Here is a 60,948-nt window from a genome sequence, read left to right as displayed (position 1 = left end):
GTCATTGACATAAAGTGAAAATTAAAAAAAGTGGTTATACCGCCTGTCGTTTGACCATGCGACAGAATGGTACACGTTCGATCTTTGTATTTTGAAAGGCTAGTTAGGTGTCCTTTACAAAAATTCATGTTCTGTGAAATCAAAATAAATTAAGGATCTTTATTTTTGCAACGGACATATGGAATGTAACTTCAGCTCAGACCATTTCGTTTAGTATTTCTATATAGAATATATAGAGAGAGTTTGCCGTATAACACAATATAATTTTACCGCAATTTTTATAAACAACAATTAAATGATGATTTCATATGGACTATATAACATATATTCTGATTTGCAAAGGGTACATGTTATGGCTTTAAATCCAAGTAATTTATAAACATACATTGTGACAAGCAAAGTAACTCCTTATCACCGTGCATATGTTTGATGGCTGTTTTCAAAAGTACCTGTTTTTCTGTTCTTAAAAAAACCCGCAAACATAAACAAGAGGCCCATGGGCCACATCGCTCACCTGAGGAACAATAGGTATGATAAACTCAGCTTAATGGAGTCATAATACAAACTATCTGGACAATGTTCAATAATACAAGTAGATCCTGTATAAATAAAATCCATTTTCCCCCTGGATATTCTTATGTTTATAATCATTAGTCCCTTTTCTAACAGGATGATTTTATAGTCATATCTTATGTTGAGTATTGCAGTTCTCAAAAAGATCCTTAATAATAGTTTATATATGGGATATAAACCTACATCAAACTCTGAACCTTCTTGTGAAGCCAAACAATTGTCCTGGGGCCAAAGTCTTAACAATTATAAAGAATCATCTGGCTGATTAGTTTCTGAGAAGAAGATTTTTAAAGATTTACTCTATACATTCCTTTGGTAAACTTTGACCCCCATTGTGGCCCCACCCTACCCCCGGGGGTCATGATTTTCACAACTTTGAATCTACACTAACTGAGGTTGCTTCCACACAAGTTTCAGCTTTCCTGGCTGATTAGTTTCTGAGAAGAAGATTTTTAAAGATTTACTCTATATATTCCTATGTAAAACTTCGACCCCCCCCCCCCCCCATTGTGGCCCCATCCTACCCTCGGGGGTTATGATTTTCACAACATTGAATCTACACTACCCGAGGAGGCTTCCACACAAGTGTCAGCTTTCCTGATCTTATCGTTCATGAGAAGAAGATTTTTAAAGATTTACTCTGTATATTCCAATGTAAAAGTTCGACCCCCATTGTGTCCCCACCCTACAACCGGGGGTCATGATTTTCACAACTTTGAATCTACACTACCAGAGGATGCTTTCACACAAGTTTCAGCTGTCCTGGCTGATTTTTTTCTGAGAAGAAGATTTTTAAAGATTTACTCTATATATTCATATGTTGAACTTCGACCCCCCATTGTGGCCCCACCCTACCCCCGGAGGTCATGATTTTCACAACACTGAATGTACACTACCTGAGGATGCTTCCACAAAGTGTCAGCTTTCCTGGCTGATTTGTTTCTGAGAAGAAGATTTTTAAAGATTTACTCTATACATTCATATGTTAAACTTTGACCCCCCACTGTGCCCCACCCTACGCCCGGGGGTCATGATTTTCACAACTTTGTATCTACACTACCTGAGGTTGCTTTCACACAAGTGTCAGCTTTCCTGGCTGATTAGTTTCTGAGAAGAAGATTTTTAAAGATTTACTCTGTATATTCCAATGTAAAAGTTCGACCCCCCATTGTATCCCCACCCTACGCCCGGGGGTCATGATTTTCACAACTTTGAATTTACACTACCAGAGAATGCTTTCACACAAGTTTCAGCTGTCCTGGCTGATTTTTTTCTGAGAAGAAGATTTTTAAAGATTTACTCTATATATTCCTTTGTTAAACTTTGATCCCCCATTGTGGCCCCACTCTACCCGCGGGGGGTCATGATTTTCACAACTTTGAATCTACACTACCTGAGGATGCTTTCACACAAGTGTCAGCTTTCCTGGTCTTATGGTTCATGAGAAGAAGATTTTTGAAAATTTCTCGAAAATATTTATTAATTTCTAATTATCTCCCTTTGCAAAAGGGCAAGGTCCTTGATTTTCACAACTTTGAATCCCCTTAGGCTATGGATGCTTTGTGCCAAGTTTGGTTGAAATTGGCCCAGTGGTTTTTGAGAAGATGTTGAAAATGTGAAAAGTTTACAGACAGACGGACGGACGGAAAGACGGACAGACGGACGGACGACAGACAAAATGTGATCAGATTAGCTCACTTGAGCCTTCAGCTCGGTGAGCTAAAAATGGAATAATTAAATTGCTTGTTTTGACAATTTTTCATCTCTACATCTTAGGAAATGACATAGTTTTTACACCTTTGAAATATACTACAAACTACATGTACAAATTATTAGGGCCTACTAGCTATTAAATTGTTTCTTTTGACAATTTTCCATCTCTACATCTTAGCAAACGACATAGTTTTTGTAAACACCTCTGAATCATACTATACACTATAAATTATAATGGCTTACAAGCACAAGTACTTCTGATAACAATGAAAAGCACGTGACAAAGCGATCCAACCAACTGGACAGTGGGTGCAATGATATGATGAGAAAATTTCATTTTTTTGGGGCATTTATTTTGGCAATTAATTGCGCTAAATCAGTCCATTTTCAAATTTATTACAGACACCTCGACTTGGGCACTTGTGAATTATATCCAAGAAAACGTGTTAACTTGTTTCCGCATCAGTGCACATAAATATATACATTGTACGTAAAGGTGTTGTGGTTTATGATAAACTATGGTTTAAACTCAGGGTATAATGAACTAGTTTGATACCTTGAATTAATCAATAAATTTCTTTGAATATTGCATGTGTATGTCGCTTGTTCAACATTTTTCTTTGTGATATAATATTAAAATTATTTTCAGCTGATTTATGGCAATTTGTCGCCGGGTGGCGTTGCGGCTCCAAAATAATAACGTTCAATAGGTTTACGTAGCTTTTATTCAGGTGATAATTTACAGATAAATTTCCAATTCTTCAACAGACTTGAGATTAAGGTACAAAAAGGGATCTGAAATATAAATGAAATGATAAATACACAGATAACATTATTTTACTCATAGTTGCATTTTACTGCACATTACTTTACTCAATACATTTTCCTGTATTTACACTTATATTTGCACATTTTGCTGTACATAACTTTACTACTTTACTACATATACTTTACTTTACACAATCACTAGACTCGTACACGTACTTCACTTTCATATACTTGTGCACTACATAAATACATTTAGTTTACGGCAACTACTACGCGCCTTACTCTGAAATACATACAACATATGTTTACATTACAGCAATACACATACTTTTACTTAATAGTTTCCGTATGAGCAAATACTCGTTATCACACATTACTTCTAAATACTTCCAAATTACTCACGGAAAATATAAAACAAGATTATCTGGCCATTTTAGGAATAAATAAGGCATTAAATCCGTTTCATTAAAATAAAAACAAACTTACCCAGAATAGTTGGACTCTGGTCAGAAATACTTATACATTACATGTAGGATGAAATGAGGGAGCTGGTAGAAAACGTCCGCTCTCTCCAATTGCTACGCCCAGACTGAATTCTTAAATGCACGGGATTAGAACCCGCCTAGTAAAACCGTCTGAGTGAACTTTAAACTATGGAAAGCAACTCTAACAATAAATAAGTAACATTATAAACGTAGCACAAAATGTATGGAAAGTAATTATGGACGTAAATTGTGACACAATTCACCATTTAAATGTCATATTATTCTAACTACATGTATATAATTTAAAAGATTTTGCGTAATTTATTTCATTGATCTTCTATGCCAAATTGGCTTAATGTGAAAGGAGAGATAATCCAAGACTGTTGCATTAACAGCAAGGTAGGAGTATCGATTTTTCGTTAATCAACAGCTGTACATATAAACGGGTCACTTTAAAAAAAAAGGCAAGTTTACACATAGAGTTTTCTAATAACAAAAGCTTTCTTAACATACTTACCTAAATTGCACATTTGTTTTTTTGTTTTGTTTTTTTCTTTTATACATTTTATGGTGACAATAGTTGAATTAAAGACAGAAAGTTTGATACATGTATAGTAAAAGTTTTTGTCTTAAATAACAAGATAAGGGACATTTCGATATGAAATGATATTCATTTTCTATATCTGAAGTACATAAAGGACACACACGTCTTTCTAATGGAATATTGTTGTATCTACCAGTTTCGAGGGGCAGACAGGGAGATGATAATCTTAATTTACATATATATATAAGATTCTTACAGATATATCATTGTAAAGGATTTTTTTTTATAAGATAATACTGCAAAGTACAATGATCAATTAAATTTTTATAGATTGCACATTTAGAGAAAGCATTCACATCAGCTAGTATGGATAGCTAGCTATAGGTAAGTACACTTACGCACACACCAGTTCACACTTACAACCTTAGAACCAGTGATGTACAATTTAAAATTCCTCAAATAAGAACTACATCCTATATGGACAGTTTTTTCCCTTCCACTGTCAAACAATGGCTTGATTTACCAGATCACATTAGAAATGCTTTAAGTATATCCTCGTTCAATAGTACATGTAAGAATCCATTTAAATACATATTTTTGTAGGAAAAGTAATAATCATTTAAAGTTTGGGACACGTAATACATTGTCATTAAAGAACAATGCAATTTTATCAATGGCAGTAGAATGATACTTTTTCAAGTCAAAAAAAAAAAATCATAATTAGTTATGCTCATCAACTTTAACTTGAATTAATGTTAATATATGGTAGTCCTAATCATAGATTTTCATATCAATGTTCAAATATCTAAATTTTTAAGCAGTACATATCTTTATTGCAGTAATAAAACGCTTTTTGTAATAATATATGAAAACAGCATTTAGTCTTATCTGTTCTTTTCAAACCGGTACTATATTGTTAGTTTTTTCTTTCTTTCTCTTTCTTTTTTGATTTGTATCCTTTCTATAGTCTGTATTGTTTTATCAGTATTGAACATTTAGATATTTCAAATTGTTCATTTTGACCTTGATGTAGAGATCGAGGGCTAAATTAGTCTGTGTCTGCTGCCTAATCCCATGCAATATATCATACTAAATGAAATATTGTTTAAATAAATAAATTTATCCACACTTATAAAACCACACATCTTCTGTTCATAAAATCCCCCCTATTTCTGAAAACCATTGTTTTTGTTTTGTTTAATTACATTTACAGACTGAAATCTACATGCCCTGATTATCGATTGGTCGAAACCTACAGCGATGTACGAAAATAATCGGCACGGACTGCACGAAATAATCATGATGCCTTAGGAGAGGATTAGCTAGCATACAGTTGATGTACATTAACAGTAATTTGTTAAATTTTACTTACGTTTTACTATCAATTTATCAATATGTCATAAGAAAATGTAAATATAAACAATAAACTGCTTTCTTTGCTGATTCAGGCAGGTTATGAAGGTTTAGCGATCATTGTAGAAAAAAAAATACATAACCTGCTAAAGCGTATTGTGTCCCTATATTGATGTACATGTGTATTAAAGGGACCTAGACACGATTTCAGATGAAAATTTGATTTCTATGTATACAATTGCTTACTTTTGTATTTTGAATGATTCACCAAAATATGAATGTTAGAAGTCATTTTACAAGCGAGATACAAAGGAAAGAAGTCTTTGTTATGTAAACAAAGCTCGAGTCTTATTATCAAAACCGATTTGGTTTGACTTTTCTTATAGCGTCACGATCATTTCTGTCAGCTACGTCATGCATAAATTATACACGCCGCCGGTGTGAAAACTATATGATTGGTTAACTCCTATTTTTAGGCCGAGTTATCAGTATACGCTTATGCAATGCCAGAGCTGAAGGATTTCTCAGAACAGTTTATTCCCCCCCCCCCCCCCCCAATATTATTCATTCAAAATCGACTATCATGTATTTTTAAATTCTGTGCTAAACTCTCTCTCTCTCTCTCTCTCTCTCTCTCTCTCTCTCTCTCTCTCTCTCTCTCTCTCTCTGTGCAAACGGGCGTTAACCCATAGCCTCAAGCTACGGTCCAGAGTACGGCGTTATAAAAAATATAATATTTAAAAGTTGCATGTGCTAAGCGTTCATTTCATGTAAATACCGTAAATGTATAATGCACATGTATTACCTACTAACTTGCCAGTCAAAGTGATAGGTATGAATTCCTCGATTTCTACACCTTTCAATCTGCAATCGACAGTCAATAAAAGTATTGAACGATGGTGTGAAAGAACGAGACGGAAGTGGAGAGTGCACGGAGGTTTGTACATGTGCGTCTTCATTAGGCAAGTGTCCGATTCGTTTCTCTTCTGTTGCCCTATCACTTTCGGTGTTAATATATATACTAAAATATCCACAAACCATTTACTGCAGATTTCTTTATTTTACCTGTCTCTGAACCCCCGATCACCCGCTCCATACATGAACACTGGTTTGTTTACATACATAAAAAATACAGTTCTTGATCCGCTTTCCGAGTACGGTTAAAGGTTGTTTAATAGGAGAAAGTTTGGGGCGGGTAAAGCTACAATTATTAACAGTAGTAAACTAAATGAAGAATTATTTAAATGGATTATTTGCACAAAATGTGGTATGGTATGATGTAAATATTTTTAAAAAATAGTGTTATTCTTATACGCGGCAAATTGCCGTAAAGTTTTTTTGTACATGTAAGTATTGAATGCACTGTACATAGCTTTATATTTTCTAACCCAAAATTTATACACAGAGCTACAGCTATATATGTTATGTACCGTATGTATTGTTTTATCACAAGTGTACACTTTCGAAAAATAGCCCAATTTCGACAGTCACGAGTACCCATGTGAATTTTTCATTCTCTGATATGTTGTTGTTCTGTCCGTGCATAATTTAGTCTTAGTTATCCAGCAGCCAATCAGCGGTAAGCTGAATCCACCAATAAAAAAACTGTGGTTAAGGTGCGGGTATTGTTTATGTATGACGTAGCTGAAAAAGTTGAACGCGACGTGACCGGAAAAGTCAAACCAAATCGGTTTTAGTAATATATTTGTTTACAAATACAGTAAAGCAAAGAAATTGCCATTTCTTTATCAAACTAACTTGTGGAAACAAGATAGACTGATTCAGTGGGTTCATAAATAATTTCATTACAACAAACAACAACATTAGATTGAAACTTATACCAATACAACAAATATGTAAACATTAACAGGACTCGAGCTTTGTTTACAAAACAAAGAATTCTACCCTCTGTAACTCGCTTGTAACACGATATTTGACTCTCAAATTTTGTCAAAGCATTGAAAACATCCATATTAACAATTCTAGATATAAAAATTGAAAAATTAAATTTTGAAAATTTTGAGCCCAAATCGTGTCCAAGTCCCTTTAAGAAATCTTAGCACCTTCTATATCTGTCCTTTTTTCGCTATATATAAACAGTCAGCTCCTGCTAACGCAATCTGTATCTTCCTTAGATGATTAGTAATTCATATGGCCAGAAAGCGCACCTTAGGCACACATTGGGGCATAGAGTTCTGAAATTTTTTTTAATGCTTGCCCCGGCCGAAAACCAGAGAATGTCGATTCTAACCTGGCCATTTTAAACTGACTTGGCCATGAATTATGTTGGTTTTGGAAATATTAAGGGCACTTTTGATATAGCGATGGTCATTAAAGGGGTATGGTCACGATCGATTTTTTTGTCAAAAATTATTTTTCCGATTTTAGTATTTACAATGCTTCAGAAAGGCATTTTTTTTTATAGGCAACCGAAATTTGAGTCGATTTCAAGCGAGTTACAGAGCTTGAAATGCTCCACTATGTAAACAAAGCGTTGTTTGTAACATTTTGAACGTTGAAGTAAAAAATTCAGTTTTAAACCTAAAACGAATGTGTTAAACGTTAGGAATTGTATATCTATGCTTAAAATAAATAAAAAGATAGACAAATAATCTGGGAAAATTTTTTTTTACTGGTACATGGAACCTATGAAAACAAAAACAGGGCACATTTTTTTGCATTTTTTTTTTATAATATTGAATTCCATAGTTTGTTGTGAAAAGAACAACAAAAATTCAAAAAAAGTAGATATGTTTTGTTGAAAGACAATCCTTTTATTGTTTAATCAATTCTTTAAAATCCTTAGTACTATTGCTCTCTTGAAATTTAATTCCCTTCGTTTTATTAAAAACCGCAAAAACTCGGGCGAGCTGTATTATGTACGAGCCTCTAATAAGGACGACAACTCGACATATAGCAGACGATTAGCATCTTGTCAGACCTGTGGAATTTTTTATTTTTAAGTCAACCGATTAGCTAAAAACCGCGAAAAAATCTATGGCAGGGTAAATACATATTTCTTAGTCTAAGAATATTTTTGGAGTAAAGTAGGTTATGTATAAAGCTTTAATTACAGATTTTTTTCTTTGAATATTCCCTGTCTGTTAAGTCGGCCTACTGGGATATTAGAGAAACCGGAAACGGCAGGGTAATAAAACTTTTTGCCGGGATAGCCTTTGTTTGCGGTAAAGTTTAAGGTGAGTGTGCGATGAATATCGATAAATGTTTTGTTTTCATTGTTAGATTTGCAGTGAAGACTCACAGGGGAAATTTAAGGACACAAAATATAACTGAATGTGTTAATTGCATTGTGTGACGGTAAAAATAAATCGCTCCTCGTAAAGATCAAATATCAGCTGTGCTAAAAAAAAATGTAAACACGAGTTTTGCTTTAATGTAGCATTAAATAGATTAAGGTATTATTTAGGTTTGCTCAGCATTTATGGAATCAGGAAAAATAAACAGTAGATTAGTTGGATTTAAGGGCAGCTCATTGACTCGTGTTTTTGGGTGCATGGAATGATGATGGATTACAAACAGATTATTTTAAGGGCGGGGATCCGGGTACTCGATATGTTAAGAGGCGATCAGAGGTTCTGACTACACGTAGGTTTTATAAGATAAAAAAAATGACTTAAAAATATTTCGATGATTAACATAATATGTTAATGTGTCAATAAGAAGTAAACATTACTTTGGTTATTTTACCTCCTAATTTACTCAACAAAGAAATCAAGTTTTTAATATATGTTTTTCGAAAAAAAAAAATCACAATATTTCTACCTTCAGGACAATAATCATGTAAACTTTAATTTATTCTAAACTTAAACTCATTGATCATTAATTTGAAAGCCAACAAAAGCAGAGCAGACAATTTCTTTTTATCTAAAAAGAAAACAATGAAATTAAATTCTCTAGGCACCTGTGATGGTGGCCTGATTTCGTATTGATCCCACCACTAACCTATTAATGAGTCAAAGCTTGGCTGTTGAGGCTGACAGGCGAGGTGAGTCACCTCTGAGGATGATAGAGGGAAAACAATTGATTCATATTGCCTCCATTCATATTGTGTACCACCCTGTGTGTCCTCACACTTTGCTTTTAGGGGTATGTATCATGGTGTTGTATGCTTAAAATCACATGCTGAGTCATCCTAAAAAAAAACTTAAAAAAAAGATAAGATAATCTGGGTTTATTTGGTTTATGATATCAAAAAAATTATTTTAGATCTCTTTTGATTTAAAAATTCTTTTGTCTGATAAATGAATGAATCAAAAGCAAAAAAATGAACAATATAAATCGCACTGTGGTACATGTACATGTAGTTAAAAAAAAAATTGTATAGATTTGTTAGAATTATTACTATTATTAAAGTGTATTGATATTTCCTTGCTTATTAATTTGGGTAAAAATGAGATACTTATGTAGTTGACAAGGTTCATTGTGATTTACTTTAAATTATTTTGAGTTTTTGAGAAGGTTAAGGTCAGTCCCATGCTTAAAATGACTAAAATAATATGTTTAGTCCCATTTATTTTATGATACACAATGTATCGGTGATGGATTTTAAATATTTCAGGTTTTCTTTTAATTCTTGCTTTTCATTTGAGCATCAAAAGCTTATTTGAATTATTTATTTTCATTGATAGAAGAAACTGCTATAGTCGGCTCAGTTTTAAGTAGATTTATTTATATGAATTTAAAAGTATTTAATTTTTTTAAATGATCAAATAATTAGTCCCGTATATTTTATGATATACAATGTATCGGTGATGGATTTTAAATATTTCAGGTTTTCTTTTAATTCTTGCTTTTCATTTGAGCATCAAAAGCTTATTTGAATTATTTATTTTCATTGATAGAAGAAACTGCTATAGTCGGCTCAGTTTTAAGTAGATTTATTTATATGAATTTAAAAGTATTTGATTTTTTTTAAAATGATCAAATAATTAGGTAGAACTTTTTAGAAAATATATATTAATATTAATATGTATTTTAAAAAGTCTAATCTAAGTACACCAATTTGTCAATGATAAGAGAAATTTTGCAGTCATGATATTTTATTGATATGATAATAAATTTATAATAATTTTATGTATTAAACTCACATTTTGATATTATTCAGCACATGTTCAAAACTGTAGGGTAAAATTTCTTGTAAGTATTTCTCATATATTTAGTTTCAGATTGCTTTGAATATCATCTGTATATATTTCGCACAATGGGGATTTACATAGGAGATATTGAAACATGCATGGTTTTGTATTCTGTGTGGTTAAAGAGAACAATGGTACAGTCAAACAAAAAAGTTTAAATTGTCAAACAGCCAAGCAAAGAAACATCTGGACATTCCAATTTATTTTTACAATCCCTGGTTAGTGGTATATAACAAGCAAATGATCATCCATGATGTCTGAGGAAATCGCTGATTCAACAAATCCTGGCCCGTATTAATTTATACTAGAATATGAGCCCTGCTGTAGAATCATTTGTACAATGCTAAATATACTGTTTGTCTGCAGATAGTGCAATGCTATTTTTGATAGAATTTGGATAGAATTTTTCATTGCATTACTTTGACGAATTTTTTGTTTTGGGCAGTAAATATAGGAGCAAAATTAATGAAACTAGGATTGTGTTTCGAATGTTCAAATCTGTCATCAGATCTGGATGATTAAAGTTTCAAGAATATTTATTTTATCAAGTGTTTTTCTGAATCGGTATTACTGTTTTAATATTTTTGCATACAAAATTAAGCTGACATAATTTTAAAACATACATATTTGTAACGTTTTTGTTTAGATTAATAATAAAACTGGTTTTATAAATAGATTCAGTGAAAATATTTCCCCCATTTCAAATCGTGAATTAACCAGTGTTGACAAAGAGCTTCAAAAGTTCTGAGCACAGTCAGGGCCATTAAATAGGCGAGGGATCAGTTAATAATGTGTACACATAAGTATTTTAATGTCTTATCTGAGCTGTGCATGACTTTTAATTCGATCTTAAGCTGAGCACTTGGCAAAGGAACACAGTCACTATCTAGTTTATATTGACCTGAACTCCATTCTTCTGCAACATATACAAAGTAAACACTGCCTCCACTTTTATATAGCTAGCATTGTGATAAGTACATTGGTTGGTGGCAATAGTTCCTTACTATAATCTCCAAAATTATTTTACATGATTTAATAAACTGATACCCCTTGATGCTTCAGTTGACAAGGCGCAATTGTGTAACGTTACAATCAATGAAAAATACTAGTTGTACATAATTTAATAAAAAGTTGCCTCAAGACGTGCTTCAGTTGACATTACAATAGTATAAAGATTATAGATTATTTTTTTTTTTCAAATACATACATGGCAACTTTTGAAAATCTTCATGGGGGATTTTACGTGCAACGACATTTTCCTAGAAGGACATGTAAATGGTTTAAATCCTAATATGTAAATCAACCAATCTCCTTTTTCAAATGAAAACAAGAATGAAGTACATAACTTTATTTCACATATTAAAATCATGTATGAATGTGTTCGTGTTTGTAGGTCATTTGTCATTTGTGGTTTATCATGCAAGATTGTGCTGCCAAGAATTGTGTTCTGCAGACTCTTCATACAGACTAAATCAATATGTAGTGAAAATTATGAATTCCAAAAATATGTAACCCAACTATACCACAAAAGATATTGCTCGATCAGAGATTCCTCATAAAAAGAATGTAATAACGAGTCTCTATTGGATTTAATTTTTCATGACTTGATTTCTGTCTGATGTGTCTCGGTGAACAGAATCCTTTATTGACGGTGGTAGAAATGTGTTCATCATGTTATAATAAGATGAGTCACATTCATTTCCATACCTTTGCTTTTTCTGTCAGAGAGAGGTTGAATGCATCGGAGGACTGGTGCAGTGCTGTTGTGCACAAAGTTAGCAGTCTGTGAAATGCAGCGCTAATTTTATTGATCGGTGCAGCTGATGCAAATTAAATTCCTCTCTAAGTCTCTTTGATATTTGAACGAGCTCAATTCCTGGACCCCAGTAAGAAAGCAGGCTGTCTACGAGGGGGGTGGGGGGTAAAATGAGACAGACGTCTCGATCAGATCGGAAAAGTTATGGATTCATGTAGTGGGGAAATTGATTTTTTTCGGGGGAGAATGTCTTTTAAGATTATGTCATATTATGTATGAGTAAGATTCTTTGATCTCTCATAGATTAGTCTGTGGTTCTCTTGACACTCCCAAAAAACTAACAATATAATGGACAAGTACGTGATAAGGTAATATAATAATTCGCGACACATCAGATCAAATCCACCTTTTAACCCCAAACAATAAACCATGTAAAAAGAATATTTTTTTAATGAAAAGTTTTATTAAAAATGACAGTGATTATACATCATCCATTCTGTTTTGTTAAATTTTGCTGAGGGGAAAAAATTTGTGTAAAAGGCTCATGGGCCTCACGAGATCATCAGATTTATACCCCTGATGGATAGGTTAAAACGTCTCGTCTAAACCTCAGCCTGTTTCTTGTTATTCCCTGTACTCTTGATGTTTTCCTCTTAAACATGTTTGAGATGGGATGAATGTGTGTTGAGTTTATGTACAAATAACCTGGATATAATTGCGTTTTCTTGCAGACATTAAAATGTGTGCAGGTCGGAAATTACAGGCAGAGGAATGTTAATGTGGCTTCTTGTGTAAAGATTCGCAGACAGCTGTTTAAATGAAAAACTCCTCTATTGCTAACTGGGTACATGGATAGCGAGGAATTTTACTGGTAAGCATTTTGCAGTTTAATTTATAATCCCCTGCATTCTCTTTTGTTGTAGCGTGTTTCCCTCTCCTGAGCTCCTGCCATGTTTTCCTTTCTATTTCAGAGTGTTTCCTTCTCTCTTTCTTTTATCCTTTTATCTTTGAGTGGATATTCATGTATGTAAATACAGACTCTCTCATCATGATTCTTTTTCTTAACCCTTTCTTTTTCTATTTTTCTTTCTCATTGAGTGTATGTACTCTCTCTCTCTCTCTCTCAGTAAACAGAAATTATCAGTTAACACTGGTAACACTGTTATCCAAATTATTCACATTTCAGAAAATCTATTGAATTTATCAGCGGTGTAATATTTCAACAGCCCCTATAACCTTCATCTAATCACTTCTGTCAAAATAAATTTGCTTCAACAGAATGACTTTTATGGTTGTCCTATTTAATGAATTCAATTACACTTCATCAGACAAAAAACTCAGAGATCAATAATCTAATTGAGAATTAGTCAGTCACAATGAAGCCTATGGGCCCTATCTGCCCATTTGAGCTTGCTGATGATGTTGCAACAAGATTGTCAGTCTGATGTAAACATGAAACAGTTGGAATCCGGGTGTATAGAGGCGGAAAAGCATTGTACTGTGCAAGCTGACTCAGAGCCGGTACTGATATAACTATTGTCCACTTCCCATTAATTTACTCGGAAATCCGTGGAGTCAGAGAAAAAAAACTGGGCTTGAATGGATTCAGAAAGCTTTTAGAATCTGGAATAATCGTGTATATATACCGGGTATATATACTACCCAGTAGATAATAACTTATACTCTCCACTTCTTATTTTCTTTATTTGGAAATCCATACGGGGAGAGAAAAAAGCTAGAAGAGAGTGTGAATTCAGAAAGATTTTACGATGTATGTAGATAATAACTATTGTTCATTTTTATATGTTTATTATATGAAAATGTGTAGGGAGAGAGAGGAAAAAAACTGGAAGTGGCTTTGGATTCAGAAAGTTTTTAGAATGGTGATAGTAACATTTCTCATCTCTTTTCAAATAGAAAAACCATTTCATAGCTTTAGATGAAGAAGTTGAAAATGGTTTGAATGACATATTGCATTTGAACTTTGTAATCATTTTTGCATACAACCTGCCTTATAATGATGAATAATTAAAGACAACTGAAACACTGGGCCCTTCTGGGAGTTTATGTTTTACAGTAATTTTGGATATTGAACATTTCTAAATGCTTTGTCAGGTTCAAACTCTGTATATCAAATGAAATCCCAACTGTACATGTTATAGAACAAAATTCTGAAATCTCAGTAATTAAAAAAAATAGCTGCTATTTTTGCACTGATAAAGTGTAAATTTTTTCAAGCTTGTATTTGATTTCAAATTATGTCTGGCTGTTTGAAAAAAGAGCTGCTAATAAGAACTCACAAATGGAAAATTCCTTCAAGCTTGTATTTCATTTTCAAATAAATTTTGAATATGCAGGGGAACTAAAAGAATCTTTGTTTTTATTACTTACTTGGTGAAAGTTTCATGTCTGTGAAAATGAAAAGAATCTTTCTCATTTTAAAATATTAAAAAAAAAAAAGAGCCGCATCTGTTAAAGAGCTGAACAACTGTAAATAATTTCAAGCTTGTATTTGATTTTAAATTAATTTTAAACATGCAGGGAATCGTATTGATAGTTGAAAGTTTCATGTCTTTGAAAATGAACGGAGTCTTTGGAGGATCAATAGAATCAATAGAAATGTTCTTTTTTTTTTTACTGATGTTCTGATCATGTACAGCACCTTTATCTGACAGAGAGTTTAATAGACAGGGCTGAATGAGTAGGCTCACAACTGTCTTGATTTATGTTCTCTTGGTGTTCAATGAAGTCATCACTAGCACACAGGCTTTGTATGTTAAAAAGGAAGGGATTTCACAGAGACTGAGCACTTCCCTTGTTCTTCCCTGTGTAATGGGGGGTTCTTACAGAAGCACTAAAAGAAAAAAGCACTGCAGCAGAAGACGATAAAGTTATGATAAAAAAATAAATAAAAGATGGTAACATGCGGTTAGCATTTGTGTGGAGAGCAGTAGATTGAGCGATTTTTGATACAGAAGCCGAATGATCTGTTTGAAGCCTTCGCTTATGTGGAAGGAGTGATGACTAGGGTGCAGGACTCGTAAGTTCTAAGCCCCTGTAATTTGGAGGAAATTGTTCATGGTGCTTCTGTATGATTGAGGTGGGGATAATAAATGACTCTGTTGAATAGAAATTTAGAGACCTAATGATTTTTTTTCTCCTGTATCATTCTGAGTTTTAATAGCCTTTTGTTTTTGTTTTTCAGGAAGATAGAGGCTTTGTGAATCTCTCTTTGATTTGAGTAAACAATTTGGATTTGAGTTAAACATTGGATTTGAGTAAACATCGGATTTGAGTTAACACCAGGATTTGAGTAGGATTTTGGTAAACATCGGATTTGAGTTAACACTGGATTGACTTAACATCAGTGTGAAGTGGACAGATGTGTTAGGGCATCAGCTGATCAGGTTTGTGAGATTAAATTAGTGTTGTGTGTGCTTGTATTTGTTTAACACAGCAAGAAGTCTATGTATCTTCCAGTGTTACTACAGATGCTCGGGTCTGTGTTAATTCTCCCAGGGCATGCTGTTCCATGTTCAGATCAAGCTGCAAACAGCTAGGATCAGCTAAAAGTTTTGGAAAATTGTTGTGATAACATTGTAAAGATCAGGATTTTTTTCAACAAATTTTAACTTAAAATGATAAACACGCTGCGAAGGAAAAACCCTGAAACCAATAACAATATTGGCAAAAATGGATAATTCTGTTTTTAACATATGTCAGAAAAACTGAATGCTCTTGAGAGACTTTTTACAAGTTCCCTCAAAGAGTATTGCTGTTTTTGTTCAGTTGAAAACGATAGTTTAACCCATCAAGACTAAATGTCACTGCATCTTGCTAGTAACAGATATTTTAAAACCATGCCAGTCTTAACAAGGCAAAAACGTGTGTGTGTTTTTTATATTTCACAAATATTATGGGAAAAAAATATTAAACTCTCTAAAGTTTTTGATCTTAATTTTTTTCGTGGGTTTATTGAATCAATCTATATTTACAGTTTTAGTCAACACTTTCCACAGAAAGTATGGCAGTAAGATCAGTATACATATTCTGGATTGTCTACCTGATCCAGAAGGTGTCCAGCATGAACATCGAAAATGTGTTCTCCAACGACCAAGAAAATCCAACGTTCGAAAAACCAGTTATAAACTCACGAAATGGACAAGTGATACTGGGATCCAAAAATCTAGTGTACAAATTGTCACCGCAACTTACTGTGCTTCAGAAACGGAGCATCGGACCCGTGTCTCAGGGGGTCGGGCAGACTTCTGTGAATGTGTTTGTGAAAGGTCTAGTGATCAACAAGGGGGACTCCAGCCTCATTCTGTGTTCAACTGTGGCCCAGGGGTCGTGTCAGGTGTTGTCTGTAGACGACCTGTCGGAAGTGAAGACCCCCTACCTGCCCTCAATGGTGTCCAACGACCCATCTCCCAATGTGTTGTTCTTGGGGTCTGGTGTTGGCAATAGGACTGTACTGTATATAGCCAGTTGGTACACACTCAGATACGGTGTGGCCGATACAGAGTATCTCTCTAACTCCATCCTCATGTTGAGCAGTAGAAATCCGCAAACTCTGAAATTAACCACCACTTCTTCCGGTGTTCAGACGTCCATTTATACAAGGGAAAGTAACGAGACAGAAGCTCACCTGAAATTTATCCACGGATTTTCCTACGGAAACTTCGTCTACTTCATCTCTAGGTTTTACGATAAAGAATCCCGGATCACTCGACTCTGTAAATCGAACCCCACCATCGACACCTTGGTAGATTTTCCAGTGGTCTGTGGGAAGAACGATCACTCCATTGTGCAGGGGGCTGATTTTGATGAGAAAACGGGGAACCTGTATATGGTGTTCCGGAAAATGAGGGGCGAGGAAGGGAGGAGGGGACTGGTGTCAAGCGTTGTCTGCAAGTACCGGATGTCAGATGTGGAGCGTCAGTTTAACCTCGCTGTCAATGACTGTCACCAAGGTAAAGGACAGCTCGGGCCCTACTACATCCACCAGAAAGTCCCCTGTCCCAAAGTCAGCGCAAAGGTAAACCTTCAGTATTTTACAAGAAATTTGAAAGGTTCAGCACTAACGTTGATTACAGCACATTATTTAAGTTTAATTCATTAAGTTACAATGACTGTGGGTTTCGTTCCGTTGTATGATTTAAGTAATAATATTGAAGAATACATGACAAAATCTGTATCGCACCTCATATCAACCCGAGACTTAAATATAAGCCCGAGGGCCAAAGGCCAGAGACCTGATATTGGTTGAGGGTTGATTTGGGTGTTATACAGATTTTGACATGTATTGTTTTTTTATGTTATTGTACATGTATATTTGAAAAAATTATCTTTATTTATTTCTTTGATAAAAAGTATTATTCATAGTTATTCTATTTCTTTGTTTCCTCGAAGCAGCATATTTTTTGAGGCTAAAAATTTATAAATATGACTTCATCAATAACAAATTGTTCATGTCATTACGTCATAGTTGAAACTGCAGATCTATATGAATCTATAAAAAGAAAAATATCCAAGGTACTCTGAATGAAAAGTGCAAAGGTTTCCTGGATAGGTGTAATAAAAGGGCATGATAAAGGGTGAAATAAAGGGTGATGATACAGGGGAAGTTAAAATTTAAGGCACGAACCTTTGTTTATATCAAGGGGTGCAAAAACCCCGTTTAGTAAAAACAGTTAATCACCCCCATTCTAAATACATTAGTTTTTCTACTATTTTGAGTCCATAGATATTCCCAATTTATCTTTTGAGGAACAGCTTGCTGTAATTTTATTTTTCTTACGAAAGATGGTAATGTTAACTTATATTTCCTTAAAACCTGGGATTAAGGATTAAAGTCTAAACTTCTGTTGATAAGAACTTCCAATTTATTTTGATATGTCAAAAACAGTTTTTAAATTTGTTCTATGAATTCAACATCTTTCTCCTAGCTAGCTACGATGGCCGATAGCGGCCATCTTTCTACACTAACATTTTGTGTGTAACGTTGACAACGTTTCACTGAAACCTTACGGACACATTACACCTTTAAGTAAAAGTGTATAAAGTGTACAGTGTCAATGCAAAATTCCATGTACACTCTACACCAACGTTATGTGTGTAAAGTGTCAGGAAAAGTTTCATGTGCACTCTTCATCTAAAGGTGGTATCAAAGAACAAGACAATAAAATATAACTACATGTACTTGGTTTCTTTGAGTTGCCCCCGAAAGGTGCCTCTTTGGGCGTTTTATAACAGACTTGGACATAGTAAAATGCCTACAAGATCACATGGTAAGTTAATGAATTGAAACAAAGCATTATATTTACATTCTCCAGTGTCTTTGCCTGTGATAACACTACGTATCGATTTTGTACTATATAACCCATAATACAAATGACGCCAAATTGAGGCGCCAGCGGGGTTTGCTTATTTATATTTAAATATTTAATCGTACGATGGCTTACAATTATATAAATATAAGTAATAAGGAATCATTCTTTGAATATTATGAGGTGATAATTTCGGTCGGGGCGTGATCAAATCTATCATAAAGCCCTTAGGGCTTTATTGGATTTGATCACGCCCCGACCAAAATTATCACCTCATAATACTCAAAGAATGATTCCTTATTCCTTATATAATTACTGTATTTTAATTCTGAGATATCATATGTGTATTTATAAGCTATAGATATTCATTAGTTATAAATGCATTGGAGATGAATCCAAAAATACATTGAAAGAGCAAACCATAAGTACAATTTACAGGCATTTCTATCCAATTAAATGAGGAATGATAAGACAATTATTTTTAATATAAATTTAAAATCAAATTTATTTTATAAAGTAGACAAGTATAGGGTAGATGTAATTATGTATATAGATTAACATATTTATTTTAAAAAATTATATGCGAAGCACCACATATAAGAATTATGCAGGAAACATTGGCAATGAATTGGAAATAACTATATAAAATATCTACATATTATATATATTTATGTTCTGCAAAATTAAACAATCAAAATCTAGTTTACCAATTTTGGCTTGTCGTTTTTGATATATTGTGATGAGAATTCTCACTGATTGTCTTTGACAATGTAAACATGTAATACTATAACAATACTTATCATTATATTAGCAATTAACATATGTATTTTATTTAAAGAATAAAGTAAACTGTAAAGTTTTTGTTTGATATTAGAGATTCTGTGATTAATAATATAGCTGACAAAATGGAATGCAAATATTTTTACACACCAAGCAGTATTTACGCAAGTCACTGATTGTCAAAGGACGGTCCTTTGGAAGAGAAATCAGAACAAGTGTTTCATCATCATCATTCCCCGAATTATGTATTGAAAATTTGCACGAAGACCTACAAACAAACAAAAACAGATAATTTCCTTTGTTTTCGATTCCGCTTAAATTTGAAAATTATATTTATTAATTAAATTTAAGATTAAACATTTTATCATTTAAAAATTAGTAACTTACATGCTACACTTTAAGAGTTTTCTACAGAATTTTCAAGTCTGTCGCATAAGCTATAATTGTGAATCCCATAAACAAGTGCATGTCCTTAAACTAAGACCTGACGCTTTATGAACCAATTAAAATAGGAAAGGGGTACTGATGTGAGGGAAGAGAAAGAAAAAAAAAAGAATGTTTCTTTCCTTATTGTTCTTTGATACCATCTTTAGAAGTAGAGTGTACATGAAACTTTTCCTGACACTTTACACAAGTGTTTAGAGTGTACATTTGAATTTTGCAATGACACTGTACACTTTTACTTATAGGTGTAATGTGTCAGTAAGTTTCAGTGAAAATGCTGAACACGTTTCACACAATACATTTGTGTGAAGTGACGGCCGCTATCGGCCATCATATTTTCCATTTGAAAGAATATAGGTACTTTTCCCATTTGGTAGCCCCCCCCCCCCCCCCCCCACTTTCCTGCATGGCAGTGTTTCAAGACGTTTTATTTGAGAAATGATAGTTAAAAGAGAATTTTGATTGAAGTGATATTTTGTTTTAACCAGTTTCACATGGTAACAAAAAGAGGTTTAAAAAAAAAAGAAGAAAAAAAAAGAGATTAATATTTTAGTAGAGAGAGAATTTGTAAAATGCGCACTGACTCTTTCATTTTAGAGTCTGCCTTGTGACCCCTTGATCTAAGGGGCCCTCTAATGAGGCATAAAAAATGAAAGTCGGGAGAGCTGTTTGCAGCTGCTTAGGGGCAGGTGAAGCTTGGGTACGCAAGCATTGCATGTTTCCTGTCTACCTAAGCCCCCATAAAGACTCCCCTCACATGTGATATAGGCTTTGAATCTTACGATATCAAAAATAACTTATCAGAAATAATATCTTTTCAATGTGCTCAAAAGAAAGTGGAACTTTAGAAACAGTTGGTGCATGGCTCCCTCTTTCTACCAACTGTGCAAATGTATCCATTATCCGGTCGCCATGACAACATGACTGGAGCAAGAGGTTAATAGATTTTAAAGAGGTCTGTAAGGAGAGGGATGCATCATCTAAATGCTCTTCAACTTGGAAGATGGGTGAAATTTTATGCATTAAGTTTGTGTTTCTGCTGAGTGTTTTTCACACAGTACACATAATTATAATAACTGTAGAATCTCCTCCAATAGATAAATCTAGTGTTATATTGCATTTTTTTCTTCATATGCCATATGTTTATTATAAACGTTAGTTTTTTAAGCTACCTTGTTAAATAGGTTAAGGTTACGGGCATTAGGTCAAGGTTATTGTTACTAGGTCAGGGTTATGAAGCAGTAACTTCCTGACTTGTAATTTCTTGGCTGAAAATGGCGGGTATTGACACAACCTTGACTTCTAGCTCTTTTGTTCACAACTTGCTACTATCTGTCAAATGTTAATATAAGAGATTTAATGGTAGATATGATAAAATCTTGATACATTCTTAAATCTCAGACTAATTTTAATTGATGCAAGTTTATAAAAAAAAAAAAATAATTCTTAATATCTTAGATGTTGTTTTTATTTCATCATTGGTTATTCTTAAAAGAAAATTGGCAAACTTATCAGAAAAATCTGTCAATTTTCTTAAATTTTTATCAAGCCTGTCTTTTATTTTGAGTTATTGTTTCATTCAAATTCCATAAATATAGAGTTTTCTTAATCCTTTTTTGCAATAAGATTGTTGATTTTCCCAGTGATTTGTTATACATTTAAGTTGAATTTATTTTCAGTTTAGATTTATTTGTAGGTATATAAAACAAATTTGACTGTTCTTTTCAACAGGTAGATGATCCATATTGCTCCAAGGTCCCCGGGGGTTTTGCATCAATCGAAGGACTCCAGCCGATTTTTAGTCGTAGCATCATAAGCCTCAATGATGTCTACTTATCCTCCATTGCCGTAATAGCTCAGAAAGGATCAACAGCAATTATTGTTAGCTCTGCAGATGGCGTCTTACGAAAAGTATGTGTTATAGTAACTATGGCAGTAAGTTTTAAATGGCCATCTACCACAAAGGGTGTATATCACTGTAGGACCAGTTTAACTGGTTAACTGATCAGTTAAAACAGTAGAACCAGTTTAACTGGTAAGGTGACCAGTAAAAACAGTAGAACCAGTTAATGGGTTAGCTGACCAGTAAAAACAGTACCAGTTTAATTGGTTTGCTGACCAGTAAAAACAGTAGAACCATTTTGACTTGTTAGCTGACCAGTAAAAACAGAAGAACCAGTTTAATTGGTTTGCTGACCAGTAAAAACAGTAGAACAAGTCACTATCACAAACATAGTAAAGTTATTCCAGTCCACAGTGTGATATATTGAGCATGTGTGTAATTTCCAGGATTGTTAAATCCATTCTGTTGTTGTATTGTAGTACATCAAGTCTGGCTCAATTGTAAAAGAAGTGGATCAGATGCGCATCAATGACATTAAAGAGGGGGTGGGGATGTCGTTCAGTCCGGACAAGAAATCTGTGTATGTGGTCACCAATAGTGAGGTAAACAACAACAGAGAGAGAGAGAGAGAGAGAGAGAGAGAGAGAGAGAAAACACCAGAAGGGAAATATAGGGGAGACAGAAGAGAGAGAGAAAGAGAGAGAGAGAGAGAGAGAGAGAGAGAGAGAATAATACATACCCTTTTCCACATCACAGACAAAGAGAGACAGAGTGAACAATGAGCAAAGAGAAGGAAGAAGCTTTTAAAGAGCATGTTTTTCTTAGTGCATACTATTATCTAGGAATTCTTGCAATGATTTGTTACATAATTTTAATCATAATAAATTTTCCAAATTACCGGTAGTTCTTTTCATTTATGAGTATAATGTAGTGCCTATTCATGGCTCTTACAGAGGTCTTTTTCTTTGACTTATATTTAAGCTTTGCTTGTGTCAGCACAAATATTGTATTTTCCAAAAAACCTAGTCATAATTGATGTTAATTTTTTTTTCCATTTTAAAACAGCTATTGAAGATTAGTATATCTCACTGTGAACGTAGTACGACCTGTCAGGAGTGTGTGTCGACCTCTGACCCCGTGTGTGGATGGTGTAACATGGACAGTAGGTATGTAACAAAAATTAAAGGACATTAAACAGGGAAAACAAACACAGGCTCCATTGTGATGAATATAGACTAAGTACTGCTGTTTATAAGACATGGACAAATTAGATTTACTCTTTCTGTGTACTGTAGAATCATTAGATTTCGTGGTGGCTCAATTTTCGTGGAATTCGTGGTTACCTCTTATTCACGAATTAACATCCTCCACGAATTAATAAATTAAGGCAATAAAGTCGTTTTTCCTTTTGTAGGTATACGAGAATACACGAAATTAAGTCCCCACGAACCTGTAAAATTTAAGCAATCCACGAAAATTGGCCCCCACGAATTTTAATGATTTCACAGTAATTGACAAGTTAAACAATGGACAATGGTCACACAATGACAATAATTTCCATCCCCATAGCGATAAATAGTATTTTTATACTTTTTACCAATTGAAATATTGTTTAAAATTATTTCAATGCATTAAATATATGTTTGATTATACCAAATGTTATTCAAGGTTCAGACCTACTGAAAAGAATAAGGTGAAGTTTTAAAGAGTTCTTTTGTAATGCAGTAGGCATGCAATTACATTAAAGTACTTTGATTGTATGACCTTTTGTCACTGATTTTTACCTTATTTGATTCTACCTTATCTTATAGATGTACAGAGAAAGGGAACTGTCATGGTTCAATGATCACGCCCCCATGGTTGTCAGCGGCCATGATGGAAAGCTGTGCCAAGATGGCCGACCTCCAACCGTCGCTACTGAACTACGAGAATATTAGCAGAAATCAGCACCAGCACCAGGCAAGTACTAACGCGATAAAGAACACAATATTTATGGCCACTCAGTAGAGCACACTTTATGTTGCTTCTTTGTTAGGCTCATTGCCTTGAAGTAGCAAGTACAGACAATTCATATATTACATGTAGAGCACAACAACAACCCATTGAAGAACACTTTGTTTGGCTACTAGCTGTGTTAGACTCTTTGTCTGTTTTGGTCGTGGCTAGCTGTTTCATCATTTCATTGACACAAATAATCTTGAATGTCCTTTATTATAATATACACATTAAAAGGCTTAAAAGTAATCTGCTCCTGCACCTAAAAAAAGTTAATTTAAAATAATAGCCCTTTCATGCAGACAAGTTTAACTTTAAAAAAAAAAGTTTTTTCAGAAAAATATCACCAATCACAAAATAAGACTGCAATTTCTATAGAATATGTGCGAGTTTTATCATCTATGAAATCTCGAATATTTGTGTACATGAGTTTGCAGCAGTTGATATGTTTTTCATTATGACCCATTTATTGTCATTGATAGGTTTTACTCTGTGGCGATGAAATGTCAAACACATTTTTCTACTTTTATTATGAATTATTAATGTGAAATGATATCCTTATCATCCCTTAGCATGTGTCAAATTTTCAATATTTGTTTTATTTTCTAGATCAGCTCCAAACTCTCAGATGTTTTTTTCTCCAATTGGAGCAACAGTATCAGTTGTGCATTTATTATTATACCCCCCGCAAACGAAGTTTGGGGGGGTATATAGGAATCACCTTGTCCGTCCGTCCGTCTGTCCGTCCGTCCGTCCGTCCGTCTGTCCGTCTGTCTGTTCGATTCGTGTCCGGTCCATATCTTTCTTATGGAGAAACATTAGAAGTTCTTACTTCACACAAAGATTGCTTATGACCTAAGGGTGTGTCATGACCTTGAACCAAGGTCATTCGGGCAAGGTCAAGGTCACTGGCAGAAAAAGTGCAAAATTCGTGTCCGGTCCGTATCTTTCTTATGGAGAAACATTGGAAGTTCTTACTTCACACAAAGATTGCTTATGACCTAAGGGTGTGTCATGACCTTGAACCAAGGTCATTCGGGCAAGGTCAAGGTCACTGGCAGAAAAAGTGCAAAATTCGTGTCCGGTCCATATCTTTCTTATGGAGAAACATTGGAAGTTTTAACTTCACACAAAGATTGCTAATGACCTAAGGGTGTGTCATGACCTTAACCCAAGGTCATTCGGGCAAGGTCAAGGTCACTGACAGAAAAAATTGCAAAATTCGTGTCTGGTCCATATCTTTTTAATGGAGAAACATTGGAAGTTCTTACTTCACACAAAGATTGCTTATGACCTAAGGATGTGTCATGACCTTGACCCAAGGTCATTTGGACAAGGTCAAGGTCAATGGCAGAAAAAAGTGCAAAATTCTTGTCCGGTCCATATCTTTCTTATGGAGAAACATTGGAAGTTCTCAGTTCACACAAAGATTGCTTATAAGCTAAGGGTTTGTCATGACCTTGACCCAAGGTCATTTGGGCAAGGTCAAGGTCACTTGCAGAAAAGTATAAAACTCGTGTCCAGTCCATATCTTTCTAATGGACAAATATTGGAAGTTCTTAATTCACATCTAGAATGCTCATAACCTGAGAGTATGTCATGACCTTGACCAAAGGTCAATTGAGGAAGTTCAAGGTCATTGTAAAAAAAAAATCGGGCTCAGTATACCAATAATTCAAAATGTTTATATTAAGTGGCTGCTTGACATGTGGAATTTCGTTTGATTCGAGTCATGTTTGTTAACATAAGGATGCAAATGTCCTCATGCATTAACAGTTAACTTGAACTAAAATGGAATTTAAAGAATAGAAATTGGTTTGTGTACTCATATAAGCATTAACAGTTTTAAAAAATAGAGCAGTTGTTATTTATAGAAAATGGACGATGAAATAGATTCATCCAATATTTTCTATAATAGAAAAAATACATGAGTTATGATTTTTCTTAGCGGGGGGTATCAATTGTGAGCTTGCTCACAGTACCTCTAGTTATTTTCAACTTTTAAATTGTGTTAATTTCTAGATCAGCTTCAAACTCTCAGATGTTTCCCTCTCTAATGGAAGCAACAGTATCCATTGTGCCTTTACAATTATTTTCAACTTTTGTGTTAATTTCTAGATCAGCTTCAAACTCTTGGATGTTTCCCTCTCTAATGGAAGCAACAGTATCCATTGTGCCTTTACAATTATTTTCAACTTTTGTGTTAATTTCTAGATCAGCTTCAAACTCTCGGATGTTTCCCTCTCCAATGGGAGCAACAGTATCCATTGTGCCTTTACAGCCATGTCTGTCACAGCTCGGACGCCAGCCTCGGTGGATAATGATGTGATCACATGTCTGTTGCCTAGCAACTCATCTTTGGAGTTAAAACCTAAGGGTACAGGTAAGTTGTATTTAGATTTTATGACAATTATTCACATATTTATAAAAAAAATAAAGGACAATTTCATTTTTTGTATAATTGCTAAAATATTGTAAATTTTCATCTTGATTTTTCTTTTCTTTCGATTATACTTATACCGGTACTTTAAAAATCCCTTTTTTTCTTGCTGCAGTTTTGGTTTAAATTAATTTTTATTGAAAATTTAATTTCAGTATTTTCTTTCTTTCTTTGTTTAAAGATTGATATTTGCAAATCTTTTATTATATATTATTTTATATCATATATTATTTTATGTTTTTCTTATTTTCTTCTCTTTTTGACAGTTTTTAATTGTAAGTATAAGTTGGGACTACAATGTAATTAGACACATTGGGAGTTGCATGAAATAACTACATTATATATCATAGCTAATAAAAATTTACATTACTGTGCAAGCCTTGAAAACCTTATGCTAGTTCTCTTACTGTAGATTCCTAATTAAACGCGTAAAATTGCAAGGAGCACCCATCGCAAATTTTAAAATCTCGCCATTATTCTTTGAGAGTTGAGAACTATGAGAAAAAAGGATAAAAGTTCCGCTTTTGCGATTTTATATTCTCGCGATTTGATACAAAACAGCGGGATCGCGGAATTAAGTACTTGCGTAATATAAGGAATTTACAGTATATTGCTTAATGAGAACTGTAGTGTTATGGTCAGATGTTTATATTTTGCAGTTAGAGTAGTCTCAGCTCTAATCAGAGGTTTCTACTAACTTCTTACATACGTTAATCATTATTTACCTTCAACAATTCCTTAATAAGTTTCCAAATAATGGTTACTTGTTTTGTAATCCCTGTAGCATTTAACCTTATCAACCAGCACCAAATTTAAATTTAAGAAAACATTTTTATTCTGATTCTTGAAATGGCAGAAGAAAATCATGCAAACAAAGTTAATACTCTAGGATTCGACTGAAACTATTGATAATACTTTGTGTCAAAGATTTCTCTTGATTTTATTGGTAGTTATAGGTTTATTGATGATTTGATATTTTATTTAACGGTTATTTTACACATATATGCAATAATATACATGTACAGTCAATCTTCGTTATCTCAAACAAGCTTGGACTGTTTAAATACTTTGAGATATCTGAGTATTCGAGATATGGAGGGTAAAATACTTACAAAATAAGTGGTTGGGACTTACAGATCACTTTGACAAAGAGATATCGAAGTCAACTGTATATACATAAGTTTGAAACAAGTATAACCTGCTCGTGTATTTGCACCTTGCTTTGACCAGATCACCATGACCTTGAAGTGGAATTCCATGTTGGAGGTCGCGCCTTTGTCAAGAGAAGCGTTCCAGTGTTTGACTGCACGGTACACAAAACGTAAGATACAAAAGTCATCAGTTATAAACATTTGATTAGGAAGCTTAAAAAATATCATAAACAGACAAGAGCGAAACCATCTTTGCAAATTGAAACAAAGCAAAATCTAAAGAAACTTAACCAGGAGCAAAACTGTCATTGCAACCAAAAAAAAGCAAAATCTATGCAAACCAAACCAGAAACAAAATTTAATGCATCTTTGCAAATAATACCATTAGCAAGAATCATTTTTGCAAACTCAAACATATAGCATGACCTTCTTTGCAAATCAGTGGTCTTTAATGCATACTTCCAGACTTTATGGACTGAAAATCTTTGCTTGCAAAGATGGGAAAAAAGACATCTTGTAATGTAAAGTGAATTATACAAGCATCCTGATGAGATTGATGTTTTACAGTGAGTTACCTGTCTTGATTTGTTTGCTTCCATAGGTGTACCGACTGCCGCAAAAGCCTGTTTAATTGTTCCTGGCACTACCAGACACACACCTGTACAGCCCTGTCTGTGGTATCACTGAAACCTTCTGTAGTATGTGATTTCTACTGTATACAGTTTGATATAACTAACAAGTGCTTTACTTGAATTTGCTGTTAACCAACTTTAATTCGCGTGTGAGAAATTTTCACAAGGTTAGCAAGAGCCTTGTCGTCGCGAATATTTCTTGCCGCAAACTAATCCTTTGTCTATAGTTTTTATAACAATACAGGTCTGGATAAGGCTTGATCACGAACATTAGTTGTCGCCAACCAGTTTTTTAGCAGTTAATCGCGAAATAAAGTCGCCGCGAATAAAAATTGGTTTACAGTATCTACTGTACTATTATTGTCCTAATAAATACTTGTATACAATGAATACAAATTTCTTGTTGCCCTTTTTTACGATTAACAGGATCCGGGAACCACAAGCTATGACAGCTGTCCACGGGTGGAAATCCCCGCTTCCAAGAATGCTGACATCATTGTTCACTCAGGGGATTCCCTTGGGCTGGTTGTCAAACTTGTTAACATGAAGGTAAATGATCGATGCTTGACTTGTGTAAAATTATTTTGTTGTATCAGTATTTCTTTTTGTTTGGATTATGCATATTAAAATAAAACTGTTAACAATCTGGAAAAAGATTCTTACTCAAATAAATTGCATACATTACAACTGAGTCAAATGACAAAACTTTTCAAGTTCATAATTTTTTTACAAGTATTCTTTGCTGCCCATTCAGTATGATTTTTCTCAGAATGACAGATCTCGACTTATTGTACAAGGTTGTTTCTTTGTTGTATGTACATGTACAAAGGCCGGACAGACGGATGAATTGTGGTGTCGGTTCCGATACCTGGACAAGACAGAGACCGTCCCAGGAAAGGAGGAGTCAGGCACTCTCACCTGTGACAAAGTCCAGGTAAGTTTACTAGAAAAGTCAGCATCATACTTTGTACTTACACAACTGGATATTTTTTATCACTTGCAACAGAATGCCTCGTAAAGGTATGATATTTGATGGACATATTTTTTTTCTCAACAAATTAGCATAGGTTTATTTTTAATTACTGGTAGTGCATTTCTTTATTTGTTCATGCAAGACAAAGATTGAGCAATATATTTGATTTTGTGGAAATTGCATTCTTGCAAAATTGATGCAATACAAAGTCTAATGTTGTACATGTCTCGGATTTTATCAATAACATGGCAACTTTAAACAGCGAATTTTCAAACGTGATGTTAAAAGTGGCAGTGGTTTCGTTACATAAACAATGAATGTGGTAAAATGGGATTATAACAGGGCAACCTTGTAGGTATTTGAGACTAATCATATGAAAATTTAGGCAAGATACAGCTCGATATATTTTTTTTATATGCTTCAAAGCGAGTATATGGGACGAGTTCTATAGTAAAACTGCAGTACCTTTGTTTATATCATATTTAATGAACAATGATTTTGTATTTCTTGAAATAGAGAAAAATTCAAGTATTGTTTTAAAATTTGTTTGTTTTAGTTTGAGTACAGTCAAGAAAAATCCAATGTGGATGCCACATTTGAAGTCCTTTGGGGACCAAAGAAATTCCCCCTGGATATGTACAATAATACAACAGGTATGTGTTCCCCCCTCAGTGAAACAGCGGCTCAAACTGACAAGAAACTGACAGGGCTGAAATTGACACGCCCTGTTTATCGATTGGCCAAAACCTACATTGACCTAAGAAAAATCACGAACTGCATGAAATAATCATGATGATGACAAACTCACAGTCTCACAGGAGACGATTTTGCTGTTTCTTTTAGCTAATGTACTTATGTACATTAACAGTAATTTTGAGAATTTTACTAGCTTTACATTAACAGTAATTTTGAGAATTTTACTAGCTTTTTATTAGTTTTTATTAGATAAAAGAAAGATGTTAATATGAACAATAAAATGTTTTCTTTGATGAATTATGCGGGTTATGAAGGCAGCAATAATTGCAGAAAAAATTTACATAACCCGCTAATGCTGGTTATGTATTTTTACTGCAGTGTCACTACCTTCATATCCCAAATGAATCACCAAAGAAAGCATTTTATTGTTCAAGTGATCTTGCCTATTGTAGTCTTGATATTGAACTAAATCCCCTCTTTGTTGTTATGAAAAGTGACCAAATGATACATGTAATTTGATAACAGCTGTTCGTGATTAAAACTGGCTATGATACAAGAAAGTTGTGAAGATTTTCACAGGTGTATCTTAATTTATTTGGATGAAATAGAAAAGGCTCTTGCTTTGAAAATGATCTTGTCCTAACTATGTCCATTTAAATCAGGATACCAGTACACCAAAATACTGTAAAATGTACAACAAATATTACCTTTCAACCCATGTAAGTAGGTTAGAATGACATTTGAATTCCAGTTCAGATTTACAAGTGCAAGTACATGGTGACTAACTGTGGGCTGTGTCTGACCATGGACACCAAGTACAACTGTGGATGGTGTAACCTGACCAATCAGTGCACTCGTAACAAGGAGTGTCCGGACCAGTGGTTGGATAGAGATGATACCTGCCCGAATCCCAAAATACTCAGGGTATAGATATGTTTTCTTGTCACATGCATTGAAATGGACAAATAAGTTTTGCATAACAAATTACTATTTTTAATAAAAATAGATCTTTTGATACATAAAGAGTACAAGATGCTTAGAGTTGGGCAGCCAAGCATGGAAGCTGTTGTATATGTATTTTTTCTGTAAAACAAAAATGGGTATATATATACATCATTTATTCAAAGAAAATCGAGATAAGTCGTCAATTTTAACATTCATGTACTAGGTTTATACCATGTACATTGTATATGACATTGGTTACAGTGTTTTATAAATATAAATAGCTTAATTGTATTCAGACCTTTGAGGTCAACTTAATAAAAATCAATATTAAAGAAATTGATTTTTTTTTTAGACGTGTGTATTCATCTCTGTTTATTTTATGGTCAGTTTGAGCCGTCTATGGGACCAGTAATGGGAAGGACCAACATCACCGTCAGTGGAATAAACCTCGGGAAGGACTACGTTGATATCAAGGGCGGGGTCAAGGTCGCCGGTGTAAACTGCATGGTACATCCCGATCATTTTGAGTCCTCACAAGGGTTTGTATGATTTGTGATTCCTTGGATATTTGATTTACTTATAATTGAGAAAATATCATTATATATGTTTAGGATTAAAAATTTTAAAAGAATTCTTTTGCTTTTTGCTTATTACTGGAAATCAATGCCAGTCTTTGACTTGTCGAATAACTGTTTGTCAGCTTGCAAAAGTTTTGCAGTTAAGGAATTATTCATTCTCTATAATTCATGCATATTTCTGATTGGCTGCAGAATGCTTTCTTGAAAGAAGACTCGCTATATGCATGCATGAGCACTTAACTTGCTTTATTCTGGGTGACAGAGTCAATGATCTTCTATACCTCTAATGTTGAACTGAAAAAGTTTAGCTTTCGCTTGGAATGATTTCAGAAAAAATTGATATTAAAAAGTGATGAATGTTCATGAAAACATGAATGAATTGGCCAATAGGAATAAGCAAGACTAGCTGTAGGCCCAAAGCAGAGCAGTTTTTAACCTAAACGAGATTATTCTTAATATGAGAAAATAACAAAATTTCAACATGGGCCAGTATTACTGTGACTCCCAATTTAAAGTCAGGAATTAAATAATGAAACAGTGATAAAAATTTGGCTCTCGCAATTTATTTCTCGGGATTTGATGCAAAACGGTGGAATCCCATAATTAAGTACTTGACGTTTAAAATAAGTTGACCAATTTTTTTTTTTATTCACAGATTTAAGTGTCTGACAGACAAAGTGGATGCTCCACTGAATGGAACCATCACGGTGGAAGTGGATCACCTGTACAACACAACGTCAGACAGCATCTTTAGTTTTGTGGTGAGTGCAATATAATCATAGCAAATTGGAATCACAAAAATTACAGCAAAAGTAAAGAATGGGTAAAGAAGAAGTCACATTTTTGATTACTAACGGTATTTAAATCATAGCAAATTTATTATCTGTAAAATTTTTTTATCTTTTCATATACCTTAAATTTCAAGATGACATTGGTCATATTTTTAATTATTCATTGAATCACAGTAGTGTGTTTTTTCACCTTTGGCTACAACCATTTCTGTAATACATGTTATTTTAAACATATTCTCAAAGGTAGCAGGGGACAGTTTTTTTTTAAAATAAAAATTCACTGTAGCCAGGGAATATGTATCTTCGGAACTGTGTAACTAGAATTTCCTCAGTGTCCATTCAGCACAAATACCTTTTATTCACTCCTTATAAGAACAATAACAAATTTCTAAGGAAAATTACTAGTCAGAACGTGTAAAATTTCCTTCCTACTGGTTTTTCTAAGATTTCGACCTTTTCATATTCCGCCCATTTTTCATGTGGACTTTTTAAAAACTTTTTAGACCTCCCCAGCTAATTCCCTGCAAAGGGTTGACATTCTGTAATATATGTATGTTGCACCATCACATGTCAGGAACTTCCAATGTAGAGTTTACTATGTCTCATCCACCTACATGTACTTTTTGTGTAATTTTACCTCCCGAAGGTAACTTGCAATTTCACTGTGCAAAGTCAACACAACAGTCATGGCCGCAAGTTTGGCATTTTACCTCTGACTCTCATGTACTTAACATTAGGGGCCTATATATTGCATACTAATTTCAACAAAGGACATCCTTCTAAACAATGATAATCATTAATTAAAGTACTGAAGTACTGACAGGAGTTGATTTTATTGATTATCATTTATTTTAAAATCAATTCATCTTGCATGGCAATTAGTTTCTAGTCTGTATTTAAATTACGCACTCTTTTATGATATGAATTTTTAGACTTTTCCAACAAGAATTTCGAGAAACCCCATATGAATCATGTTGTGTAATATTTAAAGATAGATTTCAAACTATGTATTAGTAATCAAAACAATTCTAAAAATTGTATTGATCCAAGCACTATTGATATCGCACTCTAGTCTCGATCAACCAGACACTCTGCTGTCTCCGTTAATTTCCCATAAGCAAGAGAGCCTCTCTGCTTGTCGGAGATTTACGGAGACAGCCGAGCGTTTGGTTGAACGAGACTATATTAAACTCTGACGTAGGATCACATGAGACTACAAAAATATCTAAATTGTTCATATATTAAATCTGACTATTTTCAAAGTGCTTATAGATAAGTTTCCTTGAAAAACAATGCTTCAGCATACATTTCATCGATTTTTTCTATTTTTTCAAGAAATAAGTCTTGTCAGCAGTGATGATTTGTGCTTGGGTCCAAACACTATTTCACTTTCGGTTTACCAGAGTTACTGCATAGGAGAGTTGATTAAAATCAACTCCAAAAATCATTTCATGAATTTTAGCAACACTCATAAGCCTTCAAGTACAGCAACTCTCAATTTTACAAAAAATATTGACGAGTACTTTATTCGAAAGTGTCGCTTGGTACCTTTAAAACCAAAAGTTTTTTTTGTTTTTTTTCACAGATTCCCAATGTGAACTTGATGATTCCACAAAAGGGGCCATTATCAGGGGGAACTACTCTGACTATATTTGGCAGTCACATGAATGCGGGCACTCTGACAACGGTAGACATAGCAGGCAGTCCCTGTAAAGTGACACAGTAAGTCGGAGAGAGAGAGAGAGAGAGAGAGAGAGAGAGAGAGAGAGCAATAAAAAATAGAGAAAAGAGGTGTCATAGGAGAGAGAGAAAAGGAGAGAAATAGAAAGAAGAGAAGGAAAAATAAATTTGGATTCGGACATGTACCTGATTGATTGGTTTTGGTGAATTTAATGAGAATTTCATCTTAAAATGTTCTTACAGTTATAGTTTATTTTTAGAATATTTAAAAATTCAAATTTGATTTAAGATTAGCATACAATGTGATGTGGTATTATCCTCCAGGATGACAACTGAAAAGCTGATGTGTATGACGTCCAGCTCAGTGAATGGTTTGGGGGAGAAGGATGTAGAGGTGGACTTTGGCGGCTATAAGAGACTGCTGATCTCTAAGTTTGCCTACGAAAAGGATCCAGAGATCAGCTACATCTATCGCAACCACAGCATAGCCAGGTACAGTCAACTCCATAGCAATATGGAATCTAGGTTAAAGGTTTACAAGTAGTTTTGGTCAACCTTCATTACCTAATATGCAATGATTTTTTATATATTTCATTCTTCTATAGAAATTATGCCAGAGTGATTTAGATCTTTAAGGCTTATTATTACTGGAAAAAATAAAGTTAAGCATGTTATAAAAAGGAATCTCACAAGACAGGTGTTTTTCATCCCACAGCTATTGGATAGATATCTTTCTCCTTTTTCCTTTTCACTGTAGTCTCTGATTTTTGCGATAGTTTTGGATTTCATTTAATTTCCAAAGTAGTGGTACAGATTTGTCTAGAAACTAACCATCTAGTTTGTATTTATCTGTTTTAGATTTTTTTTTCTACAGTGATGGAGAGGTGGCACAGATTTGTCTAGGTACCATCTCTCTTTGTTTTCTAATTTTGCAATGTATCTCTTTATTTGATTTGATTATTTTTTGTTACAGTGGAGGAGTAATGGTACAGATCTGTGGGAAGCGGTTGGACATGGTACAGAAGAAGAAGCTTTTCTTGGAGGGACACGAAGACTTGGCTGTGGTAATTTATTCCCACTTCTACTGTCCCTGATTAAGAAGTCAAATGTTAATGTCAGAGTGGTGTAATTATGACGGATGTAGGTTCAGTTCACATTATATAAATAGTGCCTGTTTGGGAGGGTAACAGTTGAAATTGACACCCCGCGAAAACCATTGTCAACCGACGCGAAGCGGAGGTTGACAATGGTTTTCGAGGGGTGTCAATTTCAACTGTTATCCTCCCAAACAGGCACTATTTATTTTGTTATACTGAATGTCTTAATTTTTAAGAAAATTTTACTGCTTTTATATAGGAATAACATGAATTCTACAGCAAACTGTACGCGCATAATTTTCGCGCATGTAACAATTTGTAATTTTACCCGTTGCTAAGTGCGTTGCTAACGCTGAGGGTAATAGAACGGATTATGAACTGCGTCTTAACCAATCAGATTTCAGTATTTAACATGAAAGTATAACAAATACAGTAAAGCACGCTTATAACGAAGTGCCAGGGAATGGAGATTTTCCTTTGCTATAAGCGTAATTCATTATATCCGTCAAGTTTACAACATGTAATTAAGTCATGGGGATGAAAATCACTTCGCTGTAAACGTCACTCCATAATAAGCATGTTTGCTATTACCATGTTCTACTGTGTGGGGTTACAGTGGGATCATTAAGATTTGTGGGGTCTTATTTTCATGGAATGCCAATTGTTTTATGATTCATGGAGACATTATTCCGCAGATTAGCTTCTATGTACGGTACATATTATGAAAAAAGATTTTGTTTGATAATTCATTTGGGATGTTTATTCATGAGTAATAGGTATCTTGGAAATCCATGAAAATTGAGCCCCCATGAATACATGTATTAATGATTTCACGTTATTTAACTTGAATGATACATATTCATGTAATAAATACAGTGTTATTTGCAATTTTAAATGTACTAGTGTTAGGAAATGGAAAAAATGATCAAATGAAGGTTTTCTCTTGTCGTTGAAATGTCAAAAATAGGGCAATTTTTTTTAATGAAAAATGTATTGTGAACTCATTAATAGAAAAGATGACAATCCATAAAATTAACCCCCCCCCCCCCCCCCAATGAAATGTAATGACTCCAATGTACACAATAAATTAATAGACAATATCCATAGATAAGTATTCAATTTACAGGACTGTAAAGAGAAGCCGACCCAGTTGGGCTGCCTGTTGTGCCCCACCCCTCAGCTTCCCCTGTCCCAGGGGGAGAGGATTTCCCCAGACCAGCCACGGATTGTCCACTACGGCCTACTACTGGACAATGTACTGACCTGGAAAAACCTGTCCCACGCACCCACATTCAGCCCACTCTACTATTACCCGGATCCTGTGCTGGAGAAATTATCCAACAGTGCTGACTTCGTGAAGGGAAAGTCTCTTGTCATCAAGGTATATATCATTAAGAGAGCTTGATAGTCATGGCAATTTTTTAACTGTATTGATCTCCTTTAATAGAAGAGCTCTATTTAGAAAAATACCCAAATTTTAAGGGTAAAATAATTGGATTATGGATAAACGGAGTATGATATGTTGGATTTGTACTGTAGGGTTCCTCTCTCTCCACTGTACAACCGTATCATGAACTGCGGGTGACTGTAGGGTCAGATCCCTGCACCAGCATACAGGTGTCACCGGCTAACATCACCTGTATACCCCCCGAGGCACCAGAAGGATTGAGACACGGCAAAGCCAGGGTGCAGGCAAGTGTTGTAAACTTCATTATAATTCTATGTGTTTAAGGTCAGATACAATCTTTCTTCTATTATTTTAAAAATTTTTATATCTCTGCAATGTGAAGATATCCACTTCGTAATTCCCAGTTTAGATTTCCATTTTATATGATATTTCTCTATTTGAAATATAATTTAAGTTAAAAATATATACTGGAAACCAACTTTGATTATCTTGTGAGGTTTGCGAAAGCCTTGTCGTCACGAATATTTCTCGCTGAGAGCCATTTTTTATAAGGCTTAATCGGGAACATTAGTTGTCGCGAACCAGTTTATTGGAAGTATATCCCAAAATGAAGTCGCCACGAATAAATCTTGGTTTTTTGTACTAAGAATTTATAATATATTAAGCATTCTATAGCATTTTGCACGCTATTATAAGGAACATCCAAAATTTTGTAACTCTAAAAATAGCCCGGTAATGTATCTTGAAATTTTGGGTATTAACAGGTTTAAATGCAAAGAAATAAGAAATAATTTATCAAGGAAAGTTATCTAAAATTGAAGAACATCTTGTGTATCCTTAAAGTGACTTGGACATGCAATGTCCAAAGTTTGATTTTGTAAACTTTTCTTTGTTTTTGTGTCCTTACATGATCATGGCATGAATATCTCGAATAAATTTCATAATGGAAATTTTTCATTTGATCATTACCATTAATTAATATATTAACCTTTTAATATATGCTGTATTCTAATATGAAGTTCTTGTTTGTTTTCATCCAGGTACAAGTCGGCAACTTCCATGAAGATGTTGGATACTTGACTTACTCAGGTAAAAAGTGTGATTAAAAAAAGATATTGGCTAAAGAATCAATGTTTTGACTCTCAGACACAGCCACAATAGATTGAATAATTTTGAAATTTTGAAAAATTGCTAAATCTAGAACATCGCCAAATGTCATGCATATATGTAGATAAATATGTACAATCAGAAATGTGCTTAATCAAGTCTACACTTACCTAAATAAATAAAATACCTTTTTCTGCCAAATTTTGTACCTCCAAAAAAATAATATGATTACAGCAGTAATTAATTAAACAACTTTTGACAATGGTTATTATCTCTGCACTTTGGAAATCAATCGCATTCTGTGAAATTTATATTCATTTGATTTAATTTCACATCATAAATTTGGGTAGTCAAAATCACATATTTATATTGTCAGTCAAAATGCACCAAACTTTTTTCCCTTTTCTCCAATATTTAGTTATCATGCCTTTTGTCAGAAAAATAAATAAAAAGCTTTTTTTTGTGGATTTGGGACATTTTAATAAGTTTGATAATCGTCTAATTACTGAACTTTTTTATCTTTCAGAAGCAGATAATCACAGTCATACTGACAAGCCTATAGCCATGGGCATCATATTGGGGGTAGTGATCCCAATGATAGCGATCATCGTCCTGCTAACCATCTGTATCATTCGGCGACAGAGGAAAAACAAGCAACCAGAGGGAGCTATACCGGAGCTGCTGAAGGATCACGAAGCTGACGAGGAAGAAGAAATTGGAATGAATAGTATGACAATAAAAGCTGAGATGAATGGGCAGATAGCTAATGGAGGTAGGTCTATTAAGAAATAAACAGCAAGTTAAAAAGTTCACTGAGATATGAACTTGGTTGGTCTTGTGATCAGATCCTGTGAAGCCCTAAGGGCATGTACCAACCTCTTTAACAATGCTGTTTATTACTTATATTTTCTAATGAAAAAGGCAAATCATTCAGAATAATAAATATTACGGTACTGTATTTTTTTGTTTAAAATAATGCAGCAGTTGATCAAATAAACTCATGTAGCATTCATTGTGACTTTAAAAATATGAACTCTTGACCCTTTAATAAGTATAAGTTTACACAGAATAGAATGTATTTGCTTTTCGGTAGGTTCATATAAGGGAATGTATTTGCAAATGTAAAATAAAAAATTGAGACTTGCTAATTAGATTGCACTTTTGACATACCAATAGGAATGAACGGATACCCCAATTTGTTCCAATCTACATATATATTACTGAATACATTGTTAATGTCATTTGAAAAAAAAGATAATGAGATAGTATTTTCATTGCTAAATATTTGCAAATTGAAAAAAATTTCAAGTTGAGTTATTTTCGTATAATCATTGTAGACTCTGCCCCCTACATCAGTGAGTTGTTGGCTGGAATCGAGGATGAAGCAGTCCGTCAGAGCGTTAGTGATTTCTTAATCCCAAGAAGTAAACTCAGTGTGGAAGATCTCATAGGAAAAGGTAATAATGTAATACATGTAATTACCCAGTGTGGTATATCATACTGATAGAGAAATGTAATCACTCAGTGTGGGATATCTCATTCTGACATAGAAATGTAATCATATAATGCATGTAATTAATCAGTGTGGAATATCTCTTACTGACATAGAAATGTAATCATGTAATACATGTAATTAATCAGTGTGTAATATCTCTTACTGACATAGAAATGTAATCATGTTATACATGTAATCACTCAGAATGGGATATCTCATACTGATAAAGAAAGGTAATCATGTAGTACATGTAATCACTCGGTGTCGAAGAACTTATAGATTTAAATCGCTCATTTTCTTTATGAATTATATAATTTTTAAAAGACAGAAACATTTGACAAATCCATCTTACACCTAAACATGCAAACTTTACTTATTTCTTGACAGTGACTAAAAGGTCTTTTGGGCTGGGTGTATTCATTTGACAATATGTTTGTAAAAGGAATTTTGTAATTATTATGTAATATACATGTCACTATTATAAACTATTGATGTACCTACTTATAGAGTTGTTTTTATGTAATACATGTAATACTTGTAATTACACGATGGCAAAAAAGCAATCATGCAATATACACACAGTTTTTCAATTGCTGGAAAGTTAATCATGTAATACAATTAGTGATAGAAAGTACCGCAGTAATACAATTAGTGATAGAAAGTACCGCAGTAATACAATTAGTGATAGAAAGTACCGCAGTAATACAATTAGTGATAGAAAGTACCGCAGTAATACAATTAGTGATAGAAAGTACCGCAGTAATACAATCAGTGATAGAAAGTACCGCAGTAATACAATCAGTGATAGAAAGTACCCAGTAATACAATTAGTTATAGAAAGTACCGCAGTAATACAATCAGTGATAGAAAGTACCCAGTAATACAATTAGTTATAGAAAGTACCGCAGTAATACAATTAGTGATAGAAAGTACCCAATGATACAATTAGTGATAGAAATTACCGCAGTACATGTAATACAATTAGTGATAGAAAGTACCGCAGTAATACAATAAGTGATAGAAAGTACCGCAGTAATACAATTAGTGATAGGAAGTACCGCAGTAATACAATTAGTGATAGGAAGTACCCAATGATACAATTAGTGATAGAAAGTACCCAATGATACAATTAGTGATAGAAAGTACCGCAGTACATGTAATACAATTAGTGATAGAAAGTACCGCAGTAATACAATTAGTGATAGAAAGTACTGCAGTAATACAATTAGTGATAGAAAGTACCGCAGTAATACAATTAGTGATAGAAAGTACCGCAGTCATACAATTAGTGATAGAAAGTACCCAATGATACAATTAGTGATAGAAAGTACCCAATGATACAATTAGTGATAGAAATTACCGCGGTACATGTAATACAATTAGTGATAGAAAGTACCGCAGTCATACAATTAGTGATAGAAAGTACCGCAGTCATACAATTAGTGATAGAAAGTACCGCAGTAATACAATTAGCGATAGAAAGTACCCAATGATACAATTGGTGATAGAAAGTACCCAATGATACAATTAGTGATAGAAAGTACCCAATGATACAATTAGTGATAGAAAGTACCCAATGACACAATTAGTGATAGAAATTACTGCAGTACATGTAATACAATTAGTGATAGAAAGTACCGCAGTAATACAATTAGTGATAGAAAGTACCGCAGTCATACAATTAGTGATAGAAAGTACCGCAGTCATACAATTAGTGATAGAAAGTACCGCAGTAATACAATTAGTGATAGAAAGTACCGCAGTAATACAATAAATGATAGAAAGTACCGCAGTAATACAATTAGTGATAGAAAGTACCGCAGTAATACAATCAGTGATAGAAAGTACCCAGTAATACAATTAGTGATAGAAATTACCGCAGTAATACAATTAGTGATAGGAAGTACCCAATGATACAATTAGTGATAGAAAGTACCCAATGATACAATTAGTGATAGAAAGTACCGCAGTAATACAATTAGTGATAGAAAGTACCGCAGTAATGCAATTAGTGATAGGAAGTACCGCAGTCATACAATTAGTGATAGAAAGTACCGCGTTCATACAATTAGTGATAGAAAGTACCCAATGATACAATTAGTGATAGAAAGTACCCAATGATACAATTAGTGATAGAAAGTACCCAATATTACAATTAGTGATAAAAAGTACCGCAGTAATACAATCAGTGGTAGGAAAGGCAATCAAATCACTTTCAAAGTCAGGAAAGTAATTCAATTTGAAAGCTGCTAAATAATTCCGTATCTGTTTGTAATGAGCTATATTATTGGATAAATCAAGAAGTTTACATAGTCATGTAAAGACTTTTTGATGATAAAATGTAAAATGCTCAACCCAGTTTTTACTTGTATGATTTCTGTGGTAATTGAAGACGTTCCTATAGCAAACACTGTATGTGTTAATGAGTTTTTGTGTTACTGTATCAGACGAGTGTTTAAGATTGAAAGAAAACTTAATTGTTATAGGATGTACCAGAATATCTGATACCATTTGAAATTCATTATGTATTAAACCATGTTTGGCAAGAACTTGTAAATTGTTACTCAAATATACTTAATAGAATCATGAAATTTGGCTTACATCTTAAGCATTGTAAATTTGTAATACAGTCAAACTTCATTATCCCGACCTAAATGTTTAAAAACTTCTTGATGTCGGAGTATTCAAGATATCAAGGTTAAAATAGTTTAAAAATAAGTGGTTGGGACTTACAAAAATCACTTTGACATATCAATTGTATTCGAGATATCAGTGTTCGAGATATTGAAGTTCAACTTTAGATAAAATCATATACATTTTAAAGATACTGGCAAATCATTGGAAGAAAAAAAGTTGTCTTTTAAAAAAAAAAAATGCAATTTAGATTATGTTTTCAAATGTATATATTAACCACATAATTATCAATGAGAGATGCAGTTTCAGTTTATTTTCTTCCAACAAATTTGATATCTCATAAATTGTACATTCTTTTCCATGTCTCTGTCCTCAGGTAGCTATGGCAGCACATCTCAGGGACAATATAAAAACTCGAAAGGAGCAGACTCGGAGGAACAGAATGAAGTAGTGGCAATCAAGTCCCTACAGGGTAAGGGAAGAAAAGGGAGATTTTAGGGTTAAGGGTTAGAGTTGGGTTAGAGTTGGGTTAACTTCCTGGAAAGCATACAAGCAGAGCTGCCATATTAATGCTTTTTGATTCACATAGCCTGCTCATCACAAGGTACCAGGTACCCATTTTCACCCCTGGGTGGAGAGAATGCACAAGTAAAGTAACTTGCTCAAGGTTACAATGATAAAGCAATATCTTCAGACCAGACTCGAACCTGGGGCTACCGTGTCCAAATCAGTCAATGCTATCATTTACGCTAACACTTCCAAAGTGATAAAGATCATAGGGCACTGAATTATTGAAGTAATAAATGTTACTATTTAGTTGGTGTGTTTAAAGTGTAAATGTCTCTGATCTTTGAAAAAGCCCGGGTCTCTTCACATTTATTATACATTTAGTAACTTTGACTACTAGGTAGGGAATTTCAAATTCGCTTCTGAAATATGAATAAAAAACATTTCTGAAATAAGAAAAGATACTACAAAATGATTACTCCTTTTGTGTCACTACTTGTTTTGCAGTTAAATAATATTTTAGAATTTTGACGTTTGTTTTGTCTTAGCTTGATTTTTTGCAAGTTTGTTCTATATTGCACATTAACATGAATTAGTATGTTTTCTTTAGGCTGCTCCACAGACAAGGAGACCATTGATAACTTCCTAAAGCAGTGTGCCGTACTGAAGGACCTTCAACACCCTAACATCCTAGTCATGTCCGGAGTCTGTCTGTCCAGCTCAGAGCCGCCATTGATCATCCTACCCAATCTACAGAGGGGAGATCTCAAAAACTACATCAAAGACTCATCCAAGGTCTGTAGTCTCAGATGTCAATTTCCTCTTTAATATGTCCAGCCATAGAAATTTGAATTTTCTAGCTTTTACAGAATGTACATTCCATTAACATTTAGTTGAAAGTCTAGATTGTCAAATTTTTCTCTGGAAATTTGAATGTCCAGCAACTATAATTAAACTGTCATCAAATTTTATTAAACCTTGTCAGTTTGATAAACATGGATTATTTTTTAATTTGTTAATTTGTCAGTTATTACTGAATATATGGCTTAAATGGATTAAGAATTTTGTGCATAAAACTTGTGTGCAAGAATTCACACTGCCAGTTTGATCCAGAAGGACTATTTGCATCTTCATCCATTCACATTTCTGTATTGTATATTTGTATATTACAGAACCTGGCATTGGTCGATTTATTAGAGATTGCGCAACAAGTGTGTGATGCCATGACCTATCTCGAGGGAATTCATGTCGTCCATGGCAACCTAGCAGCCAGGAACTGTCTGTAAGTCACAGCTCCCCCCACCCCCCACCCCCCACCCCCACCCCCCCCCACCCCACCCCAACACCAACCCCCACCAACCCCAAACAAATTGAAATTTTCCTTGTTAAATGTCAAGTTATTAACCTTTGACTCTAAAAAAAGATCTATTTAGATTTATTTACTAAGATTTTATAGTCATCAATTGACAATTCTGACCATCTATAACGATACGGTAAACTTGTTATGAACAAGATTTATTTAGAATAGTGGTCTTAATCACTATCTCTCTGGGCTGCGTTTTACAAAAAAACTAACGACAGAGTTGTAAATATTTTTAGTCTCATGGAATGCCCTTTGGGTAACAAAATATATATTATACCATTAATTTACCTTTATTTCAATTTCTATAATTATTTTATACAGTCATTAAATTCAAATAATGATAAGTATGTTATTAATAAGCACTCATTAATTTGGTTGTAAGTCGTAAGATCTTTTGTAAAACGCAGCCCTGATTTCTGAGGGACTGTCTTAAATTTTAAAGTGAATATTAACATTGTTAGGCAAGACTTGTCCCACTGATTATGAGTAATGGAATATATTTGTATAAATTGTTGTATCACAGTGTGATAAAATAGTTTATATACAAAAATATTCTATCACTTATTCATCAAGCATGCATTTGTTGATGTGATTACAGACCCTGAAACGTACTACTACACCAAAAAAGCGTGCGAGTTTCGTGCGAGAAACGTTTCGTGTAAACCGTTTAGCGTTTTGTGTAAACCGTTTAGCGTTTCGTGTGAATCGTGAAGCGTTTCGTGTAAACCGTTTAGCGTTTGGGGCAAAGCGTGCAGCGTTTCGGGCAAAGCGTGTAAATCGTTTCGGGCAAAGCGTGCGAGAACCGTGTGAAACGTTCATCAGATTTCATTCGGAACTCTCTGACAATTTAATTGTTTCAAAATAGCGCTTGTGTTAAACATTACTTTAAACTGTTTGTGATTGGCAAAACTCCTTTGTAGATATTCTCGTGAAAAAAAAAATCTATAAGAAACAATATACTTATCTTTTTACAAAATTGAATTAATTTTAAACAAACAAAAGAAAGGTATGCGTATTGAAAGAAGACTAGTTACTGAGACAATGCGGCTGTGTACAACCAGCACACATAACCTCGGACATCGGGTGAGACCTGCACCTGGCTGAACCTGTCAATCAAACTCTGTGTATTCATTTTCATTGGATGGTCACGCGTCTCTTCCTTTGTCAATAGCCAATAGAAATTTAATGACTTCAAGGTAGTCAGAATTAGTATTTAATAATGCACACAATTTTAATGATAGATTATTGAACATTAATTTGAACAAAAATAAATGTAAACATAGAAAGAAAATATACTGTTAATTTCTATGAAATGAGGGAAGTAAATTCTTCTGAATCCCGATTAAAAATATTTCTACAAGTTATTAAGGTCTTCCGTTTCCAACGGAAGACCTTACTATTATTCTGAAAAATTTTCAAATTTCTTATTATTTTTTTTTTTCTTCTAGACGCCAACTTTGATCCTTAATATCTCGCTCGTTTGTTCACCGATTGTTTTGAAATTTTCAGGACTGATAACATACCGCGTGATGTTGTCGTTGCATATTTTAGTTGAGGAAAATCCCCATCCGGTTTTGAGTTATTCCCCTTTTAGTAAAATTTAACGACTTCTTTTGTCCAGGGGGGTTTAGCTATAACGATGACTGGCAGAGTCTCAAAGATGGGCTGGTTTGGAAGCTAATACATTGAATTTGTGCGAGATATATTTTATTTATTATTTAAATGCAAATAAAAGGGGTGGTATAGATGTTGAAACAAAGGTACGAAAAAAATTCAAAAAAATTCGCGTATTTTCCGTGTTAGTTTTCTACCTGATAAAAACTTGTTATAACATGTAATTTAAAAGATCTTGGTCTTACCAAGACCTTTCATTCGGTATACAGAAAAAGGGGCTGGCCCCTATAATTAGGGAGTTAGATGCGTCAAAAGTTTCTTGTCAATAACTTGTAAAGGAATAAAAATTTCTAATGCATTATTGAAGCAAAGTTGTAAAGAAATTAATTTTGAATCCTTCCGTGGTATTCAATTTAATGTTTTCGTAATTTATAGCCAGTATTTGCAGAAACAATTGTTGTCAGTTCGGTCCATTTTTGTGGGGGTGCGCACGTTTAGGAGGTTATGAAAAGGCTTTTTGTAATGCACTAACTGATACATGCAGCGCGCAAAAATAATTCTACATAAAATTCCAAATGGTTTTATTCATATGTACATATTCATTTCATAAAGATGAACGTCTTTGACCTTATTTTTGTTGTTTGTTTCATAACTGTGCCCCTTTCTATATTTAGATGCATTACGAGACTCAGGTAACCGATCGATAAAAGAGTCGCTAGCTGTATTCGGGCCGTCGCCTTGACGACAGTGTATATGCTTGTAGAGCTGGACGTACACATGTTTAACGCCCCACTGTGTTACTGTAACAGAGACATTTTGAATTGTTTCAGTACTGGGAGATGTGTTAATAAAATGGTTCGAATGCATGGTAATTAAACTCAACTTTTCTACAGTACGTATACACGGCCGTCATATAAAGCACAATGTGTATAACTGACATGACAAATGTACGCTGGCAATTTAAACGAACGCGGGATTGCTCCCGATAGAACATTTCTTTTAAAGCAAAACAAAATACTGATTTCCGATGGATATAATATTATCATCGTGGAGATGATTTTAAAAAGTGAACTTAATATTCGTATACGATAATATTTGAATCCAAAGCCGCTATTTTTAAGTAACGGTTATTAGGGATATTAATTATGACTTGCCCCGCGTTTCACGTTTTTTACTTGCAATGCATCTACAAACGAAAATACCAAACAACCTTCGGCAGCAATTTATAAATTATTTATTACATACTAGTACACAATATTAAAGAGATAATTAAATAAATTGTGCTTTATAATTGTACTCGCTATCTTCCGTGGAAATAATGGCATGGAAAAAATGTTGTTCAATGTTCATCAAAAACGATGTAGCCTCAGCAATCGAAAAAAATTAACAAACTGTATATTGATAGATTGACACATTAACAAACATTCAGACCCGCAATGTATTTTTTGCAAGTTCTATAAAATGTAGACTCACTAAGTGAATTTTTCCGTTTGGGGTATTTTGAATCACATGTGTACGCTATGTGTACATGTACATATAGATTAATAGCCATATAGATAAACACTTTCGGTGTTGAATTTTTAAAAGATATTTTGTACATGCAAAGCAATGCAATGCAAGGACTATTAAATTCGAACAATGTACATACGGTAGGGATCGAACTGATACTGGTTCTGCTTGTTCTACAAACAGCGAATAAAATGCGAAGTATTAGGGTGTTATTTTTTAAACAAATAAGTATTGCTCTCTTAAAACCTTGCATTACTAAACAAAGTATTTCATCGGAAGCATTATTAGTTACCTTCGCTGCATATATGTAGCTCTCCGTCTGGAAAAATTGAGTACCATCCGAAATTTTTCATACAAGGGCTGTACAGACTTGCAGCTAACATTACCTTAGAATTTCCCGCTGTTCATAAATTCATTAAAAGACGTGCAGATTCAAGTGGTTATATGTCGTTTGATATGGGATTTATGATGTCTATTTATATTATTTTAATTAAGGACAGACGAGACGTTCCTCAATTTTATATAATTTCCCTTGATATTTCATTCCTTATTTATTAACATTTAAACCTGGTAATTCCAAAAAATTTAGAGTACATTACCAGGCTCGTTTTGGAGCTAGAATATTTCGAAATTCCCTTAAAATAGCACGCAAAATGCATTTGAATGCTTATAAGTTAAGTCATACTATATATTTTAATTTGAACACTTTATATCCAAACCAAAAAAAATCATATTACCTAAAAAATTAATTATGAAATAACAAAGTGGAAATCTTAATTCACATTGTGGAGATAGGAAAAAATGGAAGATACATGAAGGTCGCGTCTGACCTTAATATTATACAAGCAATAGCTTTCCAAAAAGCTTGCCTGACTACCCAAATTTATTCAATGGAAGCATGCATGTATCAATTAGGCTATCTTATAAGAAATTAAAATTAATTTTCGCTGCGGATCATAGATTATTAAAATGAACGTGCAGAGTTTAGAAGCAATTTCAATCTTTTTCTTCGATCGAGTGCATGTACCTGTATATCACTGGAAATTAAATCATTTCATTATTTTAAATCATTTTAGGAATGTACATGTATCGAATAATCTCAAACAGCCAAATTGAAAATTGAATTTGTTATATATTAGATGCAAAATCAAAGACATTTTGTTATTTCTAACCATATAGGAAAGGATATTCAAACACGTACATGTAGCATCGTTATTTCAATTAGAATTACTTTATTTTTTGGTTCCATTTATTACATGCTCCGACAAAAGTGAAAGATCCATGATATCTCTATTTATTATATGACCAGTTAAGAAAATAGAGTGGGTAAGACCATCTACACATCATGTGCTCTTGCCTTACTTGGACTCGCCCACTAATCGGCGAGCCAAAATTATGAATGAGACGTATTATGGCGCGAAGTCTTTCTTTACCATTCACGCAACAGCTGAAATCTCAGATAGATCCATCGGCATAGATCCATTGGGAGGGTGTCAACTAATAACTACATATATTATACTTTGGATTGAATGTTTTAGAAGAAATCTATCCAATTAACATACACACTTAATTGACTAGCAATTGTTTGATGTACATTACATTTGTACACGCGAGTGAAACCCTTTTCCAGATGAATGAAATCGCCCAATTGATCGAAAATCGGGTCACACGTACCCCACTTCGGCGAATTACTTGTACGTAGCCCCTCCAGTAAATATTCCAATTATATGAATTTATATTTGTTTTAATTAATCCAAACTGATGATTCTTTGTTAATGATGATAATCCAACACCAACTATTACTTACATTGTACTACTTAGACAATGTGTATCATCTTGTTGCGATGACACCTCCCTCTTTTTTTTTGACCTTTCAAATATGGCAATCTATTTTTAAATCAGGATTACACACGTGCAATGTGAAAAGCCCTTTTAATTGAACAATCTTGCTCATTGTTGCTTATTACATCCCATATAACGTTTTCATCAATTATGAATATAAATGTTGACACATTAAAGATGCATCGTCAGGCAATTATTAACTCAAGCTTGTGGGTGCCCCCCCCCCCCCCTACCACACTTTTTCTCACAGCAACTAATTTTTCCGGATTAGGATTTTGAAGATTTTTGGAAAGTCTTTTTTTTTTTTTTTTTTTTTTTTTTTTGCTTGTCAAGATTTTTTGGATGAGTCTGCCCCCCCCCCCCCCACTTTCAAAAAGGATGCTACGTGCCTGCATAAAGATAACAACATTCAAGGGCCTTCCGTCATTTTCAAGCCATGATAAACATGATAAAAAGGACTCTCAAAATAAAAAAAATAGACGCAAAGTAAACTGCATTCACGGCATATGTTCACATGGTATTCCTATTCCTATTCTATTCCTATTTTGGACTCGTCCACTTTAACTAGGAAAAAATTAATGAATGAGACATTCTGATTCTGGCGCGGAGTCTTGTAAATGAAATTTCCATTGATCTGAATGGATTTTTCCGTGAGGGTCGGGGTAGGTATAAAAACAAATTTAATCGTTCAAAGTTTTGAATTGTTAACAACGAAATATCAGATCGAATGTTTTAGAACGATTTATAAATCCAAAATACAGTCATTTTTAATCGGTTGACGCGTGAGCATATGTATTAAGTAGGCGGGCATCCTTACACCCTATTAATTGAAGACAAATGAAATCGCGTCCAGCAGAACTCCCTGGCATTTTAGTGTATGTTATTATAAATTTATGATTTTGTTTGTTAATAACAATTCAACATCAATCATTAATTAACGATGTACACTCTAGTACGCTAATACACAATTTTGTTGCGATGACCCCCCCCCCCCCCGGCCATTATACATATTTTTAAATCAGGATTACACACGTGCTTGCATGTGCAGAAGACAATCTGGAACTTAACTGATAACTATATCATCTATTTGGAAATTTATTTCTCCGTAAGCAAAAACGTGTAGTAACTGATACATGCAATTGTGAAAACCATAGAGGAATGCATGATCTGCGCATAATAACTAACTGCTTGATACAATATTTCTTTTTTCCAACATGTTTTAAGTCAATAATAATACAATGTATGAAAATATATGCTTGACTTCATAACGGAAATTGATCCAGATAAATATAATTATCAAAAATAAACCTAAAAAACAAACTACACTTTCATCCTTCACCCACAATATTGCCTTTTCGATATTTGTCATCGTGGTAGATCCGTGTAACAATCTATTAAGTAGGTGCTTGCACGACATAGAACCGGCCCTTGCTGACCAACGTTTTCATTAACACATATAAAGGAAAAAAAATATTTAGATTTTTTCTTGGATTTATTTTGATGTAAATAAAAAAGAGAAATAATTAGTTCTATAATATATATGCGATGTAAATCTTTTTTCATGCAATATTTCGTATAAAAAACGAAGAGTAGTATCTTGAAACTTCATTCAAAATTTTATTAGACCTTTAAATTGTAAAATGCTAACATTGAAAATTGTGCCCGATTCCTTTTGTTTTTAAGGTAAATCTTTATTGTTGAAAAAAACTGATTCTTTGAGACAAAATAAATTGACATAATCAGTTTGACATTCTCTCAGTGCAGTTCTGTAGCTCTTAGTCTGAAAAAGAATCGGATGGACGACCTAGGACCCAGATCGTCCATCCAAATTTCTTGAATGTTGCCATTTCTTTCGTACGCGGACGCATGTTGGCCGAATACTCACCGAGACTAAATGGTTCGTATTTTAAGTTTTAACTGCGTTTAAAGGTAATATTGGAATTCCGATAATTTAGAAAATGATTAATTAAATAAAAAGGGTTAAAATTACCGTTAAATTACCGGCATCGGTTCCCCATGCGCGAATCTAGAAGAGTAGGGTGAGGGTTCCAGACCCAACCCTAACCCCCGCAAAATTTCTTTCCATTACATGTACAATATAAAATTACAAAAATATGCCTCGGACATCCCCAGGCAAACTCAAATAACCGTCAGACACTCAACCCCCACCCCAGGAAATTTTTTCTTATCCGCGCATGCCCCTTCCCCCCACCCCCCCCCCCCCCCCCCTCAAAAACAAAATTATTCTTCAGAACCCCCTGTAAAATTTCGAGGATCTCCGCATACATTCTAAAAGATTCATTGGCCCTTGCTTTCGATTAAAAATGCGAGTAAAATGTTTGGTCTTTTTACGTTCATACCGGGCATACCCACTGTGTGATTATAATCGTCGTCCATATTCTGTGTATATTGAGTCAATTATGATGATTAGATAAGTTTCTCAAAATAAAATGCACATGCAAAAAAACAACATGCGGCGAATCAAACTTCAGACAACTTTGAAAGATCTGTATTTGCTTATATACATGTACTTTGTTTCTTTTACACAGTGTTTACACATCTAATATTGCACCATGGTCAGGTATCAATTTTTGTATTACGTCACAAGTATGACGCAGCTACGACGGAAGACCTAATCGTTGCTTGCAACGAGCTCGTCTCTAGTTATTTTAATTATTTAAACATTGATAACAGAAAACAACAAGTAATTAACACGCTGAAATTTTCCTAAAATGTACACACGCAATTAATTATTATGGGAATCTATATGCATTGTACTTAATTCAAATAGATTATGATAGATATATTGTACGCCGTTATGCAGGGTGCCGGTTATGTATACGAATATTGAGACAAAAATTTAAATCATTTTTATTTTTTGTTCTTTCTGAAATCCGAAATAGTAATGACAACTTTCTTTTTTGTTTAATCGATTGATTTTTTTTCTGTGATTTTATGTCCGGAATATTTATTTACACGAATGATACGACATATAAAAGTAATCGGTTGTTATATAGCATTTTTCTAACTTATGTGACTAATTTTATTTTACATAACTTTCAAAATTATCAATGTGAATAATTACAGGCTTTTTTACTGTTAGTATTTTTACATCATATTCTCTGAAACCATTAAAAATGCTAATATGAGACGAAAAAAAATATCCCGCCGAATACTGAAAAACCGATTTCAGTTTGTAATCATACGGATTTTATTTTTGGTATTGAATATTTTGTTACGGTAACTTTTTTCTCTGGAATTTTTATTATTTACGGCATCAATAAGAATCATGGATATTTCTCTTGAGCAATAAATATATTTATAGAAGTAGTAGTTTTGGTTAATTCTGTGACTAAATAATTTTTTGCTTTAAATATAAGTACCAAATTAATTTAATTAATCAATTCAATACTTATGTACATATATGTTTCTAATATCAGTATTTCTATTATTTCGTGTTTTCTTAAAATTAATTCTTACAAACAGATTCAATGTAAAAATCCGAGAGGATCCGAATCGATCAGGATAAAAGCGTGTCCAAAGCGTGTGAAAAGCGAGCAAATCGTTTCGTGCGAGAATCGTTTCGTGTAAACCGTTCAGCGTTTCGTGTAAATCGTTTAGCGTTTCGGGCAAAGCGTGCAGCGTTTCGTGTAAACCGTTCAGCGTTTCGTGTGAACCGTTTAGCGAGCGTGTAGCGAGCGTGTGGTGTAGTAGTACGTTTCAGGGTCTGTATCATACCAGCATTTGCATGCTTGATGAATCAGTGATTTTCGATTAATCATTTCTCAGACGGATGGATTTTGTGGCCACCATTTTAGTAATACTTTCAAATTAACTTTCAGATAAATCTGAACACTCTTTATGGCTCAGTGGTAATTAATGGTAGAAAAGTGGTGGTTCTTAAATTAGATTTTATGAATTGTGACTTTGTAAACAAAAATTAACAAAGTGCTTCATTAAAAGAAAAGGGATCAATTGGTTACCATTTTTGAACAACTCTTTTAACAGTGATCAAAAGATGCATTTTTACACATTTATAAAATATCTATGTATTTTACTCTCCTAGCATTGAATTACCAATGTGTTTGCAGGGTGGCGGATGACAAAGTGGTGAAGATATCCGACTATTCCATAGCCCCGCTGTATTCTGGGGACTTCTACCTTTCCAATGACAACATCTCCATAACAAGGTGGTGGGCACCAGAAATCCTAGACATAGAAAAGGGGGCCACTCCAGCCTTCAACCATAAAACGGACTGTGTAAGTTATAGGGGCTGGTATAGTCTTTTGAGAAAGAAAGCAATTTGAGAATAAAGATTGAATCTTGAATTAAGACCAGAATTCAAGTTAAAGCTGCTTGGTTTAATTTTATATCAAATTTTATGAATGCTTTTAAACTATGGTTACGTTAAGTATTTGTACAATGAAAGACATTGCAGTAGTTTCCCTGGTCAATTAAGGTACCTCACTACACCTAGACATACTTTTTTAGACACTACGTCTCAAGATGGCGATTTAAATGTTTTGTTAAACTGTTTAAATCAATTAGGTTGTATATTGTCGTAGCTCAGTGGTTAGAGTAGTGGGCTTCTGAACCACAGATCATGAGTTTGAATCCGCCTAGAGCTTTTGTTCATGTTCGCTGACTTAAACTTTAGAAAATGTAATTTTTCATCCAAAATTGCACATTTTTTGCCTGTTTGACTTAAATACTTCTTATCCATTTTGATATCTGTCATAATCATGTAATATTTTGCTGATTTGAGAAAATATTTCAAAGTGTAGTGAGCCACCTTAAGCCATATTTCAATGAAAAAAAAATGATGTATAAAATTTGTTTTTAAGACAAACAACACAAAAGGGTACTGCCTTATTTCGCCTCATTTAATAATTTGCCCCTCACGTCGAGGCAGCTATTATTGTATTTCGACTTTGACATCTCTATAAATAAAAGTCTTAATGTGTTGTCGCTCAAATATAAACTTGTGAACATTTTGTTCACTAATGATTCTGAAGTTTGTTTGTGCTGAATATAATAGTGAAAAAATCAGACCATGCAGCTTTAAAAAACTTAAAAAAATTTACAATAAAAAAGTGACTTGGTGGTTGTTGAGAAGGCTTATGTCAGCTTTGGTTAGGTGTTGTTTGTAGAGGGGGGGAGATAAATGTACTGTATGATGCAATAAGTATTTGTACAAATTGGCAGCGTCTTTCCATTCGCGACAGAATAAGGTCACTCTTCAAACTTCAGTTTTCATGTTTAAACATAGTTTTAATAGCTAAAACTTACCTAATACTTTGTAAGATGACCTTTTTGTCGAACTACACATTGTATTTGTTGAGGTATTGTCTGATGTTGGCTTTTAATATATTCAGGCGTGATCTCAGTCTAGATGTGCTTGATTTCAAGGAACAATGCAAAGCTCATCAGTGACATTTTTTGCATTCTTTTCTTTTCCTACAGTGGTCATTCGGAATAGTTTTGTGGGAACTGATGACAAGGGGAGTAACTCCGTACCCTGACGTGGAAACGGATAACCTTAAGAAACATTTGACTGGAGGTCATCGGTTAAAGAAGCCGCGACAATGTCCTGAGGCTATGTATGTGTTTTTTGTTGTAATGCTATCCATCTTGCTTGGTTCTTAATGTTTTATTTAAGCAATAAAATCCTTTCTTTGGTGATTCAAATGAAGATATAGCAACATTGCATAAAAAAATAACATCGGTCATCTAAAACAATTTTTTGGCAATGATCACTTTGTGTAGATTGTGTAGATTTCAGTCCTGTTAGTTTCTACAAAGCATTTAATTACAATTAATACAGGGAATCATACTTGTTGGATAAATATATCATTAACATGCTTATAGACGTCTCAGGAAATTTTTGAACATTCTTTATGCATGCATACAAGTAAAAATGCTTTATTTTTATGCCCCCCTTCGTAGAAGGGAGGACATAATGCTTTGCTGTTGTCTGTCGGTATGTCGGTTGGTCGGTCAACCAACAGTTTCTGTTCATTTTCTTCGCAGAGGATGAACATATTGAAATGAAATTTGGTATTCAGGTAAATCATGATAATATTTAGGTCAAATACGATAATGGATAAGATCAAGCTATTTTCGACGGAGTTATGCCCCTTGGACAAAGAAAAATTTAAATATTTGCATTTTCTTCACAGAGGATCAACATATTAAAATGAAATTTGGTTTACAGGTTTATCATGATAATATCTAGACCAAGTCGAATATTGGGTATGATCGAGCAATTTTCAACAGAGTTTTGCCACTTGGACATAGAAAAATTCCCGTTATTCGCAGTTTCCATTCATTTTCTTTGCAGATGTTTCAATTATTTGCAGTTTCCATTCATTTTCTTCACAGATGTTTCAAAAGGAGGGGGCATAAGTGTTTTACAAACATCTCTAGTTTTTAGAAGAGTTAAAAGTTTAAATAAAAAAAATTTGTGAAGAATAAACATGTATTCATAATGTCTTATTGATCACCTTTGCAGTTACCTGCTGATGTTGAAGTGTTGGACGGATGTTCCTTCTGATCGACCAACGTTCTCCGAGATCACCGAAGAAATCAAACAGTTCACATCGACGGAGGAATCTAGTGACGTATCCCAGCCCCTACAGACCAAAATAGAGCCAGGGGGCTCCCAGGAGTACCTGGGGGTGATGGGATGAGGACCGGTGGGGGGTCAGAGAATTGAACGGACATGAATAGACAGAGGGTACAGGTGTCGGGGTAATGAGGGTAGTGCTTGTGTATGGGACCAGTGGTCAGTGACACAGAGTACATGTAGGTCATCTGTATCGACAAATGCTGCAGATTGGGACACCTTCAAACTAAATTGTTTGCATGACAGCTTTGTAATTTTTTTCTCTATCTCTCACTCTTAGCAATTGTTTAGTATAATGATTGATGCATTATTGTTCTTAGCTTTTTCATAAAAATGTGAGCCAAGTATCTAAGAGGGAGTTGCCTGGGGAATACTTCCTAACCAAATTTAGCAAAACCTGAGAGTTAAAGATCAATTTTGTGGGACCATCTGTTGATATTAACAAACATTAGATTGTGCAGAAAGACACTCATCATTTCAAATCATCATTTGTTCAACAAGTAATCTCAAATGTCCATTATTTTTGCAAGCTTTTTGTGCCAAACATTGTATAGAACCCTTTTCATTACCAGTATGTACCCAAATCAAACCATCAATGTTTTCACTCACTTTGTGTGCAATTTTTTTATATGTCATATATATAAACAATGACCTAGTTATTATACATATTATCTCTACTGTTGGTGCATATCAACTATGTGTAGTCATTTATATTATTTTATGTGTTTTACACAAAGGCTTTGTAAGATGTGCCATAGTTTTACACTGTTATGTAAAAGATGTGAAAATATGCGTAGAACAGTGCTCATGATATATTTTTATGACATTTGTTTATTTGTCCTACATGTAGGCCATTTAATGGCAGAACCCCATAGCTACAGCTACATGTATCTTATGCTTATCTTGTCAAAATTTGTTTAGTGATTTCCAAAGTCAGGCGTGTTTTTATATCTACTAGTGTTCATAACATTCAAGTGAACTTCAAAACACGATATTGACAGAGATCAATTATTTCTTTTGTTCTTTCTCTCATATTATAGATTTTACATACACTAAAAATATTTAACTATTCAATATATTAGTTTTGAATACCAGTATAATATGGGTGATAAATATATTATTATACATGACATTGATAAATAATTGATATTGTAAACTTTCACATTTTATACCTTACACTGCACATACATGTATACATACCATGTTTATGGAGGATTATATTTCTGGGGGAAAGAGAATATCATTTACAAGCTTGCTTTTGTATGTGCAATTGCTTCGAAGCATTGATGCATTTTATATTGTTGCTTATTATTTATGTGTATATTTTTGAATTAAAAATAAATTTTGTGGATTATATGATTTCTTAGAAATGTTTTGCATTAGCATCTCGACTCCCCCCCCCCCCCCCTCTCTCTCTCTCTCTCTCTCTCTCTCTCTCTCTCTCTCTCTCAGAGGATAGTTTGCCTTCCTGTGGTCAATATGAATGATACAAAAATGGAATATCAGGAATTATTCTCTGAGTATTATGAAATGATCAAATGCAGTCGAGGGGATCAAATTTAATAAAGCTCTAAGAGGTTTATTTTAGATTTGATCACACCAGACTGTATTTAATCACTATTTATATATTTTTGTTTTAAGGTTTACCACAAAGTGTATTGCCATGCACTCCGCAGTGATATTGGTGGCCAACTTTTTTCATCTTGCGTAATAAAACAAAGATAAATTTTATTAAAAAACTACTGTATGGATACAATATTTAGTGTTAAACTTTTTATTGAGAAAAATAATTTCAAAGTTATAAACATTTTTAAATTCAAATATTGGTTGTTATACGTAGTATGTTACATGTACATGTATATGCAATTGACTCCATTAACAACTTTTTTGTTTTGCCTTTTCTATTGCTAAAGAATGAATACTTCTTCAACATTGTATTTTTCCAAACAAACAATGTAATTCACTTAGAAACTGTTGGAAAGAAAATTTAATGGCAGTTGTTCAAGGTCAAGATTATTATGTGAAATTAGGGTATACATGTTCTAAAAGTTGTAGAAAGAGAATAAGCGTGTTAGCCCCGATATTATTTAGTTTTCCAAGCACATTATAGATGAATACAAAATTCTATAATAAAAAGATAACCAGTGAACTATCAAATTAAAAATTATATTGAGATATTTCAAATTATGTAAAAAGGTGTAAAATTTGTTTACTGGACATGGGCATTAATGGTAACGTAACAACAAAACTTTATGATTAACACGATGACTTCAATTTTTCTATTGTCAGCTTTCCTTACTTATGTAGCAATATACCTTCATCAACTGCATATGAACAGTTTCTAAGACGAAGCAAGCTACTGACAAACAAGTTGATAAAACAGGACTATCAACAGTCTCGCTTGAAATCATCTTTTCGTAAGTTCTATGGTCGATACAACGACTTTGTCAGCAAATACAATCTTCAACTGGGTCGCATGCCGACTGACGTTTTTCATACTAATTGTTAGACCATAGTTAATCATCTAATTGTCTACGGACTTTTCCGATCCCCCCCCCCCCCGATTACGACAAAGAACACACGGCGGGTGTGACCTGTCAGCAGAGGATGCTCACTCCTCCTAGGCATCTGATCATACCTCTATCTAACTGGAGGTCCGTATTGCTCTGCTTTGAATTTGTATTTCGTTTTATGGATTTTTGAGATGGTTCACGGTTTTTTATTGTCATTTTTTCATTAACTAAAAAAATGTATTTTAAACTACAAAAATGAAAATTGGCTGAAGACGTGTAATGAAAATATGATTAAAAAAGAACAACTTTTATTAACATCAAGTGTTTAGCTAATAATTTAAACGGAAAAACATCACTATAACCAAAAATTGCTGAGTATAAGGACCCACTTTAAACAATCTGAAATATTATGATATTTAATTATGGGTCATTTTTTAAAGTCTATGTTGTATGATAAAAAATAATCTTGAAAAATCGTTTGACCCAAATTGACATTTTCAAGTGTTATCATAATGTTACTCAAATTACATAAAATGAGGGGGGGGGGGGGGGGGGGGGGGAGTGTGCTAGCATGGCTTCACAGCAATCCTCAATAAGGCCTCGAAAACTTTTAAAACAAACCCACCTGAAATCATCAACACATCAGGCATATTGGCTTACAGATGTTGATAACCTTATCAATTCAGAGGCTGAAAATTGTGCATCCATAGACCAGATAAATTTTGATGAGAGAACGCGCAGTGTGTTTCCCGATAGGGTATAAGCTAGTTTACATGAATAATAATTAAGGACAAGATAAATTAAAAACTGAAGTTGTGTGGATGACAAAATCATCCATTCGGTCGGTCTAATTATTAAATTGCTTTTGGCAAGTTATTAATTGAGAGTTTTATTGTTGTATACAGTTCTGTTATTTACTCGAGGGAAATTTATACAAACACAGAAATTAAGGGGAATAAATTATTTCAAGAATATTCATTCATTTTCAATTAGCTATAGATTCAAAACTTTAACTCGACCTTCTTTTTAAACGCAACGACAATAAAATGAAACAAAATACAACCCCCCCCCCCCAAAAAAAAAACACACCAAAAAACCCCCCACAAAATATTTCAAATAACAGCTTTGTCAATATTACGTAACTATGTTGATCAATAAAACCTTGTTAGTCTGAACACAGTACATAAGGGAAACATATTTATATACTTGTTTCTCCGAAAGTAAAGAAAAGACCCCATTTAGGATTCAAGATGATATATATATATAAAATGAATATCAAACGTCTTTTCATAAATTATTTTTTTTACAACAGTCACTTCAAAGCAACGTTATGTCATTCTCAAAAACTTTAAAGGACACGAATCTTTTGTAAAAGAAACACGCTTTCATAGTTTATAATAAAACAAAATGAAATTAAAATACTCTCTCGGTGGTTAATAAAACTTTTATAAGTTTTGTCGTCAAAAACACAGATCAAATGGTTAAAACCAATTAATATGAAGCATGTTGCATAGAAGCAGTTAATTTGTATCTGCAAATAATAGCTTTAAAAATCATATTTCTTTTAAGTTAAATGGTCTGTTCCAGGGTCCAACATGTACACTGACGAATGATGAGTATTAAAAAGACCAAAGGGGTATTTGATAGAGTTGATTTCACTAGACTGTATTAGCTAACTTGATAATATTCAAATAATGATTCCTTATTATATTTAAATATTTTTGTGTCAAGGTTATCCACAAAGGATATTGCAATGAACACCATAATTAAATTGGTGGTTAACTTTATTCATGTCAATACTTTATACAAAGATGATTCAATTCATTCATAAATCTACTGTATGGATACAAGATTTAGTGCAAAACATTTTAAGAAAAATCATTTTAAAGTCATAAACAATTTTAAAAATATTGGTTGTTATATATAACTTGTTATATGCAATTGACTAAATAAACAGCGTTTTTGCCTTGCCTATTCTATTGCTAAAAAATAAAGACCTCTACTAAATTGTATTTTTTAAAACAAACAAAGTAAGTCATTTAAAAACTGTTTGAATGAAAATTTAATGCTACTCTTTCAAGGTGAAGACGGTTAAACGAAATGAGGGTATACACATTCTAAAAGTTGTAGCAAGAAAATAAGCATGTTAACCCCTATATTTTCTTTAACTTTTAAAGGTTAAAAGATAAACCAGTACTTAGTAAATTATCAAATTACAAAATTGTATTGATATATTTCAAATTTTGTAAATATGTATAAAATTTGTTTACTTAGAAATGTATTTTAAACTACAAAAATTGAAATTGGCTGGATACATGTTATAAAAAAGGTGGTATACTCAGAGTCAAGATTTTGCTATGAAAAGTGAATAGTGTAGATATGATTAAAAAACAACAACTTTTAACAATAATTTGTTTAGCTAATAATTTGAAGGGAAAACATCACTATAACCACAAAATTGCTGAGAATAAGAATCCATTGCAAACGATTTTTGAAGTAATAGTCTCTTTGTTATATGACAAAAATAATTTTTAAAAATTCAAGTTGACATTTCCAAGTGTTATCAACAAGAATGTTGCTCAAATAACATAAAATGAGGGGATATAGAGAATGCGGTGGAATGGCTTCTCAGCATGGTTCAATTAGGCCTCGATTGAAAACTTTCAAAAGAAATCCACCTGAAATCATCAACACATCAGGGGTATTGGCTTACAGGTGTTGACCACGTTATCAATTCAGAGGCTGAAAATTTTACATTAACTGACCAGCTGAATTTTGATGATATAATGCGCAGTGTTTTTTTTTCCCGATTGTAGAGAAGATAGTTTTCATGAATGCCTAGGGCTTAGTAACATTTTTATGTAAATGACCAAAAAAGATCCATTCGGTCAATCTAACCATCCCATTACTGTGAACAAGTTGCTAATTAAGGTTTTTTTAATAGTTCTGTTTTTTACTCTATCGAAAATATATACAAACGCAGATATCAATATAGGAGGGTGTTAAATATTTACACAAACACACATCAAACATATCAAATAACAGCTTCGTCAATTACGTAACTATGTTGGTCAATAAAGCCTTGTTAGTCTGAATACAATACAAAAGGGACAATATATTTTTCTACTTGTTTCTCCGAAAGTAAAGGACCCCCCCTCCCCCATAAGAATTCAAGATGATTTAAATAAAATGAATAACAAACGCCTTTTCATAAATTATTCTTTAACAGAAGACACTTCAAAGCAACATTATGTCATCCTCCAAACATTAAAGGATACAAACGTTTAGTAAAATGAACACGCTTTCCAAATTTATGTATAAAAAATGAAATTAAACCATGTCACGGCGGTTGATTGGACTATTTAAAAAGTTTTTTTTATCGGAAAAGGAAGAAATCACCTATTGATTAAATCCAATAAATATGATACATGTTGCATTAAATCAGTTTTCGATAAAAAAAAAAACCCTGTTTAAATAGTCCTGTGCCAGGGTCCTGACGAAAGATTTACAATTGAAATGAAATCCTAGATATTACCATTTGTGTTTGTTCCCGAAATCGTTTCAAACTCTTAGAGTTAAAGCTGTTTAAAAGTACCTTCATCTACATG

General features: G+C 33.6%; 1 protein-coding gene across 5 annotated transcripts; it reads left to right on the top strand.

The window, feature by feature from the left end:
• The first annotated feature begins 8,498 nt into the window (after nucleotides 1–8,498).
• Nucleotides 8,499–56,183, top strand: LOC128158552 (plexin-A2-like). 5 transcript variants are annotated; one of them, XM_052821426.1, is made up of 32 exons: nucleotides 8,499–8,633; nucleotides 13,080–13,219; nucleotides 15,554–15,755; nucleotides 16,346–17,386; nucleotides 21,633–21,812; nucleotides 22,224–22,346; nucleotides 22,810–22,910; nucleotides 23,556–23,703; nucleotides 25,858–25,889; nucleotides 25,986–26,122; nucleotides 27,410–27,500; nucleotides 27,932–28,028; nucleotides 28,389–28,511; nucleotides 28,792–28,896; nucleotides 29,492–29,588; nucleotides 30,383–30,555; nucleotides 30,964–31,115; nucleotides 31,810–31,915; nucleotides 33,531–33,667; nucleotides 33,950–34,117; nucleotides 34,599–34,689; nucleotides 35,849–36,103; nucleotides 36,262–36,414; nucleotides 37,171–37,219; nucleotides 37,764–38,009; nucleotides 38,575–38,694; nucleotides 41,743–41,838; nucleotides 42,484–42,668; nucleotides 43,046–43,155; nucleotides 52,293–52,461; nucleotides 53,666–53,802; nucleotides 54,714–56,183. In XM_052821426.1, exons 4-32 carry the CDS (start codon nucleotides 16,373–16,375, stop codon nucleotides 54,889–54,891), a joined length of 4,773 nt encoding a protein of 1,590 aa, XP_052677386.1. In that variant the 5' UTR covers nucleotides 8,499–8,633; nucleotides 13,080–13,219; nucleotides 15,554–15,755; nucleotides 16,346–16,372; the 3' UTR covers nucleotides 54,892–56,183. The 5 variants fall into 5 exon arrangements, with proteins under 5 accessions (XP_052677386.1, XP_052677388.1, XP_052677384.1 ...); XM_052821428.1 differs by lacking the exon at nucleotides 25,858–25,889 and having other exon boundaries at nucleotides 25,954–26,122; nucleotides 27,932–28,007; XM_052821424.1 differs by lacking the exon at nucleotides 25,858–25,889 and having other exon boundaries at nucleotides 25,954–26,122.
• The last annotated feature ends 4,765 nt before the right edge of the window (nucleotides 56,184–60,948 follow it).

This window comes from Crassostrea angulata, chromosome 8 (assembly GCF_025612915.1).
Source record: "Crassostrea angulata isolate pt1a10 chromosome 8, ASM2561291v2, whole genome shotgun sequence".
Lineage (NCBI taxonomy): Eukaryota > Metazoa > Mollusca > Bivalvia > Ostreida > Ostreidae > Magallana > Magallana angulata.
This window is presented reverse-complemented; position numbering and strand designations above follow the sequence as displayed.

What these genes read in the sequence shown, in the direction of transcription:
- LOC128158552 (XM_052821424.1), top strand. Translation starts at nt 16,373, where the DNA reads ATGGCAGTAAGATCAGTATACATATTCTGGATTGTCTACCTGATCCAG. An exon ending in CTAGCAGCCAGGAACTGTCT is followed by an intron (nt 43,156 to 52,292) that starts GTAAGTCACAGC and finishes ATGTGTTTGCAG; the next exon opens with GGTGGCGGATGACAAAGTGG. An exon ending in CGACAATGTCCTGAGGCTAT is followed by an intron (nt 53,803 to 54,713) that starts GTATGTGTTTTT and finishes TCACCTTTGCAG; the next exon opens with TTACCTGCTGATGTTGAAGT.